The 72,089-nt window shown below is 46.8% G+C and overlaps 1 protein-coding gene across 1 annotated transcript; it reads right to left on the bottom strand.

Annotated features, from left to right (window-relative positions):
- Positions 1-12,583: 12,583 nt before the first annotated feature.
- Positions 12,584-55,019, bottom strand: LOC143958193 (vomeronasal type-2 receptor 116-like). Its single transcript, XM_077467661.1, has 4 exons — positions 54,240-55,019; positions 39,062-39,283; positions 33,296-33,419; positions 12,584-13,875 (listed from the first exon to the last, which is right to left on the bottom strand). The coding sequence occupies exons 1-4, from the start codon at positions 54,981-54,983 to the stop codon at positions 12,983-12,985; spliced, it is 1,983 nt and encodes a 660-aa protein (XP_077323787.1). The 5' UTR covers positions 54,984-55,019; the 3' UTR covers positions 12,584-12,982.
- Positions 55,020-72,089: the final 17,070 nt, after the last annotated feature.

The raw sequence follows: 72,089 nt of genomic DNA on the forward strand, positions 1-72,089 counted from the left end.
TGTATACTGGTTACACATTCGAATAGCGCAGTGTTTTTGGTTCTTTTTGAAACATTACTTCAAGTTTAATGCCATATGTTTAGTTGCATTACTGCAAGTGTAACGCCAAATATTTCTATACGTCACTGCATGTTTAATGTCATATAGTTCTGTGCTTTACTGCAAGTTTAACGCCATATATTTCTGTGCATTATTGCAAGGTTAACGCCATACATTTCATTGCATTACTGCAAGTTTAACGCCATATATTTCTGTGTGTTGCTGCAAGTTTAACACCATATATTTTATTGCGTTATTGCAAGTTTAATGCCATATATTTCAGTGCATTATCTTCTGTTTAACGCAGTATAGTTTTGTGCGTTACTGCAAGCTTAATGCAGTGTATTTCAGTGCTTAAGTGCATGCTTAACATAGTATATTCCTGTGTGTTACTGCACATTTGATGCAGTATATTGCCGTATATTGTAGTGTATAGGGATGGCCGAACGGTTCGCCCGGCGGTCGTTTTGGCGGCGAATTTCGGCTGTTCGCAGTCCGCCCGATCGGCGGACTATTGCCGCAGTTCGCCCGGCGGACTTCCGTGTTTACTGTGTAAAAGAACTTTGACCTATGATGACACATCCATCATGGGGTACAGGACAGCCAATTGAGACATTACAGCACATGGACACTTGGACATTCCCCCTAACTTATAAATAGACCCGATCCGGCGGCAATTTTACATTCTTTCGTATGTCACTATAGGGAGAGGTTGCTGTGTGGAGCAGGGAGAGACTTCAGTGACCCAAATCGCTGGCTATTAGATCCACAAAAGTTCTTTTAAAGACTGGTATCATGGTATAGGTGTTAGGTGTAGTTCAGGATATAGGTTTGAGGCACTGCTGTGCTAGTGATTGTTGCAGCAGCCTGTCTTTTATCAGTGTAGAGAAAGGAACAGGACGCTGTGTGCAGCAGGGACAGTCAGTTTAATCATTAGCTGTTACTATTAGGTCCACAAAAGTCCTTTTCAGGACTGGTATGGTAAAGTAGTACAGGATATAGTTTTGAGTGCTATTCAAGTTATTGTTCCAGCAGCCTGTGTTTTGTCAGTTTAAATAGGGACAGACAGGAAGCTGTGTGTGGCAGTGAGGGACAGTCAGTTTAATCAGTAGCTGTTACTATTAGGTCCACAAAGGTTCTTTTCAGGACTGATATGGTAATAGGCTTGTACACGTATAATATTCTTTCTTCCAAATATAGAAAGAATATTATACTTGACTGCTGCCCTTCTGCTGCAGTAGTCCTTTATCAGTATAGGGACTAAGGTACAGTCGGCTAATCATTCACAACCTACTAGTTCCACAAAGGTCCTTATAAGGACTGGTAAGGTATAGGGTACTACAGTACATAGGGTTGAGTGAGGTACAGTCTGCTATTCCTTAAGGACTGGTATAGGTCCACAATATATAGGGTTGAGGTGCACTACTGCTGACTGCTGCCCTTCTGCTGCAGTAGTCCTTTATCAGTATAGGAACTGAGGTACAGTCTGCTAATCATTCACAACCTACTAGTTCCACAAAGGTCCTTATAAGGACTGGTAAGGTATAGGGTACTATAGTACATAGGGTTGAGTGAGGTACAGTCTGCTATTCCTTAAGGACTGGTATAGGTCCACAATATATAGGGTTGAGGTGCACTACTGCTGCCTGCTGCCCTATTCTGCAGCAGTCCTTTATCAGTATAGAGACTGAGAGTTTCAAGTATTTCATTCATTCATTCACAGGGTCCTTTAAAAAATGACAGGCAGAGGAAGAGGCAGGCCCTTCCGCAGGGCAGGTAGGGGTAGGGCAGGAGCAACAGGCTTGAGCCAAAGTGGGAAGTTGCAGAAGGTGCGTTCAATTACTTGAATAAAGAACGCACCAGACTTGGTTGAGTGGCTCACTCAGCCTTACTCTTCTGCACCCTCCTCATCCTCTCGATCTGCACCCTCTTCTTCACTCTCTGCTATGTGCACCCCCAAAGACACTACCACCAGCAACACCACCACCACCACCACCACCACCTACCTTCCGCTTGAGTCACAGAAATTATTTTCCGATTCATATCAAGACATTTCTGATGCGCAGCCACTCTTGGTATTGGATCAGGAAGAGGAGGTAGCAACAACCGCCACTCAGCAGTCTGACGACAGTACCCAGATCAGCCCAAGGAGGAGGTTGGTCCCCGGTGTTGCTGCCTACTCCAAGACCTCTACTTATTGCGGTGGGGAAGGTGATGTCGATGATGACGTGTCTAGTGATGTCATGTGGGAGCCCACAAGAGAGGAAGAGGAGGGGAGTTCAGAGGGAGATATGGACCAGCAGATAGGGAGGAGAAGCAGGAATAACTTAGATTGCACAGGAGGGACAAAGCAGACTGCTAATGTATCAGGAGCGAATCATCGACCATGTACAGTCACATATGGCACTCCCAGGACGCCGGCACATGGCTCCGCAGTGTGGGCTTTTTTTAACGTGTCCACTGCTGACAATAGCTTTGCCATCTGCAATCTTTGCAGTCAACACATTAGTCACGGTAAGCCCAACACTCACCTAGGGACGACCGCCTTAAGAAGGCACATGAGCAGCCATCACCGAGCCCAGTGGGAGCAACGGAACACACAAAGCCACACTCCAGGCTCTCACCGTCCAGCCTCGTCTTCTACTTCTCCTTCTCCTCCCTCCTCACAATTGTCCTCCACTCCACCTTCCATCACGCCAAGCTCACGTTTTTCTGCAAAAAGGCAGGCTTCCGTGGGCCTAATGTTCTAGCGTAAAAAAATGATGACGTCGGATAACCCTCTTGCCCAACGGTTGACGGCTGGCTTGTCAGAACTGATAGCCTGCCAACTACTGCCATATAAACTGGTGGACTCGGAGGCCTTTCGAAAATTTATGGCCATTGGAACACCACAATGGAAGGTCCCAGGAAGGAAGTATTTCTCAGAGAAGGGCATCCCAGAGCTATATGGCCATGTTCAGCGGCAAGTGAATGTATCTCTGGCACACAGTGTCGGTGCTAAGATACATCTGACCACAGACATGTGGTCTAGCAAACAAGGGCAGGGAAGGTATATCACTTTTACTGCCCACTGGGCTGACTCCTCCTTTTCCGCTGCTAGCGTCTCTTTCGCTGCGCCGCCCAAGCTCCCCAGAACCTATTTGACATGCCAGGTGAGACGTTGCCATGCCGTGCTGCGTCTGTTGTGCCTGGAAGCCAAGAGCCACACTGGCCCGGCACTCCTTTCAGCTTTGCGTTCACAGGCAGATCAGTGGCTAACACCGCTCAATTTGACAGTTGGTAAAGTGGTGTGTGACAACGGTGCCAATCTGCTTAGCACATTGAAACAGGGCAAAATTACGCACGTGCCATGCATGGCACACATCTTAAACTTGGTCATGCAGAGATTCGTTATCAAATACCCTGGGGTCCAGGACATCTTGCGGCAGGCAAGGAAAATCTCGGCCCATTTCAGAAGATCTTACACGGCCATGGCTCGCCTTGCTGACATTCAGCAGCGACACAATCTGCCGGTCAGACGTCTTATTTGCGATTGCCCGACGCGATGGAACTCAAACTTCTATATGCTTGATAGGCTGCTCCAGCAGAAACGTGCAGTTAACGTCTACCTGTATGAACTCTGCGGCAGAACAGGTTCTGGGGAGCTGGGGGTTTTTTCACCACGCCAGTGGCTGCTCATGCGCGACGCATGCAGATATCTGAGCCCATTTGAGGAGATCACCAAACTGGTCAGTCGCAGCCATGGCGCCATCAGTGACATGGTACCTTATGCCTTCTTTATGGAGCGTGCATTGCGTCGTGTCATTGATCAAGCTGTGGAGGAGCATGAGCTGGAAGATGAGGAAGTCGCAATGCTGGATGAATTCCCAGGGGGGCTACTCTATCTGAGACAAGTCAACAACAGGAGTCTGAAGAGGAGTCAGAGGAGGATGGTGCCGGGGCGGATGACGAGGAGCAAGAAGAGCATGCTTTAAACCTTTCTAAGATCCCTGTTGTTGTGCATGGATGGGGAGAGGAGAATGAAGAGGACGACATTATCCTGGATGATGAGCAAGAGCCAGGCCACCATACCGCTTCCAGTTTAGTGCAAATGAGGGCCTTCATGCTCCAGTGTTTTAATAGGCACCCCCGTATAAAAAGCATAAGGGTCAAGGACCAGTACTGGGTGGCAACGTACTTAGACTCCCGGTACAAACACAAAATGGCGGAAATGTTACCGCCGTCACAGAGGGCTGTCAGAATGGAGCACTTCCAGGCCTTGCTTCGAAAAATGCTACTTTCTGCTTTTGCGTGCGCTGGCAGAGGAGCAATTCCCACTCCCAGAGAAGGAGTTGCGGGTACCAATCCAACAGCGCCTGCAAGAAGAGGCCGGTTTGAAGATGTGTTGGTGACTTCGGATATGAGGTCATTCTTTCAGCCGACCCATCGACAGGTGTCATCCGGATCCAGCATCAGGGAACGCCTAGACCGTCAGGTGTCCAACTACATCGGGTTTACGGCCGATGTGGACGCTCTGAGGAGTGATGAACCCCTGGACTACTGGGTAGGCAGGCTTGACCTCTGGCCAGAGCTTGCCCAATTTGCAATCGAACTGTTGGCTTGCCCCTCGTCCAGTGTCCTATCCGAAAGGACGTTCAGTGCAGCAGGGGGGATCATGACCGATAAGCGTACTCGCCTAGCTCACGACAGTGTTAACTACCTCACATTTCTAAAAATGAATGAGGCATGGATCTCGGAGGAATTCAACACATGTGACCAGTAGACCATGTATATGTCTATAAACAATTTTTTTAATCGAGCACACAGACCTTCTTTCTTCATTTGGCTTACTTCCTTGTCCAAAAAAAGCACACCGTACTATATGCCCGTACCCTTCTGTTTGAAGAGGTTGAGCGGTGTCATATTTCTACTGGGGCTGCTTATTATGAGGGGCTCCCACCATTCCTGTGCTGTGCTGACTTCCTCCTGGGGCTGCTTATTATGAGGGGCTCCCACCATCCCTGTGCTGTGCTGACTTACTCCTGGGGCTGTACCTCTGCTGTGCATATTATGAGGGGCTCCCACCATCCCTGTGCTATGCTCATTATGAGGGGCTCCCACCATCCCTGTGCTGTGCTGACTTCCTCCTGGGGCTGCTTATTATGAGGAGCTCCCACCATCCCTGTGCTGTGCTGACTTCCTCCTGGGGCTGTACCTCTGCTGTGCATATTATGAGGGGCTCCCACCATCCCTGTGCTATGCTCATTATGAGGGGCTCCCACCATCCCTGTGCTGTGCTGACTTCCTCCTGGGGCTGCTTATTATGTGGGGCTCCCACCATCCCTGTGCTGACTTCCTCCTGGGGCTGCTTATTATGAGGGGCTCTCACCATCCCTGTGGTGTGCTGACATCCTCCTGGGGCTGTACCTCTGCTGTGCATATTATGAGGGGCTCCCACCATCCCTGTGCTGTGCTGACTTCCTCCTGGGGCTGTACCTCTGCTGTGCATATTTTAAAGTGCTCCCACCATCCCTGTGCTATGCTCATTATGAGGGGCTCCCACCATCCCTGTGCTGTGCTGACTTCCTCCTGGGGCTGCTTATTATGTGGGGCTCCCACCATCCCTGTGCTGACTTCCTCCTGGGGCTGCTTTTTATGAGGGGCTCCCACCATCCCTGTGATGTGCTGACTTCCTCCTGGGGCTGCTTATTATGAGGGGCTCCCACCATCCCTGTGCTGTGCTGACTTCCTCCTGGGGCTGTACCTCTGCTGTGCATATTATGAGGGGCTCACACCATCCCTGTGCTATGCTCATTATGAAGGGCTCCCACCACCCCTGCGCTATGCTGACTTCCTCCTGGGGCTGCTTACGGTGCAGGTGTCAGTGCTGTATATCACGGTGCTGGTGTCAGTGCTGTATATCACGGTGCTGGTGTGAGTGCTTTATGTCACGCTGCTGATGTCAGTGCTGTATATCATGGTGCTGGTGTCAGTGCTGTATATCACGGTGCTGGTGCCAGTGCTTTATGTCACGCTGCTGATGTCAGTGCTCTCTATCACGGTGCTGGTGTCAGATCACTCTATCACGGTGCAGGTGTCATTGCTGTATGTCACGCTGCTGGTGATCATCTCCTGCACCCTCTTATTTGCCTACCCTGACCTTCCCTCTCCTCCTTTGCCTTCATGCGCTCCACAGTCCTGAATTGTCACAACAATTTCACATATAAAAAAAGAATGCTTGTAGTTGTCGATCCCAGATTCACCTCATACATGTGTTATGTCATTGGCCATGTGGTGGGGCTATGTTTGCACAGCTAGTAATTATTTTGTGGCTGCAAATTTGACCTGTAGGTTTGCAAAGTTCCCCTCCCATTGAAGTCAATGGGGCCTGCCGCGAACGTTACGGTTCGCAAACTATCGGCCGCATTCGCGAAACGTCCCGTCGGAAGTTCGTCCATCACTAATAGTGTATCCATGGAGTGTGTCTGTGTCATGTGTACTCAAATTAAAGGGCACCAAACACCACTTTTTATTGATTGAAGTGCATCCATATACACATTTTCACATCTTTATTACATTTTGTTAATAAGCACCGGCCCTCATCACGTCTGGGAGGACAAAAATGAGAGGCAGAAATTCCCATGGCATTGTAAGGGTCCAGTAATGTATGTGTCCAAATGCAAATGTGGACGTGGTCAGTCCTCAGTCCTCAGACGGGGCATCATTTCCTCTGTTTAGTGATGTTGCCTGTGCTATCCAGACACAGCATGCAGAGGAGGTCGTGAAATGGAATACTAAACCATCCTCTTACTCCTCATCTTCCATCGCTCAAGCAGAGACTAGTAGGCAGTCCCCTGCCTGCAGCTGCCATAGTGGCTGAACCTGCCTCATTGTCCACAGCTATTCCTGCCATAGCCCCAGCATCAGCCATGGAGGATTCAGCTGAGTTATTTGAACACAGCATCGACCACTTGGTGCTGAGGTTAAGGAAGGCAGGAACATGAGCCTACAGAGAGGGGAGAACACTGGCACTCAAATTGGCTTTCATGTTCACCCAGCCGCAGAGTATTGCCAAGTTGTCTCCAGTGGTAATGTGGATGGAGGAGGAGATGATGATGACGTGACTTTGGTGCCAGATAGAGCAGAGCAGGAAAGTGAGGATGAGGCACAACCCCAATGAGGTAGCCGTCATGGAAGAGTAGAGAGCAGCCACTCTATCCCGTCACATAATGGAACTGTTATCTCCCGGCCCACTTCCCACAGCTTAGCTGTCTGGGCCTTTTTTAGTATATGTACAGCCGATGGCACTGTTGCTATTTGCAAACTTTGTCTCAAGCACATCAAACATGCAAAAACACCAGCCATTTCAGTACCATATGCTTGATAAGGCATTTAACCTCCCTTCACTTAGCCCATAGGCTAGAGCACTTAAAAGCCACACAAAATTCAAACAAATCTGTCCCTCCTCCTTACTCACCTCAATCTGCCCCTGCTAAACCTCATGACCTCTCAGCAGCCCCCACTGACAGGGATGATGGTATAGCACAGGGTGTCCCAGGTCCTTGCAGCACATCTGCCAGCAGCACACCACCAGCTGTAGACAATAACTGACAAATGTATCTGCCCCATCTGCTGCAATGGAGAAAAAAACATTGTCGCTGCCACTCACATGCCCAACATCTAAATACAAGCTTCTTGAAGCTTCTGGCTCTACAACTTCTGCCTTTCTGTCTGGTGGATTCTTCCCTTCTATGAATTTGCAGAATGTGCTGAACCACAATGGCAGGTTTCCAGTTGCTACATCTTTTTTAACGTAAGGCCATTCCAGCTCTCTACCATCACGTGGAAGGCAATGTTGTGACATCATTGGGCAAGGCAGTCAGCTGCAAAGTCCACATTACTGCTGACACATGGTCCAGCAAGCATGGGCAGGGATGATATAGTCGGTTTACAGCACACAAGGTAACTCTGCTTGCAACTCAGAAGGATGCAGGACAGGGCTCAGTGCTGCAGCTTGTTGTGCCCCCATGTCTCCATACAGCTGATGGTGATGCAAGATTTGTCAGCTCTACCCCTTCCTCCTCCTCCATGCCCTCCTTTGTTGAATTGTCCTATGAACCTCAAGTACCCCCTAAGTGTTCAAAGGGCTATTCGATGAATCAGGCTAAAAGGTATCATGCAGTGCTCTAGCTGGTGTGTCTAGGGGACAGGAACCATGCTGGAGCAGAGATTCATGCAGCTCTGCAGGGAGAGGCCCAGAGGTGGTTCACGCCACACCAGCTGGAGCCAGGAATGGTGGTGTGTGATAATGGCAAAAACCTTCTGTCTGCCCTTAGACAGAGAAAGTTGACACATGCCATGCCTGGCACATGTCCTCAATTTGGTTTTACAGTTTTTCCTAAATAGGTACGCAGGTTTGGAAGCAGGCCAGAAGAGTCTGTAGCCATTTTAGGTGGTCATACACAGCCAGTGCTCGGTTGGCTGAAATTTAGCAGGAATTACACCTGCCTGTAAACCGCCTGATTTGTGGCATTCCCACTAGGTGGAACTTGATTTTGGTAATGCTGCAGCAGCTGCACATGCAGCAGAGGGCCGTCAAGAGTACCTGTATGGGTATACAGGCTCAGGCAGGCTAGGCTTTTTTTTCCCATACCAATGGCTGCTCATAAAGGATGTATGCACTGTACTGTCACCATTTGAGGAGGCCACAAGGATGGTGAACAGTGACAATGCATGCATCAGTGACACAATCCTTGGTGTGTTCCTTCTGGAGCAGACTCTGCATGGCATTATGAACAGGGCACTCGAGGCAGAGCAGAGGGAGGAAGAGGAGGACTTATTTTCGTCTCAAGGTCCACTTTATGCAGACACCATTGTTCCTATACTACAGAACACATAAGAGGAGAGAGAGGAGGAGGATTTTGGAGGCATTGAAGCAGAGAAATACATACGTCAAACAGTGAGAGATGATTTTCCATCCCCAGAACCCTTGGGAATAGTACATGGCTGGGGGTAGGCAGTTCCAGATGCTACAATCCTGGATGACCCCAAGGAGTCTTCTTCTCATGCCTCTGCAAATTTGCAGTGCATGGGCTCCCTCATACTTCAAAGCCTGTGAAAGGACGCAAGAATATGTGGCGCAAAGGAGAAGGATCACTATTGGTTGGCAACCCTCCTTGACCCCTGTTAGAAGGAGAAAGTCTCAGAACTCACCCCGTCCCCATAAAGTGCAGAAGATGAAATATCTAGAGCATACCTTAAAGAGGAGTTTATTAAATGCTTTTCCTGACTCTGGTAGGTTACAGTGCCATGGAAAACATAGTTTTGAGGCTTCTGTTAGTCAAGAGAGGAGCAGTGGAGAAGGCGGCCGCCTAGGTGATGCATTTCTCAATGTTTTTAATCCTCTCCGCCCAGGGTTGTCATCTTCCACATTCCATCGGCAGCATCTGCATCACATGATGGATGATTATCTAGGGGGAAAAACAGAGCTGGAGAGCTTTCCAGTTGACGATCCACTGGCTTACTTTGTGTGAGAGTAGAGCCTGGCCAAAACTTGCCCAGTATACAATTGAACTTCTGGGCTGCCCTATATCCGGCATGCTTTCCGAATGGGCATTCAGTGCTGCTGGAGGTTTTGTTACTGATAATAGAACGCATTTGTCCAGACTCTGTGGACCGTCTGACTTTTATTAAAATTAATCAGTCCTGGATTACCAGCAGCTGTGAAGGCCCTGATGCTGATGTCGCCGATTAAAGTGGAGGGCCACCCTGAAAAAAAAAAAAATATTAAAAATTACAAAAAAATCTAGACGGGACCAGGTACCACCTCATGAGGACTTTATAGCTAGCTTCTGATGCGACAACATTCTGTGAGGAGATCTTGGTAGCTTCCCATATCCTTGCCCAATCGCCAATGTCCAGATCTATGGCTAGGTCCTTAGACCAAGCTGAGGCGTACGACGGGAGTGTGGAAGGGGGTGCTGTGAGATATGCATAAAAGCTAGAGATTATACCTGGGGCGTGGGGATCCAAATCGCACACATTCTCAAAAATAGACAGGGTATTCGTTGTAGTGTGCTGGCCTATTATAGTTTGAACAAAGTGGGAGATTTGGAGATATCTAAAGCACTCCTGAGAAGGAATGTGTGTTTGTGCTTGTAGAGCTGGAAACTATATAACGGCACCATCAGAGATCACATCCCATATGCGTTCCAGACTGGCATGGGTCCAGGCTTGAAATTAGGCAGGCTAGCTATAAGCTGGGTAGAAGAGTGGATGGCCAAAAAAGGAGAGCAGGGGTAAGTGTGGAGAGGTTAATTTAAAGGGTCTACTGAGCTTGTCCCAAATTCGTAAGGAATGTTTAGTTACAAGGTTAGAAATAGGGCCCAGAGCGGAGGCAGGGAGCCATAGTACATTGGCGATGGAGATAGGATGAATATCTATTGCTTCCAGAGCGACCCAGAGAGGAATCTCTGTTTTTGCATGCATAAGAGTTAGTTGGGCTAACTGAGCTGAGGAGTAATAGCGGAGAAAATTGGGAACTCCTAGACCCCCATTAAGCTTATTGAGGAGTAGGGTAGTTCTCAAAATTCTAGGGGTCTAAGTACCCCAGATATACCTATACACTCGGCTCTGAACTGCTCTATGAAAATAAGGTGGGATTGTGATCGGGAGGACTCTGTAGAGGTAGAGTAGTTTAGGTAACAAGGACATTTTTATGGCTGCTATTCGACCTAGCCAGGAGACATGGAGGGGTAGCCAGGTGTCCAATAGTGAGGATAAATGTCCTAACATTGGGATGTAGTTGTAAGAAGTTGGGGCCGAAACCCCAAAGTCCTAGAATGTAGTGGAGATAGGGCCATGAGACTGTATCAAATGCTTTTCAAGTGATAATGTCAAGTGATAAGAGATGCATGGGGATCTTGCGGGATTTGGCAATGTGTTGTAGGAGAACAACCCAGCGTATGTTATCCCGGCCTGTTGTCGGGGTATAAAGCCCACTTGGTCTTTATGAATCAAACCAACAATAATTGGATTGAGCCTCAGGGCGAGGATTTTGGCTGGGAGCATTGCATCTAAGTTTAGAAGAGATATGGGTCTATAGTTGGACCAGAGGGAATGATCAGTGTTGGGTTTAGGTATCATGGCAATGATAGCAGTCAGGATGTCGCGCCCGAGGGAGTGTTGATGCAGGAGGAGGGGGGCTAGGGTGCTTGCAAACTTTTTATAGTACGTGCCAGGGAGACCATCCGGGCCAGGGCGCTTATGGGGTTTAATGTTTTTTATAGTGTTGAGGACCTCATCGACCGAAATTGGATTGTCTATAGACTCTCGGCTGGCTTCTGACAACTTGAGAATGGGAAGACTGTGGAACAACGATTACGCTTCATTAAAAGGGAAGGGTCCCTTCGCTTCATATAGATTATGAACTCTGACTGGATTACTGGTATGGGCGCCTTTGGCCATCCGGAGTCTAATAGGTTTATGAGTATGATCTGGATGTCTGAGGCACAGAGCTAAAAAGGTATCTGGTTTATTGGCTTTAGTGTAGATCCTGTGGCCGAATCTGCGGATGGACTTCTCCGCCGACTCGGCCAAAAGGAGGTCCAGTTCCAGCCTGGTTTTCTTGAGAGGTGTTTTATTAGTGTCAGAGGGGATCTTCTGAAATTGGAGAAACTGGTGGTGGTATTCAGCTTCCAATTGTTGCAATTTTATTTTCTTATCTCGCTTAAGATGGGTGGCAACGGAGATACATTTCCCCCTTTTCACCGGCTTATGTGCTTCCCAAAGTAAGGTCAGTGAGATATCAGGCGTGGCATTATGTAGGAGATAGTCACTAAGGGAAGTTTGTGTATCGAGACAGTATGATTGATTGGAAAGGAGTGCTTCATTAATGCATCAGGTTTTGTCACTGGAGCGGGGAATTAGGGAAGAGACTGTGGTGATCACAGCACAGTGATCCGACCATGTGCTCAGGTGTATCGTGGAATGGAGTAGTATTGGGGAGGATGCGATTGGTAGAAGGATATGGTCAATCCTGGAAAAGGATTGGTGTGGGTGGGAATAATAGGTGTAGTTTTTCTTCAGTGGGTTGCATTCTCTCCATGTATCCAGGAGAGCGGCACGTTGGAGTAAGCTACGGAAATGGGTAGAGGGAGAATAGTGATCTGGGGAATAGGGAGACTTGTCTAAAAGTGGGTAGAGTACTAAGTTTGAGTCACCACACATAAATAGTGTACCTTTGCAGTGTGTGTTAACGACCTGTAGAAGGTGTGAAAAGAAGGGGATTGGGTTTACGTTTGGGGCATAATAAGAAATAAAAGTTGTTTCCACATATTGCAAGAGGCCTACCAATATGATATACTGACCCGCTGGGTGAGTCAGTGTGGAGAGAAAGGAGCTGGCAATTAGCCAACAGCTGAGCGGCCAGCTTTGAGAAGGAAGGGTTGAGCCCGGCCCTGACAAAATGCGAGCTTACTGAGAACATGCTCTCATCACCTTTAACCAATATTAAAAATTATTTTGGAATACACCAACAAAATGTATTTATTATTATAGTCCGACACATCTACATAAAATATAATAAATTGACCCTGATGCTACAAATACATTACAATCTGCTTATTAAAGAACATGTTTAATGTTTATCTTCTGGGAAGGTGTTGAGTGAAATCTTCCCTCTCTTGAAGAGTGATGGATGTCTCTGGTATCTGACACTTTAGGATGATTTGGATACTTTGTCCTCCTCTGGTAACTGTGGTTCCTCCTCACTAAGTAACACACCAAAATTGTCTTATGCCAGCGGTGTCCAGAGCAAAAATTAAACTTATCATCCAAAGGAGAAGTAAATATTGAACATTGTTAAATGTAAATCTTTATTCTCAATACACTACCAAAATAGTAAAATGAACAATAATAGAGATAATGCTATAACTACTGGTAATCCAGTGTTGCTCCATACATATTAGTGGATAACTGTTTTTGTATTCAGGTCGGGTCTGAACAGAATTATGTAACATTTTGGAAAAAATATACAGCAAAGAAGTCCAGAACTTGATGCTATTATAGCAAAAACCTCCACAGCCACCATGTATTTCCCTCTGGTGCTCAGATAGGCCGGGATCATGGCAATCCAGACACTGCAGAACACCAGCATGCTGAAGGTGATGTACTTGGCCTCATTAAAACTGTCCGGTAATGTCCTGGCTAAAAAAGCGATAATGAAACTCACAGCTGCCAGAAGCCCCATATATCCCAGGACAGAGTAGAAGCCGATAACTGAACCCTCATTACACTGAATGATGACCTTCCCCTGATAAGAATGAGTGTCCCGATCCTGGAAGGGAGGATAAATAGACAACCAAGTGACACAGATTATGACTTGGACCAGTGAGAAGACACAAATGATAGAATTGGGCAGTTTGGCTCCCATCCATTTCTTCCAGGGACTCCCAGGTTTGGTGGCTTTAAAAGCAATACACACCATGATACTTTTGGCAAGTAGAGAAGAGACGGCAACTGAGAAGATGACACCAAAAGAGGTCACACGCAGCATGCAGGTCACATCTACTGGATGGCCGAGGAACAAGAAGACACAGAGGAAGCTCAGCATGATGGAGACCAGGAGAAGATAGCTCAGGTCCCGGTTATTAGCTTTAACAATGGGGGTGTCCTGGTAATGTATAAATATCACCAATATTAAACCAGTCAGCAGACAACAGAGGATGGAGACAGCTGAAAATATTGCAACACTGGGATCATCAGTGTAGGAGAGAAATTCCACCACTCTTGGAACACACCGATCCTTCTTCTGATTTGGCCATTCATCATCAGGGCATTTCATGCAGTTTTCACTGTCTGCAGAAAGAAAAATACAAACACAATGAGCATCTACATCAGAGCTTCGGAGAAAATTAATTGCCCTGTGTTGTCTCACAGCTAGCAATAGGATTTCCATTAGTGCATTGGAGGAGACTTAAGCCTAGTACACACTGACAAGTTTTTTTTCATTCAACCCGCTGGGTTGAACGAAAAAAACCTGGAGAGATCCGGAGGAGCTGCTGTACTTACAATGCAATGTTAGTACAGCGATCTCCCCTGGTGAGCTTTTGTGTTGTGACAGGTAGACAGCCCCCTGCCAGTACACTCTGTTCAGTGCTCTCAGCCATTCCGGTCATGCCTGTTCTACAGAAACTGGGCAAACGGCAGCCTTCTGTTGCACTGGTTGCCTTACACATGGCCGAATGCTAAACAATTTTTAAGGTTGAATATTTTTTTTATTGAATTTCAGTGTAACATATACCACGGCATAAAAGAAGGAAGGGTGGACGGGGGTACAAAATGAAGAAGGTTGGCGGTAAAGACAGGGTGAGGGGTGAAATGCTTGTATAAACCATCCATTACGTATAGTAACACAGTATACATATTACATGTCCAATGAAGGCATTTCAGTAAGGTAATACTCATGAAAGCCATCCACGCAGTGTCATCTACCTCTGGACCCTGCCAGGGACATTTGCTTGGTGGACAAGCTAACCTTTATAGAAGGGTATAGGACAGGTAAGGGGTGAGGTAACTGGGTACAAAGTGGAACAAGTCCAGGGTGCAGGGTAGAGGGGGAAAAAAGGGGGTGGGGGTACTCAGCAACATAGGTCTCGCAACATTTCTATAGTTACATAATATTGTGGATCATATAGCGGTCTTTTAAAGTTAAACATTTATGCTTTTCCTCCCTCTCATCCCTCCGCTGATGTGGCCACCCCTCCTTGTACAGCAATGCTGCCGAGGAAGGGGTCCGACGAAGAGTGATGGAGCCAGGGGAACCACAGGGAAGTGTATTTATCCCAGGTTTCGTTTTGCTTTGCCTACAGGTCCTCCATGAGCATAATATCATTCATGGTGTCTACCCATCTCGTAATCAGGGGGGTGGCGTCGGACTTCCAAAATTGCGATATAACGCAACGAGCTGCAGACAGAAAAAACCTGAGAAGGCTCCTTTCGTGTGAACTAATCGTCCCTGGAAGGATGGATAGCAGTGCTATTTGTGGGGAAGGAACCATAGAGGAATTGTATAGAGACATTGAATACCTTGTCCCAGAACGGTTGAATCCGGTCACAGCTCCACCACACATGTTCGTATGTGCCCTCTCCTCCATGGCAGCGCCAGCATCTGTCTGACATGGATACATTTTGCTCACCGTGACTGGATCTCTATACCATCGGGATAGTAACTTATAGTTTTTTTCTTGTGAGCATCTGGATATGGAAGATTTGTGTTACTATGAATGAGGTGTTCCATTGTGCGGGGGATATTTCCATACCCAGGTCTCATGACCATTTTTGAGTGAAGCTTGGTAGAGTGTTGTATGTGTGTAACGGTATGTCTTTGTAGATTAGGAATAACAAGTGCTTGGGTGTCTGAGAGTAGTGATGGCCGAACGATTCGCCTGGCGGTTGTTTCGCGGCGAATTTCGGCTGTTCGCGGTGCGCCCGTTTGGTGGACTATTGGCGCCGTTCGCCCGGCGGACTTCCGTGTTTACTGTGTAAAAAAACTTTGACCTATGATGACACATCCATCATGGGGTACAGGACAGCCAATTGAGACATTACAGCACATGGACACTTGGACATTCCCCCTAACTTATAAATACACCCGATCCGGCGGCCATTTTACATTCTTTCTTCTGTCACTATAGGGAGAGGTTGCTGTGTGGAGCAGGGAGAGATTGCAGTGACCCAAATCGCTAGCTATTTGGTACACAAAAGTTCTTTTCAGGACTGGTATAGGTGTTAGGTGTATATAGGTTTGCTGTGCTACTGATTGTTGCAGCAGCCTGAGTGTCTTTTGTCAGTTTAGAAAAAGGGACAGGACGGTGTGTGCTGCAGGGAGAGTCAGTTTAATCATTAGCTGTTACTATCAGGTCCACAAAAGTGCTATTCCAGAAACCAGTTATTGTTCCAGCAGCCTCTGTTTTGTCAGTTCATATAGGGAGAGGCAGGAAGCAGTGTGTGAGGCAGTGAGGGTCAGTTTAATCAGTAGCTGTTACTATATTAGGTCCACAAAGGTTCTTTTCAGGACTGGTATCAGTGGTATGGTAATAGGCTTGTACACGTATAATATTCTTTCTTCCAAATATAGAAAGAATAATATACTTGAGTGCTGCCCTTCTGTTGCAGTCTGCTAATCATTTACAACCTACTTGTTCCACAAAGGTCCTTTATAAGGACTGGTAATAACCTGGTGTAGGGTGCTATAGTACATAGGGTTGAGTGAGGTACAGTCTGCTATTCTATAAGGACTGGTATAGGTCCACAATACATAGGGTTGAGGTGCACTACTGCTGACTGACCGCTGCCCTATACTGCAGCAGTCCTTCATCAGTATAGGGACTGACGTACAGTCTGCTAATCAGTCACACACAACCTACTTGCTCCACAAAGGTCCTTATAAGGACTGGTAACTTGGTCTGTCTAGGGTGCTACAGTACATAGGGTTGAGCGAGGTACAGTCTGCTATTCTTTAAGGACTGATATAGGTCCACAATACATAGGGTTGAGGTGCACTACTGCTGACTGACCGCTGCCCTATACTGCAGCAGTCCTTCATCAGTATAGGGACTGACGTACAGTCTGCTAATCAGTCACACACAACCTATTTGTTCCACAAAGGTCCTTATAAGGACTGGTAAGGTATAGGGTACTACAGTACATAGGGTTGAGTGAGGTACAGTCTGCTATTCTATAAGGACTGGTATAGGTCCACAATACATAGGGTTGAGGTGCACTACTGCTGACCTCTGCCCTATACTGCAGCAGTCCTTTATCAGTATAGGGACTGACGTACAGTCTGCTAATCAGTCACACACAACCTACTTGTTCAACAAAGGTCCTTATAAGGACTGGTAAGATATAGGGTACTACAGTACATAGGGTTGAGTGAGGTACAGTCTGTTATTCTATAAGGACTGGTATAGGTCCACAATACATAGGGTTGAGGTGCACTACTGCTGACCGCTGCCCTATACTGCAGCAGTCCTTCATCGGTATAGGGACTGATGTACAGTCTGCTAATCACTCACACACAACCTACTTGTTCCACAAAGGTCCTTATAAGGACTGGTAAGGTATAGGGTACTACAGTACATAGGGTTGAGTGAGGTACAGTCTGCCATTCTATAAGGACTGGTATAGGTCCACTATACATAGGTATGAGGTGCACTACTGCTGACTGACCGCTGCCCTATACTGCAGCAGTCCTTCATCGGTATAGGGACTGAGAGTTTTGACACAGGGTCATTTAAAAAATGACAGGCAGAGGAAGAGGCAGGCCCTTCCGCAGGGGTGGTAGGGGTAGGGCAGGAGCAACAGGCTTGAGCCAAAGTGGGAAGTTGCAGAAGGTGCGATCAATTACTTTCAAGGACGCACCAGACTTGGTTGAGTGGCTCGCTCAGCCCTACTCTTCTGCACCGTCCTCATCCTCTCGATCTGCACCCTCTTCTTCACTCTCTGCTATGTGCACCCCCAAAGACACTACCACCAACAACACCACCACCACCACCACCACATACCTTCCACTTGAGTCACAGGAATTATTTTCCGATCCATATAAAGAGGACATTTCTGATGCGCAGCCACTCTTGGCATTGGATCAGGAAGAGGAGGTAGCAACAATCGCTACTCAGCAGTCTGACGACAGTACCCAGATCAGCCCAAGGAGGAGGTTGGTCCCCGGTGTTGCTGCCTACTCCGAGATCTCTACTTATAGCGGTGGGGAAGGTGACGTTGATGATGACGTGTCTAGTGATGTCACGTGGGTACCCACAAGAGAGGGAGAGGAGGGGAGTTCAGAGGGAGATATGGACCAGCAGATAGGGAGGAGAAGCAGGAATAACTTACATTGCACAGGAGGGACAAAGCAGACTGCAAATGTATCAGGAGCGAGTCATCGACCATGTACAGTTACATCTGGCGCTCCCAGGATGCCGGCACATGGCTCCGCAGTGTGGGCTTTTTTTAATGTGTCCGCTGCTGACAATAGCATTGCCATCTGCAATCTTTGCAGTCAACGCATTAGTCGCGGTAAGCCCAACACTCACCTAGGGACGACCGCCTTAAGAAGGCACATGAGCAGCCATCACCGAGCTGAGTGGGAGCAACGGAACACACAAAGCCACACTGCAGGCTCTCACCGTCCAGCCTTGTCTTCTACTTCTCCTTCTCCTCTCTCCTCACAATTGTCCTCCACTCCACCTTCCATCACGCCAAGCTCACATTTTTCTGCAAAAAGGCTGGCTCCCGTGGGCCTAATGTTCGGGCGTAAAAAAATTATGACGCCGGATAACCCTCTTTCCTAACGGTTGACGGCTGGCTTGTCAAAACTCATAGCCCGCCAACTACTGCCATATAAACTGGTGGACTCGGAGGCCTTTTGCAAATTTGTGGCCATTGGAACACCACAATGGAAGGTCCCAGGAAGGAAGTATTTCTCAGAGAAGGGCATCCCAGAGCTATATGGCCATGTTCAGCGGCAAGTGAATGTATCTCTGACACACAGTGTTGGTGCCAAGATACATCTGACCACAGACACGTGGTCTAGCAAACATGGGCAGGGAAGGTATATCACTTTTACTGCCCACTGGGTGAACCTTCTGATGGCCGTCAAGCATGTAACCCGTGGCACCCGTGTAGATTTGGTTTTACCGCCACGGATTGCATGCAGGCCTGACTCTTCTTCTCCTCCTTCTCCTACTCCATCCTCCTCCCTCTCCTCCTCGGCTGACTCCTCCTTTTCCACTGCTAGCGTCTCTTCTGCTGCGCCACCCAAGCTCCCCAGAACCTATTCCACATGCCAGGTGAGACATTGCCATGCAGTGCTGCGTCTGTTGTGCCTGGAAGCCAAGGGCCACACTGGCCCGGCACTCCTTTCAGCTTTGCGTTCACAGGCAGATCAGTGGCTAACACCGCTCAATTTGACAGTTGGTAAAGTGGTGTGTGACAACGGTGCCAATCTGCTTAGCGCATTGAAACAGGGCAAAATAATGCACGTGCCATGCATGGCACACGTCTTAAACTTGGTCGTGCAGCGGTTCCTTGTCAAATACCCTGGGGTCCAGGACATCTTGCGGCAGGCAAGGAAAATCTCGGCCCATTTCAGAAGATCTTACACGGCCATGGCTCGCCTTGCTGACATTCAGCGGCGACACAATCTGCCGGTCAGACGTCTTATTTGCGATTGCCCGACGCGATGGAACTCAACCTTCTATATGCTTGATAGGCTGCTCCAGCAGAAACGTGCAGTTAATGTCTACCTGTATGAACTCTGCGGCAGAACCGGTTCTGGGGAGCTGGGCTTTGCTCATGTGCGACGCATGCAAACTTCTGCGCCCATTTGAGGAGATCACCAAACTGGTCAGTCGCAGCCATGGCGCCATCAGTGACATGGTACCTTATGCCTTCTTTATGGAGCGTGCATTGCGTCGTGTCATTGATCAAGCTGTGGAGGAGCAGGAGCGGGAAGATGAGGAAAGCCGCGTACACACGTAGCCGTCTGTCCGACGTACTTAGTCTGGTGGACTTTCCGCCAGACTGTACGTCGGACTTTCCGAACGGGCTACTTGCCCACACACGGCACTTTTTCAGCGGACTAATACGGCATACTAAGTCCGCCGTACTATCCGCCCTACTTTTGAAATGAACGGACTCGCCCACACATGCGGAGGAAAGTCCGCTCATTTCTAGCGCGTCTCCAGGTAGGCGGGGCCTGCGAAGGATACGTCGCTGGCCCCGCCACCTGGTATGGACTTAAAGGGGAACCCCAACGCCGAAAAAAAATTAGCGTGGGGGTCCCCCCAGATCCACATCAGACCCTTGTCTGAGCACGCTTCCCAGCCGGCCAGGAAAGGGGGGACGAGCGAGCGCCCCCCCCTCCTGAGCCGTACCAGGCCTCATGCCCTCAACATGGGGGGTGCCTTGGGGAAGGGGGGGCCGCGCACCCCCCCACCCCAAAGCACCTTGTCCCCATGTTGATGAGGACAAGGGCCTCTTCCCGACAACCCTGGCCGTTGGTTGTCGGGGTCTGCGGGCGGGGGGCTTATCGGAATCCGGGAGCCCCCTTTAATAAGGGGGCCACGGATACCGGTCCCCCACCCTATGTGAATGAGTATGGGGTACAATGTACCCCTACCCATTCACCTGTAAAATAAAGTACAAAATAAATACAACACACAAGATAAAATAGTTTATTGCACAGCTCCGGGGGTCTTCCATCTTCGGGGGTCTTCTCGCTGGACTCGCTTTCTTCCTCACCTCCGGCCTCTTCTTCCGACTTTGGGGGTCTTGTCCCCCTCTTCGGTTCTTCTGCCGGGCCACCGCGCCTTCTTCTAGCTCTTTTACAGGCAGTGGCCCGGTCTTCTGTCGCCGCCGCCTTCCGTTCTTCTCTTCTTCTTCTTCTTCAGATGTTGCCTCGCCGAGTCCTCTGCTCACAATGACGGGGACCGGGCACGCGGCGACCTATATAGGGACAAGGGGCGGGGTCTTCGGTGGATGTCACATGGGTTGATGTCACATGGCGACAGTCCCAGCATCCTCCGGGACTGTGACATCGTAAGGGGGCGGGGTCACCATGTGACATCAACCCATGTGACATCCACCGAAGACCCCGCCCCTTGTCCCTATATAAGTCACCCATGTTGAGGGCACGCGGCCTGGTGAGGCTCAGGAGGGGGGGCGCTCGCTCGTCCCCCCCTTTCCTGGCCGGCCGGGTAGCGTGCTCGGACAATGGTCTGATGTGGACCTGGGGGGACCCCCGCGTTTTTTTCCGGCGTTGGGGTTCCCCTTTAAGTCCATACCAGGCGGGGGGCCAGCAACGTCCTCTTCATGGGCCCCGCCTACCTGGAGACCCGCTTGAAATGAGCGGACTTTTCTCCGGGCGGGAAAAGTCCGCTCATTTCAAAAGTACGGCGGACTGGCATACACACGGCCGGATTGTCCGCCGAAATGCGAGTCCGGCGGGAAGATTGGAGTGTAAAACTACTTTCTAAGTCCGCCGTACTTTCGGGTCAAAAAAGTATGCCGGAGGCTACACACGGGGGGATTGTTTGGCGGACTTCAGTTTGCCGGACTTTTCCACCCGCTTGTTTGATCGTGTGTACGCGCCAGAAGTCGCAATGCTGGATGAATTCCCAGGGGGGGCTACTCTATCTGAGACAAGTCAACAACAAGAGTCTGAAGAGGAGTCAGAGGAGGATGGTGCCGGGGCGGATGAGGAGGAGCAAGAAGAGCATGCTTTAAACCTTTCTGGGATCCCTGTTGTGCGTGGATGGGAAGAGGAGAATGAAGAGGACGACATTATCCTGGATGATGAGCAGGAGCCAGGCCACCACACCGCTTCCAGTTTAGTGCAAATGGGGGCCTTCATGCTCCAGTGTTTTAATAGGGACCCCCGTATAAAAAGCATAAGGGTCAAGGACCAGTACTGGGTGGCAACGTACTTAGACCCCCGGTACAAACACAAAATGGCTGAAATGTTACCGCCGTCACAGAGGGCTGTCAGAATGGAGCACTTCCAGGCCTTGCTTCGAGAAATGCTGCATTCTGCTTTTGCGTGCGCTGGCAGAGGAGCAATTCCCACTCCCAGAGAAGGAGTTGCGGGTACCAATCCAACAGCGCCTGCAAGAAGAGGCCGGTTTGAAGATGTGTTGGTGACTTCGGATATGAGGTCATTCTTTCAGCCGACCCATCGACAGGTGTCATCCGGATCCAGCATCAGGGAACGCCTAGACCGTCAGGTGTCCGACTACATCGGGTTAACGGCCGATGTGGACGCTCTGAGGAGTGATGAACCCCTGGACTACTGGGTGGGCAGGCTTGACCTCTGGCCAGAGCTTGCCCAATTTGCAATCGAACTGTTGGCTTGCCCCTCGTCCAGTGTCCTGTCCGAAAGGACGTTCAGCGCAGCAGAGGGGATCGTGACCGATAAGCGTACTCGCCTAGCTCACGACAGTGTTAACTACCTCACATTTCTAAAAATGAATGAGGCATGGATCTCTGAGGAATTCAACACATGTGACCAGTAGACCATGTATATGTCTATAAACAATTTTTTTAATCAAGCACACAGACCTTCTTTCTTCATTTGGCTCACTTCCTTGTCCAAAAAAAGCACACCGTACTATATGCCCGTACCCTCCTCTTTGAAGAGGTTGAGCGGTGTCATATTTCTACTGGGGCTGCTTATTATGAGGGGCTCCCACCATCCCTGTGCTGTGCTGACATCCTCCTGGGGCTGCTTATTATGAGGGGCTCCCACCATCCCTGTGCTATGCTCATTATGAGGGGCTCCCACCATCCCTGTGCTATGCTCATTATGAGGGGCTCCCACCATCCCTGTGCTATGCTGACTTCCTCCTGGGGCTGCTTACGGTGCAGGTGTCAGTGTTGTATATCACAAGGGTTGATGTCAGTACTCTTTATCACGGTGCTGCTGTCAGTGCTGTATATCACGGTGCTGGTGTTAGTGCTTTATGTCATGCTGTTGATGTCAGTGCTCTCTATCACGGTGCTGTTGTCAGATGACTCTATCACGGTGCAGGTGTCATTGCTGTATGTCACACTGCTGGTGATCATCTCCTGCACCCTCTTCTTTGCCTACCCTGGTCCCTGACCTTCCCTCTCCTCCATTGCCTTCATGCGCTCCACAGTCCTGAATTGTCACAACAATTTCCCTTATAAAAAAAGAATGCTTGTAGTTGTCGATCCCAGATTCACCTCATACATGTGTTATGCCATTGGTCATGTGGTGGGACTATGTTTGCACAGCTATTAATTATTTTGTGGATGCAAATTTGACCTGTAGGTTTGCGAAGTTCGCCTTCCATTAAAGTCAATGGGGCCCTCCGCGAACGTTCCAGTTTGCGAACTATCGGCCGCGAAATGTCCCGTCGGAAGTTCGTCCATCACTATCTGAGAGAGACCACACATATCTTCAATGGCTGTAAGGGGCCTGTGGACCTGTCCTGAGAGATGGAGCATCTTACAGTGTTTTGTTAAACCTAACATAGATAGCCAATCCATGGAGGTGCGTGAGAATCAGGTTGTGGCTGGAATTGGCCTGTGGAGGTCTGGATAAATTGTCTGGCTGTAGGTGAACCACATTGCCCTACGTTATTGTATGCCGGTAGTGCTGGGTTATCAAACAGTGGCGATAGCGAGCTAGGGTCTGTGGAGAGTGAGAGAGTAATTTGTTTTCTATACCAGGTGGTTAGTGCTGCTACTGTCAGTGGGGATAAGCCATTCATGGAGCGAAATTTTGTGTTGCAACCCCATAGAAGAGCTCTAATGCCACGTACACACGATCAAACAATCCGGTGGAAAAGTCAGGCGCACTCAAGTCCGCCGGACAATCCGCCCGTGTATAGGCCTCGGTGGACTTTTTTTACAAAAAAGTCCAGCGGACTAAGAAGGTATTTTTGCACTCCGATATGTCCGCCGGACTCGCATTTCGGTGGACAATACGGCCGTGTGTGTGCTAGTCCGCCGTACTTTTGAAATGAGTGGACTTTTCCCGCCCGGAGAAAAGTCCGCCCTTTTTGAGCGCGTCTCCAGGTAGCCGGGGCCAGCAAAGGAGGCGTCGCTGACCCCATCACTTAGTATGGACTTAAAGGGGAATACCTATGCCGAAAAATTGGCGTGGGGGTCCCCCCCTAGGTCCACATCAGACCCTTATCCGAGCACGCTACCCGGCCGGCCAGGAAATTAAAATAAAATACTTTGAAAGTAAAAAAAAATGTTTTCCTCAGTTTAGGCCGATACGTATTCTTTGACATATTTTTGGTAAAAAAAATTGCAATAAGCGTTTATTGATTGGTTTGCACAAAATAGGGCATAGATATATGGCATTTTTATTAATATTTTTTTTTACTAGTAATGGTGGTGATCAGCGATTTTTATCGTGACTGCGACATTATGGCAGACACATCGGACACTTTTGACACATTTTTGGGACCATTATCATTTATACAGCAATCAGGGCTATACAAATGCACTGATTCCTGTGAAAATTACACTGGCAGTGAAGGGGTTAACCACTAGGGGGCAGTGTAGGGGTTAAGTGTGTCCTGGGGAGTGATTCTAACTGCAGGAGAGCGTGGCTACATGTGGCACGTCACTGATCATAGCTCCCGATCAGAGGGAGCAGAGATCAGTGACACTGTCACTAGGCAGAACGGGGAGATGCTTGTTTACATTAGCATCTCACCCGTTCTTCCTCTCCATGAGGCGATCGCGGGTATCCCCACAGACATTGAGTCTGCAAGATCCACAACCCGACTCACAGAGGTCCCGTACGGTGTTCGCGCGCACCACCGGCAGTGCACATGCGATGGCACGGCAGCAAATTTAAAGGGACGTACAGGTACGCCCATTTGCCCAGCCATGCCGTTCTGCTGTACATCAGCGTGCGCCATCAGGAACCGGTTAAGAGGCTCTATTTTACTATTTTCAAATCAGTCACCCAAAGACTATTGCCTTAATGTGCTTGCCCAAAGCACGGCAGTTTGCAATTTTGCACTATACAAGGATGCGGTATTGTCAGAGCCAAGTCAAGAATAATAGCGCCGGAAAAGCAGGCGATCGCGGGTATCCCCACAGACATCGAGTCATTGGCACCCACGACCCAACTCACGGAGGTCCAGGCGGGCGTTTGCGTGCACCGTTGGCAGCGCGCATGCGATGGCACGGCGGCAAATTTAAAGGGACGTACAGGTACGCCCATTTGCCCAGCCATGCCGTTCTGCCGTACATCAGCGTGCGTCGGTCAGGAGCCGGTTAAGAGGCTCTATTTTACTATTTTCAAATCAGTCAACCAAAGACTGTTCCCTTAACTATTGCAGCGCACATGCGATGGCATGGCGGCAAATTTAAAGGGACATACAGGTACGCCCATTAGCCCAGCTGTGCTGTTCTGCCGTACATCAGCGTGCACTGGTCAGGAAAAGGTTAAGAGGCTCTATTTTACTATTTTCAAATCAGTCACCCAAAGACTATTGCCTTAATGTGCTTGCCAAAAGCACGGCAGTTTGCAATTTTGCCCTATACAAGGATGCGGTATTGTCAGAGCCAAGGCAAGAAGAATAGCGCCAGCAAAGCAGAAACAATCCATGTACCTCAGATGATCATCACATTCCACAGACTACCACCAATGTAAGGGGTTAAATCAGCTTAGAGCTGATCAATGAGTGAGCATTCTTTCAGTGCTCTGGAAGTATTCAATGCACACAAGAGATTTGTTCAATGAATGCTTGCTTTTAATGGTAATGGTAATGGTAAAGATGGACAAAGAATATTGCACATAGAAAAGGAGGGAGGGAGGGCAGAGTTCATCACATGAGGCATAATTCCTATATAAACATATAGCATCTCAGACATAGTCTAAATTAGTATTTTAGCTGATGGTTGATATTATATAAAAAGATAATTTAAACTATTTAATGCTGACGTTCTGACTTTTTCTGAAGACATCATTTCAAAACCAGTTCTTACCAGACCTTGTCTATCCTGTGGTCATCGTGGAAACAAGACCATAAAATAAAGATATTCCTCTGTCAGCTATTTTAAAGTTTTAGTCATCTTAAAGTGATTGTAAGGGTTTTTTTTTTTTTGTTCAAAAAAATAACAAACATATCATAATTACCTCCACTGTGCAGCTTGTTTTACACAGACTGGCCCTGAACCTGGTCTTATGGGGTCCCCTGGCAGCTCTCGCGGCTCCTCCCCACATCAGATAACCTCCCCAGAGAAACACTTTGGGGGGAAAAAATGATTCTGTTGCTGTAAATTTTAGGAACTGATTCAAGCAGACTTGTAGGTCTATGAGAGGTCAAATCTAAATATAATGTGTACATAGTAGTAGCAAATTAGAGCTGGGCACGGCTGACACCAGTTCTTGTGATTTCAGTAAAAACTCATGTGTGTGTCAACTCACAACAGGAATTATGAGGTGAGTTCATTTCTGGCAGGATCAACAGATATACTTTGGTGCTTGCTGGGTCTTTAAATAGATAAACCATGGGGAAATGTGCAGTGTGCACGCGTTACAGAGATTTACTTCATATGCCTTATTCGCTGACTAGGGATGAGCTTCGTACGTTCGACTCGAACATTGGTTCGTTCGCGTCAAATTCGTGTGGCGCTCACGGCCCACAATGCACTGCGATGGCGCAGTGCATTGCTGGCTCATGATTGGCCAAGCATGCACTGTGACCCCCGCATGCTTGGCCAATCGCAGCGCCAGCAGCGAGGAGAGCCATGATTGGCCACAGGCAGGATGCCTGTGGCCAATCATAGCTCAGGCTGTGTAGTGCACGCCCCACACTATATAAGGCCGCCAGCACGTGTAGTGTAGTGTGTTGGCGTCTGAAGCAGTGTGTGTTCTGTGTGTTCTGTGTACCTTCAACACAGTACACACCGATCGTTTTCGGCCGATTTTCGATCTTGCAGTTGTGTAGTGGTTATTGTCTGCGTGCCCTGACCGCAGTATACACCGCTATATTCACCAGTGCGTGCTGTCCGCGTGCTCTGTACCCAGTACATACCGCTATATCCACCTACATAGCTGTTCTCTATTTGAGCCCACTTGCCATCTGCAGGAGTTATTGGAAGTTGTGTGTGCCTCCAGCACAGCACAGTATACTTCTGTATATACCCCTTTATCTCTGGTGTTCTCTGGTTATTGTCTGTGTGCCCTGACCGCAGTATACACCGCTATATTCACCTCACCTATATAGCTAGTGATCTATCTTTTATAATAGAGCTTGCAGTCAGTAGTGTTAGGAGATAGTGCGTGCTGTCTGCGTGCTCTGTACCCAGTACATACCGCTATATCCACCTACATAGCTGTTCTCTATTTGAGACCACTTGCCATCTGCAGGAGTTATTGGAAGTTGTGTGTGCCTCCAGCACAGCACAGTATACATCTGTATATACCCCTTTATCTCTGGTGTTCTCTGGTTATTGTCTGCGTGCCCTGACCGCAGTGTACACCGCTATATTCACCTCACCTATATAGCTAGTGATCTATCTTTTATAATAGAGCTTGCAGTCAGTAGTGTTAGGAGATAGTGCGTGCTGTCTGCGTGCTCTGTACCCAGTACATACCGCTATATCCACCTACAGTGGTGTGAAAAAGTGTTTGCCCCCTCCCTCATTTCCTGTTCCTTTGCATGTTTGTCACACTTAAGTGTTTCGGAACATCAAACCAATTTAAACAATAGTCAAGGACAACACAAGTAAACACAAAATGCAATTTGTAAATGAAGGTGTTTATTATTAAAGGTGAAAAAAAATCCAAACCATCATGGCCCTATGTGAAAAAGTGATTGCCCCCTAAACCTAATAACTGGTTGGGCCACCCTTAGCAGCAACAACTGCAACCAAGCGTTTGCGATAACGTGCAATGAGGCTTTTACAGCGTCCTGGAGGAATTTTGGCCCACTCATCTTTGCAGAATTGTCCTAATTCAGTTACATTAGAGGGTTTTCGAGCATGAACGGCCTTTTTAAGGTCATACCACAACATCTCAATAGGATTCAGGTCAGGACTTTGGCTAGGCCACTCCAAAGTCTTCATTTTGTTTTTCTTCAGCCATTCGGTGGTGGACTTGCTGGTGTGTTTAGGATCATTGTCCTGCTGCAGAACCCAAGTTCGTTTCAGCTTGAGTACACGAACAGATGGTTGGACATTCTCCTTCAGGATCTCTTGGTAGACAGCAGAATTCATAGTTCCTTTTATCACGGCAAGTCTTCCAGGTCCTGAAGCAGCAAAACAGCCCCAGACCATCACACTACCACCACCATATTTTACTGTTGGTATAATGTTCTTTTTATGAAATGCAGTGTTCCTTCTACGCCAGATATACTTGGACACACACCTTCCAAAGAGTTCCACTTTTGTCTCATCGGTCCACAGAATGTTGTCCCAAAAGTCTTGGGGATCATCAAGATGTGTTGTGGAGAAATTGAGACAAGCTTTGATGTTCTTTTTGCTCAGCAGTGGTTTTCTCCTTGGAACTCTGCCATGCAGGCCATTTTTGCCCAGTCTTTTCCTGATGGTGGAGGCATGAACGCTGACCTTAACTGAGGCAAGTGAGGCCTGCAGTTCCTTGGACGTTGTCGTGGGGTCTTTTGTGACCTCTTGGATGAGTCGTCGCTGCGCTTTTGGGGTAATTTTGGGCGGCCGGCCACTCCTGGGAAGGTTCACCACTGTTCCATGTCTTCGCCATTTGTGGATAATGGCTCTCACTGTGGTTCGCTGGATTCCCAAAGCTTTGGAAATGGCTTTATAACCCTTTCCAGACTGATAGATCTCAATTACTTTCTTTTGTTCCTGAATTTCTTTGGGTCTCGGCATGATGTGTAGCTTTTAAGGATCTTCTGGTGGACCTTACTGTGTCAAGCAGCTCCTATTTAAGTGATGCCTTGATTGTGAACAGGTGTGGCAATAATCAGGCCTGGGTGTGGCTAGAGAAATTGAACTCAGGTGTGGACAACCACAGTTATAGTATGTTTTAACAAGGGGGGCAATCACTTTTTCACATAGGGCCATGATGGTTTGGATTTTTTTTCACCTTTAATAATAAACACCTTCATTTACAAATTGCATTTTGTGTTTACTTGTGTTGTCCTTGACTATTGTTTAAATTGGTTTGATGTTCCGAAACACTTAAGTGTGACAAACATGCAAAGGAACAGGAAATGAGGAAGGGGGCAAACATTTTTTCACACCACTGTACATAGCTGTTCTCTATTTGAGACCACTTGCCATCTGCAGGAGTTATTGGAAGTTGTGTGTGCCTCCAGCACAGCACAGTATACATCTGTATATACCCCTTTATCTCTGGTGTTCTATAATAAAGGCATCTGCAGGAGTTAGTGGGTGTTGTGTGCCTCTAGCACAATATACACTACCCAACTGCTTTTTTACCCAACTCCCTTCAGGCCATTACCATGTCTGGAAGGCCAGCAAGGAGAGGCAGACAGGCGCGAGCCGATAAAAGAGGGCAAGCAGGCTCTGTGTCTAGAGACAACAGTGCTGGTCGTGGACACGGTGCATTGTCATCAGCACGTGGCCATGGGACACGCTTGTCCTTCTTTTCGGCAGCTGGACATGTTGAACCGCAACATGCCAACGACTTGGTAGAGTGGATGACCAAGCCCTCTTTATCCTCCTCATCCTCTCTCACCCAGTCTCAGGGTACTAGCAAAGCAGCTGCCAACGCATCGTCTTCCCTCCTCTCAATGTCATCATCAGTGACTCCTTCCCTAGACCCACCACGTTCTCCTGTGGAGTCTCCTGAACTCTTTGAGCACAGTGTTGGGTACATGCTCCAGGAGGATGCCCAGTGTTTTGTGGGCTCTGATGATGACACTCAGCTAGAGGAAGGCAGTAGCGTGAGCGCAGAGAGAGGGGATGCTCAAGAAGGACAGCAATCTGGCAGTCATGTTCCACAAGCTGCAGCATACTGCCAGGTTTGCTACAGCGATGAAGAGGGAGGGGATGTTGAGGGCACTGACTCCACGTGGGTGCCTGGAAGGAGGGAGGAGGAGGAGGAGGAGGAGGCACATGTCCAACGAGGCAGGATGCCCTCCTAGGGCCAGCTTAGGGGCAGCACACCGACTGAATCACACCGCAGAGCTCCGCCTGTGCAGAGCGCTGCCTCTGCGCGTTATTCTTAAAGTTCTTTGGTGTGGGCCTTTTTTGTGACGAGTGCATCAGATCGCACCACTGCTATTTGCAACATATGTCTCGAGCGTATCTCACGTGGCCAAAACATCAGCCGCTTGGGCACCACATGCTTGACCAGACATATGTTGACCTGCCATGCAGCTCGTTGGCAAGCGTACCTCAAAGACCCACACCAAAGATCAAAGCGGACCTCTCCTTGCTCCTCATCAGCTGGCATCTCCAACCCCACTAGACCTTCAGTCCTCTCTGAAACCTGCTCTGAGAGGAATGAAGGTGTAGAATTAGGTGTGTCACAGCCAAGTGCTTCCGGGAACTCTGCTAGCGGTACACCCACGTCCGATTATAGCAGGCAAATGTCCCTGCCCCAGCTGCTGGACCGGCGGAAGAAGTTCACTCCCAGCCATCCACATGCCCAGCGGTTGAATGCTAGCTTGGCTAAATTGCTAGCACTTCAACTGCTGCCTTTTCAGTTGGTAGACTCGGCCCCCTTCCGTGAGTTTGTACAATGTGCGGTTCCTCAGTGGCAGGTCCCCAAACGCCACTTTTTCTCACGGAAGGCGATTCCGGCTCTCTACCGGCATGTGGAAGGCAATGTCCTTGCCTCGCTGGACAGGGCGGTCAGCGGTAAGGTGCATATTACCGCTGACTCATGGTCCAGCAGGCATGGACAGGGATGTTACCTGTCTTTTACGGCCCATTGGGTCACTCTTCTGGCAGCTGGGAAGGATGCAGGACAAGGTGCAGTAGTGTTGGAGGTTGTTCCGCCACCACGCCTCCAAAATGCTACTATTGGTTGTGACACACCTCTCTCCTCCACCCCCTCCTCTTCTTCTTCCTCCATGGCCTCTTCCAGTGCTCTGTCCTCAGAACCAGCGGTGCTCCGTAGGCGTTCCAGGGGCTACGCAAGTACGCAGGCAAAACGATGCCATGCCGTGCTTGCGCTGGTTTGTTTGGGGGACAGGAGCCACACTGGGGCGGATGTTTTGTCAGCTCTGCAGGGGCAGGCCGAGAGGTGGTTGACGCCACGCCAGCTTAAGCCAGGAATGGTGGTTTGCGACAATGGCACCAACCTCCTCTCCGCCCTCCGACAGGGACAACTGACCCATGTGCCCTGTGTAGCTCACGTCCTTAACCTGGTGGTGCAGCGGTTCTTGGGCAGGTACCCCGGCTTACAGGATGTCCTGAAGCAGGCCAGGAAAGTCTGTGTGCATTTCTGCCGATCATTTAATGCCTGTGCTCGGCTGGCTGAGCTCCAAAAGGAGTTGAACCTGCCCAAGAACCGCCTTATATGTGACATGCCCACCAGATGGAACTCAACATTGGCCATGCTGCAGCGGCTGCACACGCAGCAGAGGGCCATCAATGAGTACCTATGCGACTACGGCACCAGGACAGGGTCAGGGGAGCTCGGTTTTTTCTCACCACGCCAGTGGGGCATGATCAGGGATGCATGCACTGTCCTGTCACCGTTTGAGGAGGCCACAAGGATGGTGAGCAGTGACAGTGCATGCATCAGTGACACTGTACCTCTTGTCCACCTCTTGGAGCACACGCTGCGTGGAATAATGGACAGGGCACTTGAGGCAGAACAGAGGCAGGAAGAGGAGGACTTCCTTGCCTCTCAAGGCCCTCTTTATCCAGACAGTGTTCCTGCTGTGCCACCCATCACACAGGAAGAGGATGAGGAGGAGGAAGAGGAGGAGGAGGATGATTGTGTCAGCATGGAGGTGGAGGCTGGCACACAGCATCAGCAGCAGCAGCAGCAGTCTTGTAGGGATGATTTACAGTCCCAAGAAACACGTGGACTTGTACAAGGCTGGGAGGAGGTAGCTGCGGATCATGTTGTCCTTAGTGACCCAGAGGACTCCGGACACAGTTGTGCTCAAAAGTTTGCACACCCTGGCAGAAATTGTGAAATTTTGGCATTTATATTGAAAATATGACTGATCATGCCACAAAAATGTATTTTATTCAAGGATAGAGATCGCATGAGGCCATTTATTATCACATAATTTTTTGGGTCCTTTTAAAATCATAATGATAACAAAAATTACCCAAATGGCCCTGATGAAAAGTTGACATACCCTGGAATGTTTGGCCTTGGTACAGAAACAGAAGGTGGACACACAGGTTAAAATGGCAATTAAAGGTTAATTTCCTACATTTGTGGCTTTTTAAATCACAATTAGTGTTTATGTATAAATAGCCAATGAGTTTGTTAGCTCTCGCATGGATGTACTAAGCAGGCTAGATACTAAGCCATGGGGAGCAAAAAAGAACAGTCAAAAGACCTGCGTAACAACGTAATGAAACTTTACCTTGTTACGCAGATGGAAAAGGACTATAAGATGGAAAAGGATATAAAAAGATATCCAAAGCCTTGAATATGCCAGTCAGTACTGTTCAATCATTTAATTAGAAGTGTAAAATTTGGGTTTCTTTTGATACCAATACAAGGTCAGGTAGATCAAGAAAGATTTCAGCCACAACTGCCACAGGAATTGTTCGGGATACAAGGAAAAACCCCGCAGGAGAAATACAGGCTGCTCTGGAAAAAGACAGTGTGGTTGTTTTTAAGGAGCACAATACGATGATACTTGAACAAAAAAGATCTGCATGGTCAAGTTGCCGGAGCGAAGCCTTTACTGCACAAGTTCCACAAAAAAAATCCTGGTTATAATATGCCCAACAACACCTTGACATACCTCATTGGGCTTTTTTATGGCATTGGCACAGTAAAGGCTTCCTTCTGACAGATCAACCATGCAGCCCTTTTTTGTGTAAGTATCGTTGAATTGTGCTCCTTAAAAACCACCATACCGTCTTTTTGGAGAGCAGCCTGCATTTCTCCTGAGGTTACCTGTAGGTTTTTCCTTAGTATCCTGAGAAATTCTTCCTCCAGTTGTGGTCGCAATCTTTCTTGGTCTACCTGACCTTGGCTTGGTTTAAAAAAAAAAACACAAATTTGCTATTTCTTAATAAGGGATTAAACCGTACTGACTGGCATATTCAAGGCTTTGGGTATCTTTTGATATCCATCCTTATAAATTCCCATTACTTTGTTACGCAGGTCTTTTGACTGTTCTTTTCTACCTCCTCATGGCTCAGTGTCCAGCCTGCTTAGGGCAACCCAGTGACTATCTATACACAGACACTAATTGTGATTTAAAAAAGCCACAAATGTGGGAAATGAACCTTTAATTGCCATTTTAACCTGTGTGTGCCACCTTCTGTGTCTGTACCAAGGCCAAACATTCCAGGGTATGTAAACTTTTTATAAGGCCATTTGGGTGATTTCATTATGATTCAATCATTATGATTTAAAAAAAAGTATCAACAGAACTATGTGATAATAAATGGTTTCATGTGATCACTATCCTTAAATTAAAAACAGTTTTTTCAGCCATATTTTCAATATTAATGCCACAATTTCACAATTTCTGCCAGGGTATGCAAACTTTTCAGCTCAACTGTAAACTTTAACCACAGCAGTACCCTCTACCCAGTCCAACAATAACTTACTAACAAATACAAACTCTACCAGAAATGTTGGAGATCTCTCCTTCTGGACACGAGACGCACTCATAGCAACATTTATGAAAGGAAGACCCAAACTTTTTTCTGCTGCCAGGTAAACAGGGATCTGAGCATCGAGATATCGGAATCTGAAATAAGATCATTTTTATTATTATTATTATTATTATTATTATTACTATTATTATTTTGTATGTTTTTCTTTTTTTTTAACCCTTTTGAGGACCATAAGATTACCGTAATTTTTTTTTCTTTTTTTTTTTTTTTTTTAAGTTCGTACACTTCAGTTGCTGTAACTAAGCCATTCCATGAAATAACTGGCAAAATGTTAGATCCATTTGTTGATAAGAACTAATATTAGTTATCAAACCAAAAAAAAAAAGTATTTTAAGTTCTTAATTCAGATGATATAGGCCAGTTATGGTGAACCTTGGCACCCCAGATGTTTTGGAACTACATTTCCCATGATGCTTATCCACTCTACAGTGTAGTTGAGCATCATGGGAAATGTAGTTCCAAAACATCTGGGGTGCCAAGGTTCACCATCACTGATATAGGCAATTCAAAACATGGGACAAATATGTCCCCTGGTCCTCAAAGGGTTAAAAGGTCCACCATATCTCATGAAGCTATACACAGTAGGTGCTACAAATACAAATGAGGTTTATGTTTGTCTCTCTCTTGAGTTCACGGTGAATTCTTCAGGTTTTGAAATCCATTCGGGGAAGTATTTGGGGTTTTCATTCATTTGGGGTGTTATTGATTTCCATTGCATGCCTAGAGGCGATTCAGTTCGCATTGTGCGCTATACAAGTATTTCATTCATTCATTCATTCATTCATTCATTCATTCATGCTGATAGGGCCTCTATTTTAGGTTAAACTACTTTTCTTTTTTTTATCTTGGTGCAAGGTTTCTCTTTTATAATTCGATGGCTTTGGTTCGGGGGTGTTTCATGGTTTTCCTAATTTCATTTCTTATTTTTGTATTTTATGTTGGTAGAGTTTTAGGTTTAGGGTGCTCAAAGCACAACATTCACTTGTTTCTGATTATATTGTATGATTGCATGATTGTATATGATTGTATTTTGTGCCTGACCTGTCCTTGGGTTTGCTTTTTTTTTTTCACAGCACATGGCTGCATTGCTTAACCACTTCCCGGCCGGCGCACGCCGATGTACGTCGGCAGAATGGCACGGGCAGGCAAATGGGCGTACCTGTACGTCCCTTTAAATTTGCCATCCTGCCATCGCTAGCGCAACGCCGCCGGCGCGCTTGCGTGCCGGTCGGGACCCCCGTGAGTCAGGTCGCAGGTCCCGCGGACTCGATCGCCACGGGCATACCCACGATCTTCTCATGGGGTGGCTGAACTGAAAGATGCTGTTGGAAACAGCATCTCCCCGTTTTGCCTAGCAACAAGTGACGCTCATCTCTGCTCCATGTGATTGGAGCAGAGATCAGTGTTCACTAAAAGAAAGCCCAGCCCCCCACAGTGATAATGTAAATGGGACTAAACAAGGAAGTACAATAGCCATTAGCCAATATCTGCCCTTGCGTCATATTTGGTCTGTCGGACCAGCACACAGACAAACTTTTTTCCCGATTTTTAGTCCGTCGGACTTGGGGCCGCCAGATAGATTTGAAACATGTTTTATTTTCTAGGTCCGTCAGACTTTTGGGGAAAAAAAAAGTCCACTGGAGCCCACACACCATCGAATTGTCCATCAGGTTCCGGTCCGCCGGACCAAGTCTGCCGGAAAAGTCAGTGTATATGCGGCATAAGGGTCTGGTATATATTCTTAGGGTGAACGCCACACTATTTTTTATTAGGTGAGGTCCCCATTAACATCTATATCTGACCCTCACTGAGGCTAATGGTCTGGTATAAATGAAGGGAATCCCCAGCATCTTTGTTTGCAAACAGAACTAAGAGGCCGGCAGCCTCATTTATCGGCAATTGAAGCAGCATTTTCTTCTTTGTAAATGTCAGCTTTGCTGCAGTAGTTTATATACATTGTACAGATACACCACTTCCCACACAGATTAACAGCATCCCCGGGCATGTTATATAAAGACATTTAGCATTTTAATGTTTCCCATTAAATATTATTAACATCTCTACTTTCTGACCAAATGGAATTTAACCTCTTGCCGACCAGCTTCCGTCATACAGCAGCAGGTCGGCTCTCCTGCGCAAACCGCCGCAGGTGTACGTCAGTCTGTGCTTCGAGAGCGTGCCCATGGACTCAGTGTCCGCCGGTGACCCGCGATGGCTGCGTACTCACCCCAAAGCACCTTGTTCCCCATGTTGATGGTTCGCTTACTCATCCCCCTTTCCCGGCCTGCCAGGGCAGCACAGTGGTGTAGTGGGTAGCACTTTCACCGAGCAGCAAAAGGGTCACTGGTTCAAATCCCAACCACAAAACCATCTGCCTGGAGTTTGCATGTTCTCCCTGTGTCTGCATGGGTTTCCTCCGGGTACTCCCGTTTCCTCCCACACCCCAAAGACATGCTGGTAGGGTAATTGGATCTTGTCCAAATTGTTCCTAGTATATGTGCGAATGTGTGTCCCAAGCGCGTCAAGATCCTATGGAGTAAATGGCCGGGCTATATCAAGACGCAACTCAACTCCCGACTCAGAACAGGGAACTGCCTATGTAAGCAAGGCGATTCTCAGTTCTGCCTAATGACATGTCAGAAATCTTCTGTTCCCAGTAAGCCCATCACCCCTACAGTTAGAACACACTTAACCCCTTGATCGCCCTCTAGCGTTAACCCCTTCCCTGCCAGTGTAATCTTTACATTGATCAGGGCATTTTTATAGCGTTGATCAATGTAATAATGTCACTGATCTCCAAAAAGTGTCTTTTTGGGGCAGATTTGTCTGCCGCAAAGCCGCAGTCCCACTAAAAATCGCAGATCGCCACCATTACTAGTAAAGACAATAAATTTTTTAATAAGAGTCCCTAAATCTATCCCGTAGTTTGTAGACGCGATAACTTTTGCACAAACCAATCAATGTATGCCTATTGCGATATTGTTTACCAAAAATATGTAGAAGAATATATATAGGCCTAAACTGATGAATACATTTGGATATGTATTGTAGCAAAAAATTGCCTTTTTTTTTACGTATAGCGCAAACAATAAAAACCGCAGAGGTGATCAAATACCACCAAAAGAAATCTCTATTTGTGGGTAAAATGCGACCTAAATTTTGTTTTGGTACAGGGTCGGACGACCGCGCCATTGTCAGTTAAAGTGATGCAGTTCCCTATCGCAAAAATGGCCTAGTCATAAAGGGGGCAAATCCTTCCGGGGCTGAAGTGGTTAAACGTGTTTCCCAGGGCAGTGCCCAGCCTCCATGCCATTTGTTTGACAATACCTTGCCTATTAGCCTGGAATATTACCATTGATGGTTCCCAGGTGCAGAGCAGTGTAATGTCATCTGCAGACACTGTACGTCCCATTCTTATTTTTAGCACAGCTTTAGTTACCTGCTGCAAGAGGATGAGCAGCAATTCATGTATCTGGTATTGAGGGGGAGACCAATGGGATTATAGATCGAGGGGATAATAGGCATAGAACACCAATTGCCACAGATTTTTCTGTACCTGCAGCTTACTGGCAATTTGGCTCCAGAGATGTGAAGGGTGGGGATATTGATGACTGCACCAGGGTGCAAGATATCGTTGAGGAAAATTTAAGAAAGAGGATGAAAGAAAGGAAGGATGTCATGAAGGATCAACTTAGAGGGAGCAGCCACCATATTCCACTGGATGGCACTGAGAGCAGACCACTGGTATACCCACCCAGGACCAGTCCCCATGGCTTATTTGTGTGGACCATAAGTGTATCAAGCATGATAAATCTATTGGTCATTTGGGTACCACATGCACAAAGAGACATGTGACTTATCACCACAAAGCTCTGTGGGAGCAGAACATAAAAGGAACAGCTTAACGTATGGCACATTCAACAGGAAAGAGGGTTTGTATTGGGACATGCAGAGAAGGAACACGTGTGGAATATGGAATGCAAGCTGACCTCCAACTGTATCATTAAGCAGACATGGGTCTCTTCCCCAAATGCCAGAAAATATGTACCCAATCTCCCCCATGTCCAGTATCAAGGAAAAAGCTAGGAAAAATTGCTGGCTGTACAGCTGCTGTAAGGTTGGTGGTTTCTCAGCCTGTGCTGTACCAGAGTGGTCAATTCCCAGCTGCTATTTTTTCCCATAAGACCACCTCTACTCTTTATGTTACCCCTACCCTTCTACATAAAATAGATTCTAATGCCTCACCTCTGTGTTGGAGGGATTGTGGGAAAACAGGCAACCTATCATCATATTTTATGAGAATGTACTAAGGTGACAGACGTTTGGAAGGACATCTCCCATCTAGCATCTGACATCTTCCAGTTGCCTATAACCTTTTCACCTGAGCTGGCTCTACTCAATATTAGTATTGATACTATCCTGCCCAAATTCCATTGCCTTCTAAGGCCGCGTACACACGGGCGGATTGTCTGCCCAACTAAGTTCGGCAGACAATCCGACAGACAGTCCGTTCAAAATTTGCATGAACGGACTTGACCACACACGATGAACAGACAGTCCGCTGAAAGCGTGCGTGATGACGTGTACAGCACGTACGATGGGACTAGAAAAACGACATCCAATACACTGCAATGCAACCTTCGGCCGTGTAAACCCTTTCTGAGCATGCGCCATACTTAGTCCGTCCAACTTGCCTACACACGAGCGGACTGTCCGCTGAAACCAAGTTTGGATGGACAAAACCAAGTTTGAACGGACTGTCTTACGGAAATTCCGTAAGACTTTGTTCGTCAGACTGTCCGCTGAAAAAGTCCGCTGAAGCCCACACACGAGCGGATTGTCCGCTGAAACACTGTTCAGCGGACTAAGTTGGACAGACAATCCGCCCATGTGTACGCGGCCTCACGCATATTTTGCTGGCTGCTAGACTGTATTGGTATGCCATTCTAAAGCCTTGTACACACAGTCATATTATTGGACAAATTTTTGTCAGTTTCTTGTTTGATGCTAGTCTCATATCGAAAGTGAAGAGGGTAGTCACCATCAGAAAAAATTCTGATGACAGAATTCAATGTTAGAAGTGACGTAATGTGTTGAATTGTTTTTTATTTCATTTCTGAGCATGCCTAGTCTTGCTCTTCAGATTTTTTTTTTGTCAGAAAACCGTACTAATGAAAAATAAAAAAAAAATCTGACTTTTTGGTCACATCAGAAAAAAAATTTCAAGCATGCACATCCAGTTTTTGTCTGCCGAAAATTAGTAATCGGCGGCCAAAAGCAGCATACTAACGATCAGAAAATCGGCAGATCGTTCATCGGACAAAGTTTATCTTCAGATTTTCTGACCGTGTGTATGGCCCTTTAATCTTCTGGTTCTTTAGCCAGAGCTGAGGGTAGTCATCTTGGTTCACACTCATGGGATGTATGAACGCATGCTAGCATCCATGTTGCGACACGTGTACTTGTAATTTGCTATTATGTTCCTTGTTATGTTTGCTAAGACTTTGCCAACCTTATCTTGTTCTCTGTTTTATAATTTTTTCCTATGAAACTTTAATAAAATTATTGAAACTTTGAATCGTCAACAGCTCCAAAAATGACCTCATTCATGGAGAGGCAGATTGGCTAGTATATCTTAAAATAAGACTAGAAAATCCCTTTAAATCCTGAACCTCCTCAGCAAATTATATAAACAGAAAATAAAGTGATTTCTTACTTTGCCTCCTTTCCAAAAGGATGGGTCACTCATATTGGGAAATGGTTCAGGCACATAATCTGGGCTTCGAATAGTGCAAATTGTTCTATATGAATTATATTTGTTTTCAAACAAAGACATGCTTTGAAAAATAAGATCGGTTTGAATTTCTCTTCTCTCATTAAAGTAGATCTCACCGCCATCTGGGTTGGTGTAATGAACGTTTCTCACATATTTGTGCAGCTTTTCATGGAAGACAGAGGACACACATTACTATATATACATATAAGAGATCTAGAATTACAGATTGCGTAAAAAAATACCAAATTTTATCTCCTACTTGGGTATTAACTTTACAGCCAACCCGCTGGAGCTCTATGCAACAAATTAACCACCTATGCTTTCACAATTTACCGTATATACTCGAGTATAAGCCGAGATTTTCAGCCCCTTTTTTTAGGCTGAAAGTGCCCCCCTCGGCTTATACTCGAGTCACCGCCGTCTGTCTACCCGATCAGCGAGTCGTGCAGACAGACGGCGGCCATTCCACTATTCAAAAGCCGCGCCTCCCTGTCTGTGATAGGCGGAACACTCAATTTCCCAGCAGTCAGTGGTCCGCCTATCACGGACATCCGCTCATCCTCATACTACGGACGAGGATGAGAGGATGTCCGTGATAGGCGGAACACTGACTGCTGGGAAATTGAGTGTTCTGCCTATCACAGACGGAGGCGCGGCTTTTGAACAGTGGAATGGCCGCCGTCTGTCACAGACAAGGAGAAGAGGTGCGGCGATCCTGGCATGGCCGCCGTATGTTTTTACATGCAGATCGCTGCAGAAGGACACAGGCTGCAGAAGGACAAAGAGGCACAGGACACAGGTAGGCTGGACACACAGGGATGGACACACAGGGATAGACACACAGGGATGGACACACAGGGATGGACACACAGGGATGGACACACAGGGATGGACACACAGGGATAGACACACAGGGATGGACACACAGGGATGGACACACAGGGATGGACACACAGGGATAGACACACAGGGATGGACACACAGGGATGGACACACAGGGATGGACACACAGGGATGGACACAGGGATGGACAGGCATGTCTCACCCTCGGCTTATACACGAGTCAATAAGTTTTCCCATTTTTTTTGTGGTAAATTAGGGGCCTCTGCTTATATTCGGATCGACCTATACTCGAGTATATACGGTAATAAACTTCTCAATAATTGGTCAACCATACCATTGGCCTGGTTAGGAAGAATTACAGTGATAAAAATGTTCATCCTCTTAAAACTCATATCTTTTTAGAGTACTCCCCATATTTATACCATCACACTTCTTACACATCGTACAAAGTAAGACCTTACATTTTATTTGGGGTAAGACAAAACCTTGAATTCCTAAACATACTCTATATTCCTATATTCCTAAACAAATCCTTAAACAGGTTGGTCTGGGTCTGCCAGATTTTACAAAATATTATTGTAGCGCTGGCTCCTGAGCATGCGCTTTGTTTTTATAAATTTAAAGTTACACCTGAACTGCAGTTTGGTTTGGGTGAAATTGTCTGAATTTGGACCTCAGCACCAGTCTGACTTCACTATGAGATGTTCAGCCTGGCCACAGGGGTGTCTCTTCTGGCAGGCATGGAACTACAGTCTGGTTGGGTTCTTTAAGATTACTCTCTCTCGGAGCCCGCCCAGTGGGAGTGGAGCTCTTGCTGTGCTTTCAGGGAGAGGGTCCTTAAGATGCGGACATCACGTAGTTCGGGGTTCCGGTCCAGAAGGATGTGCTGACTTCATGGTCCTGGTCCTCCTGACCAGCCCCCAGGAAAGCTATGGCCTGGGTGCGGATCCAACCGACTTGTTGTCTCAGGGCTGGCTAGCCCGAGGCAAGGAAACAAGGAGGATTCTGAGGTGTTTGGGTGCTGTCTCTGGTTTGGGAGAGACACATTAGCTTTGTAGCATTCCAGGGGAGGACTCTTCAGAAGAAGATCATGTACGGGTTGTTTTCTTAGCAAGAGCCTGGAAGGGCTGAAGTACCAAAGTGAATCCGGTCTCGTGGATATCGCCAAGCTGGCTGAAAGGTCCAGGTATCACACAAGTGTTCTACAAGTATAGTTTCCTACATGCTCTACAACAACGTCTGTGGCAGAGACTTGTTCCTAAGTTAAGCACCTAGTTGGCTGCTAGGCCTTGTGAGAGAGGGACTATCCAACCTGAGTGAACATCCAGTTGTGAATGGCTATTCTCTGGATACAATCAAAGTGAGCAAGTTCTTAAATTTTTGACTTTGACAATAAGAGTACCTGAACTTTCTTCCTAACCCTCTGATCCCAATTTAAGAGACTATTCATTGTCTACGTTTGCAAATAAAATCCCTTTATGCAGATTCTGACATCAGTCTCTCAAGTTACTGGGCCGTCTACCATGGGACACCCCTAGACGTGAATTGAGGAAAAGAAGGTAACGGTAATTCCAACTAGACCGGCGGCTCCTTCGTTGGGGCTACATTATTATGCAGCCCAATTATCACAACTTTCCAAATACCACGCTAAGATGAAAATCCCACTTTGAGTAGCGGTAGAATCGGTCAATTGTGACCCTCTATCCATCACAAATCTTCTTTGGCTAAACCCAACACAAAGCCGAACAGTAACGAATCCCATTACCAAACATAGACCTATCCATTTGGGATAGGTTAAAAACTCGATTTGGCCTACAATCTAGACATAATCCTCTTCTCTCCTTTCTCCATAATCCCTCATTCTACCCGGCTTGGTCAAGAGCTGGTTTGACCTGTGCTCATCATTTCTATAAATCTTCTCTAATCATACCATGTCCTACTCTTCATGAAAACTATGATCTCCCACACACAGAGACTTTCAGATATCTTCAAATAAAAAACTATTTTCACAACAATGCACCCTCTGATACGAAATCAACAAGCTTTGCTCTATTCAAACAAGCCTGTAAATCAGATCCACATAAACGTGGTCTCATTCCCAACCTATACACCCGTTTACTATCACACATTACCTCTACGCTCCCAAACTATACTACCAAATGAGAAAAAGATCTCCAATTACAATCTGCAGACATAAATTGGTCTTAAATCTGGCAAACAACAAAGTCTGCCCCCCCCCCCCCCCAATGTAGAATCTCTCAAAACCAATTATAAGGTCCTCACAAGATGTTACTTAGTCCCAGACAGAATTTCTAAATTCTCTCCACGATATCCTTCCCATTGCTTTCGTGGATGCTCTACTCCGGGTACTCAGGTACATATCTGGTGGGAATGTGATATAGTCAGATCCTTTTGGTCAGAAATATTTAATATTCTTTCCACAATGCTCAATGTTATATTACTGTCTGACACACCAATTCACTCCTGAATAGTAAAACACATACCTTGTGAAACCGTCAATTTAAGCTAATGCTTTTTGTAACAGCAGCAGCAAAACAGGTCATAGCGAAAGCTTGGGAAAACAGAGTCACTTGATATCTCATTAGTCAAACTAATGCCTCATACACACGATCAAACACTCAAGTCCGCCGGACAATCCGCCCGTGTGTGGGCTCCGGGGGAATTTTTTTACCCAAGAGTCCGGCAGACTAAGTATTTTTGCACTCCAATCTGTCCGCCGGACTCGCATTTCGACGAACAGTACAGCCGTGTGTGTGCCAGTCCGCCGCACTTTTAAAATGAACGGACTTTTCCCGCCCGGAGAAAAGTCCCCTCATTTTGAGCACGTCTCCAGGTAGCTGGGGCCAGCGAAGGAGGCATCTCTGGCCCGTCACCTGGTATGGAGTTAAAGGGGAACCCCTACGCCAAAAAAAATTGGCGTGGGGGTCCCCCAGGTCCATATCAGACCCTTATCCGAGAACGCTACCCGGCCGGCCAGGAAAGGGGTGGGGACAAGCGAGCGCCCCCCTCCTGAGCTGTACCAGGCCGCGTGCCCTCAACATGGGGGGTGCCTTGGGGAAGGGGGGGGGCCGCGCGCCCCCTCCACCCCAAAGCACCTTGACCCCATGTTGATGAGGACAAGGGCCTCTTCCCGACAACCCTGGCCGTTGGTTGTCGGGGTCTGCGGGCGGGGGGGCTTATAGGGATCCGGGACCCCCCTTTAATAAGGGGGCCCCCGGAACCCGGCCCACCACCCTATGTGAATGATTATGGGGTACAATGTACCCCTACCCATTCACCTGTGAAAAAAAAGTAAAAAAAAAACACAACACACATCATAATGGGCGGGGACATCATCCGGTGATGTCCCTATATAAGTCGCTGCGTGCCGCGTCCCCATCATTGTGAGCAGAGACAGCGACGAGGCAACATCTGAAGAGAAGAAGAGAAGAACAGAAAACGGCAACAGCAGACCGGACCACCACTTGTAAAAGAGCTAGAAGAAGGCACGATGGCCCGGCAAGAAAAACCGAAGAGGGGAACAAGACCCCCAAAGAGGGGGACAAGACCCCCGAAGTCGGAAGAAGAGGGCAGCGAAGAAGAAGAAAGCCGGGCTCCTCCGCTAGTAAAAGAGCTAGCAGAAGATAGCGGAGGAGTCCGGCGAGAAGACCCCCGAAGATGGACAGAAGACCCCCGGAGCTGTGCAATAAACTATTTTAACCCTTGTGTGTTGTGTTTTTTTTTTTTTTTTACTTTTTTTCACAGGTGAATGGGTAGGGGTACATTGTATCCCATACTCATTCACATAGGGTGGTGGTCCGGGATCCGGGAGCCCCCTTATTAAAGGGCGGTCCCGGATTCCGATAAGCCCCCCACCCACAGACCCCGACAACCAATGGCCAGGGTTGTCGGGAAGAGGCCCTTGTCCTCATCAACATGGGGACAAGGTGCTTTGGGGTGAGGGCACGTGGCCTGGTACAGCTCAGGGGGGGGGGGCGCTCGCTCGCCCCCACCCCCTTTCCTGGCCGGCCGGGTAGCGTGCTCGGATAAGGGTCTGATATGGACCTGGGGGGGACCCCCATGCCAATTTTTTTCGGCGTAGGGGTTCCCCTTTAACTCCATACCAGGTGACAGGGCCAGCGACGCCTGCTTCGCTGGCCCCGGCTACCTGGAGACGCACTCAAAATGAGCGGACTTTCCTCCGCGTGTGTGGGCGAGTCCGTTCATTTTAAAAGTACGGCGGATAGTCCGGCGGACTTAGTACGCCATATTAGTCCGCTGAAAAAGTGTCGTGTGTGGGCAAGTAGCTCGTTCGGAAAGTACGCCGGACAGTCCGGCGGAAAGTCCGCCAGACTAAGTCCGCCGGATAGTCTGCTACGTCTGTACGCGGCATAAGTCATCCTAAGTTTGGTCATATATGTTCCAAGTAACTTTGTATCATCTACTAATTTTTACCTGACTTTAATGTTTATTACTAATGAAACATCATTTCTATTATTTTCTATTCTGTCAAATATTGTCTTTCCACATATGATATTACTGTACATCTGTTGTTTAAACTTATGAAAACATAATAAAAATGTTTAAAACGTAAAAGAATTAAAAATGTAATGGAGTTACAATCCAGTTACCTAGGCAGTCTTTCTATAAATTATAATAGTAATGAATTAATCAGAAGAATCCCATGAATCCAAGAAAAACAGAAATATCTGGCAGATACACATCAAATAAATCATTAGCTATAGGAGATTGCATTGTCATGTATTTCACATAATGAGCCTGTGGCTCTGCAATGAATCCTTCTATAATCTCACAACTAGGGATGAGCTTCGAGTTCGAGTCAAACTCATGTTGGACTGGAACATTGCCTGTTCGCCTATTTGCCGAACAGTGAAAAATTTAGGGTGTTCGTGGCAAATTTGAAAGGCCGTGGAACACCCTGTAAAAGTCTATGAGAGAAATCTAAAGTGATAATTTTAAAGGCTTACTGTATATGCAAGTTATTGTCATAAAAAAGTGTTTGGGGGACCTGGGTCCTGCCCCAGGGGACATGTATCAATGCAAATTTTTCTTTTTAAAAACTGCATGTTTTTCGGGAGCAGTGATTTTAATAATGCTTAGAGTGAAAAACTAAAAGTGAAATATTCCTTTAAATTTCGTACCTGGGGGGTGTCTATAGTATGCCTGTGAAGGAGCGCATGTTTCCCCGTGCTTAGAACTGTCCCTGCACAAAGTGTCATTTCTGAAGGAAAAAAATGTAAAAGCACTTGCGGCTATAATGAATTGTTGGCTCCCCGTAATACAGAGAGCACTCATTGATAAAAAAAAAATGCGTGGGGGTCTCCCCAAATTCAATTACCAGGCCCTTCAGGTCTGGTATGGCTATTAAGGGGAACCCATACCAGACTTTTATCCATACCAGAATTTTTTTTCTTTTTAATTACGTGGGGTTCTCCCCACATATCCATACCAGACCTGAAGGTCTGGTATGGATTTTAAGGGGGACTTCACGCCAAATAAAAAAAAAAAATAGTGTGGAGTTGCCCCCAAAAATCAATAACAGACCCTTTATCCAACCTGGCAGGTGGCAGGAAAAGAGGGAGGGGGAGGAGAGAGCACCCCCCCCCAGCTCCTTGCCAGATGGTTGTGGGGGTCTGCGGGCAGGGGGCTTATCGGAATCTGGAAGCCCCCTTTAACAAGGGGACCCCCAGATCCCGCCCCCATTTGAAATGGTAATGAGTACATTGTACCCCTCCCATTTCACAAAGAAAGTGTAAAGAAATGTAAAAAAAAAACACACAGACACCATTGGGATTAGTCCTTTATTAAAAAAATAAAAATAAAATAGATTCCGGGGGCGTGGCTTGGCGCGCAACGGAGATGGCAGCCTAGAAGGAGAACTCCGTCGGAAAGCGGCTCCAGCACGTCTGTTACAGCGGCAAACGGCACAATAATGAGCAAGCAGGCCAGGCTCCAGCATCAGACCCGTCCTCGCCGCTCAACAGCAGTTAATCCCGGCCGGGATATCTCCGATATCTTTAAAAATCAGGCCTCAGCATTACAGGCCCCGGGGGAGGACAAGATGGCGCCGGTCCATGCGGCCGAGGAATACAGCGAGGACTCGCAATCGGCTACCGAGGACAATGGCAGGCATGGCTACCGTTCCACACACCCACTTACCTACGAGGACATGTCCGGCTTCGCAGCAGATATTAAGGCCTCGTTCTCCGCAGCGATCACGGACTTAAAGACCAGTTTCCTGGTAATGCAGGAAAAAATGGCGGCTGCAGAGACGGCGGGTAAGATGAGAGACAGATCCATACATAGACTTGACGAGGTTGTCACGGCCCACTCCCTACATTTCATAGAAATGAACAGACATTTGGAGGATCTGGATAACAGGGGGAGACGAAATAATATCAGGGTAAGCGGCATACCGGAGTCCGTTGCGCCCGACCAAATCACCTCAGTCTTACAAAGGGTTTTCAATACTCTACTCGAACGTCCGGAAGGACTCGGTTATTGACTTCATTAGAGCGCACAGAGCACTCAGAGCGAGGGGCCCTGATACCCTACCCCCACGCGATATCATTTGTTGCTTACAGAGCTTTACACTTAAGGAGGATGTAATGACCAAGGCCCGTAGGAACGACCAAATAGTGTTCAACGGGGAGAATATAAAACTTTTCCAGGACTTGTCCCAAATAACTTTGAAAAACCGAAGGGCTCTACGTCCTCTGCTTGAAAAGTTGAGGGAGAAAGATATGCGTTACTCGTGGCGCTTTCCCTTCGCTCTGCTGGTTACACACGGAGGCAAGCAACATATCCTACAAACGCCTGCGGACCTCCCGGAATTTTGCGCAGCTCTCCAGCTTGATCCGATCGTTCTGCCCGACTGGTATCAGGAGTTCTCCATGCCAACTAAGGACAGAAGTCCACCATCTTCACCGTTCGCCTCACCGGAAAAACACCTCTCCAAACGACAGAGGCCAGGACGAGGAGATTTCTCACCAAGGGGTACCCCACGAAGTCGCCCACACTCCTCCAGGAATCTGATGGAAGCTTAAGATTTATGAAGCGTTCGTACCTACCTACCTTCCAGACGCTACAACGTCGCTCTTTTACCACCTGACCACCGCCTAGCCATCGGGGATTCCATGCTCCGCCAGCGCCAACAGTAGATCATTTCTAATTACATGCTTCCATATCGTAGAAACGACTCCCTGTGAAACCACGATCCGTTCGATTCCACCCTGTTTCTTAGGTGTTTCTTCGGAAATACCACGTCAGTATTACACATTTGCATTTATAGGGTATAAAGGCTGCAGGACAACGGCTGACTTTCTGAATAACGCAGCCCTGGCAGGGCGATAGTGATGGAGGATCCGTGATCAAGGGGCGAATATGCCTATCCAGGGCAATAATAGCCCCCCCAGATTGTAATGAGCGGGTGGCGGGAGGGGTACGGTTCATTGGAGGGTAGGAGGTACCTTAATTTCTCATTAATTGCCATTTGCTAGGCCTGCTTGTTCTATTCTTGTTCTATTCTCGCTTTTGTTTTGTTTTGATTCTGGTTTATGTTTATTGCTTTTCCGTTTTATTAATCAGATACCAGTTTGCATTATATGTATGTTTGCTGCTGTGACAGACCAATTAGCACCTTTCATACGCTTTATGGGGCCGCTCACGACGGTTCCTTGCACTTATAGTTGAATTACCACCGTGATAGACAACGGTCCGGTGCCTTCAAATACATACCTTCTCAGGGCGGACACTGGGCTAATTGGCCTGAGGTGCCCTGCACGGTGAAGGTTGTTATCTCCGGGGAGGGCCTTCCCGAACCCCACAATAGTGCATCAGGCAGGTCACTTTGGGGCCTGTCTCACGTACTAATTTTGACCTCCTTGAGACGGTTATTTACTCTTAAGGGGGTGTGACCTACGACTCCGTCCTCATCTCACTTCATCTTCTCCTTTCTCTTCACTGCTTTCTTTCTCTTTATTTCGCCTTGCCACGACACAAACGACAGTGTTTATATATACTGTATATTACTGACTATTGTATACATCATAACTTTTTGCTATCTTGTTGAGATTGTTCCTACAGGTGTCGGATCCCGCACCTCCCTGAGCCCGAACCATGGCGTATTCTGATTTGGGACGTAACCCAACGGTAGTTTCTCATAATGTCAAAGGGCTTAACATCCCCGAAAAATGAACCACTTTACTAAGAGAACTCAAAAAAGGTAGGCCCCACTTTGTATTTTTACAGGAGACTCACTTTAAGACCGGACATACACCAAGACTGACTGACTCATACTTTGTAGAAGCTTACCATGCCACCAGTCCTGGGACGAAATCAAAAGGGGTCTCGATACTGGTGAGTAGGGATGCTGACTTAGAGGTTACAGGCAAGCTGGTCGACCCTGAAGGGAGGTTCCTTTTACTCAAGGGGACCTGCAGAGGGACTCCCCTGACTCTGGCAAACGTATACTTCCCCAACTCGGCTCAACTCACTTTTTGTCGGAAACTGATTGATGAACTGAAATGCTTCAGTTCGGGCAGACTTATTTTGGGTGGAGACTTCAACGTACCCCTTATACCGACTGAAGACACTTCCAATGGCAAAACCGCCATCCCTTATAGGGCTCTTAAGAACATTAAGAAGCTCCTGCATTCTCTGAATCTGGTAGACTCATGGCGTCACCTGAACCCTGAGGGCAGGGACTTCTCCTTTTTCTCTATCCCTCATAACCGCCACTCACGAATAGACTATATCTTCGTTTCTCAGAGAGATTTGTCGCAGCTGAGTGCTGCCCACATTGGGATACAATCAATCTCCGACCATGCTCCCATATCCGTGACATTAGATTGGACAAATACCCGGGCCAGACCCACTACATGGAGACTGAACTCGTCATTACTAACTGACCCAGCACTACTACCAGACTTGACTTCCTCTTTGACTGAATTCTTCAAGCTAAATGACACCCCTGGGATGAACCCCCTGGCGATCTGGGAAGCCCACAAATGTTTTATTAGGGGCGAGCTGATACGCATGGGTACACGTAAAAAACGGGAGAGAGATAAAATGATCAATGAGTTGACCGCGAAAATAAGATCCCTTGAATCACAGCATAAACGCTCCCTCACAGTACACTCAGCAGAATCTCTACTTGAGACACGGAAAGCTCTTAAACAGCTCTTAGACAACACTACCAGGAGGTTCTTATTTTTTAGACGGAAAGTCTACTATGAACATGGGGACAAAACAGGTAAGGTCCTGGCGAGGGCCCTGAACACCCGTATAACACACAACCACATCAGGGGTATCAATGGCAAGGATGGGAAGACAGATTTAGAAACTGAGAAGATTGCCCAACACTTTCAAAACTACTACACAAATTTATACAACCTCCCGAATCAGCAGAGACCGCCGGATCTGGGGGGTGACAGGACCCAGGCGATACAGCATTACTTAGACGCAGTTAATCTACCCAGACTTAATGAAGAGGACAGTAACCAGTTGGACAGACCCTTTGACGATTCCGAAATTAAGACAGCCATAAGAGATTTGAAGACGGGCAAGAGTCCGGGGCCAGATGGGTTTGGTGCCATTTATTATAAGACATTTACAGAGGTTATACTCAACCCTTTTAGAAAAGCAATGAATTCCTTGACAAGCCAGAGACCAAACTCAAATGACTTCCTATCAGCCTTTATCACTGTTCTCCCCAAGGAAGGGAAGGATCCACTTAACTGTTCCAGCTACAGGCCCATATCTCTTCTAAATACAGACGTGAAACTGGTAGCAAAGATCTTAGCCAACAGGCTGAAACCCCTACTCCATGAATTGATTGGACCCGAACAGGCCGGATTCATGCCAGGCAGGGAGGCAAAAGACAATGTGACGAAGTCCCTGAACCTGATTCATGTGGCACACCAGCGAAAGATCGAGGGCTTTCTCCTGTCAACTGACGCGGAGAAGGCCTTCGATCGAGTAGCTTGGGATTATATGTTCGAGGCGTGCAGGCGTGCTGGCTTGGGCCCCGGCATGATGGCCTGGATTTCGGCACTATATTGGAACCCTTCAGCTAGGCTTAAAGTGAATGGTTCCCTCTCAGAGACAGTGCTTATCAAGAATGGCACAAGGCAGGGGTGCCCTTTGTCACCCCTGCTTTTCATTATTGCTCTAGAGCCATTCATAAGACACACCATCATGAACCCATCGATTAGGGGATTCCAACTTAAAGAGAGAACTTTTAAAATTGCGGCTTACGCCGATGATTTGCTGTTCTATTTAACAGAACCACACACTTCTATTCCTTCGCTTTTGAAGGAATTCACAAAATTTGGATATATCTCCAATTTCAAAATAAACTATTCTAAATCGATGGCCATGAATGTGTCTCTTCCCGAGGCCCGATTGTCGGTGGCCAGAGTCGGTACCCCCTTCACATGGACAGCCTCAGCTATTAAATACTTAGGAGTTTGGCTGACCCCCAGACTTGCACTGACGTACGCGCGGAATTTCCCCCCCCTACTTAAAAGCATTACACAGGACCTTCTGAGATGGGGATCGGGCTATTTCTCATGGTTTGGCAGGACGGCCATCTGTAAGATGACTGTACTGCCAAAGGTACTTTACTTGCTCCGAACCTTGCCCATCAAGATACCCATGAGCTTTTTTAAAGCGCTACACTCCCTTCAGACAAGTTTTATTTGGGCCCGCAGGCCCCCTAGGTTGAAAAAGTCTCTCTTAACCAAACCCAAAGAAAGGGGTGGCTTGGGTATACCCGACTACAAACTTTACTATTATGCTGCGCATGTTGCACGTATCATAGATTGGCACTGTCACTCCCAGATTAAAGATTGGGTCTTGTTGGAGGAGGAAGCAAGTGTGATTAACCTCCAGTTCTCTCCCTGGATCCCAAGGCTTAGATACCCCAGATCCATGCTTTCGCACCCCACTATAGGCACTACTCTTCACATTTTTCATACACTGACCAAACAATCTGAGTTCTCCACCTCTCTGAGCCCTTTAACCCCTATTCGAGATAACCCGGACTTTGTGCCGGGCTTACAGAACCCACTACTTAAAATACAGAGACCGAAAAGACCGCTCTTAGCACTAGACTGTTTTAACGGTAGCTTGATGAAAGGCTTCACTGACTTTAAAGTAGACAATGATTTACCAAGACTACCACTCTGGACATATTTTCAACTGAGGAGCTACTGTAATGATGTAACACGTAGACCACACTTGACGCGAGCAGTGATGGATCTAGAATCAGTTTGCTTGAAAGGTGAACCCACCCCAAAAACTACTTCGCTTACATATGCATGGTTGAGATCACTAGGTCCACGAGAGGATCACGGGCTCAGGGAGAAGTGGGTTCGGGCTTTGGGTTCCCCGATCTCTGACGATCAGTGGGATAGGGCATGTATTCTATCACACAAATGCTCCCTAAGCACGAAAATGCAAGAAACGTCCTACAAACTGTTGACCCATTGGTATGCTACCCCAGAAAGAATTCACAAATGGTATCCTCACTCTTCGTATAGATGCTGGAGGTGTGAACGGGAGGAGGGCACTCTATTCCACATTTGGTGGCAATGCGACCAATTACAGCGTTATTGGTCGGGGGTGAAGGAGCTGATTGGGCAGATCACGGAGACCAGTCTGAGGTTGGACGCGGCAAGTTGTTTGTCCACATTGCCAACACCTCATTCAAAAGATATAAAAAGTCGCTCACCAGACATATGATAAATGCAGCCAACTCTCTAATTCCACTATACTGGAAATCCAAAACTACACCTACCATAAGAGAATGGCTGCTTAAAATTGCTTCTATCTGTGAGATGGAAGACACGGCAGCCCAATCGAATGAGCGTGTAGAGGGTTATCACCGAACATGGTCTCCGTGGTTTGCCTTTAAATACTCCAAATCCTTTGGGGACATCATGGGCAGCGGCCTGATGGCCTGAAGAGTGGTGGGGTCCAGACAACTAGTCAATCACTAATTTATACCATACAAACACAGCTCTTGACCATGAGCTAGAGCATCCGGAACAAGGCGAATTTCTCCTCCCTTTCTCCCCGTTTGTCTTTACTCTCTATTTCTAACCTTATATATTTCTATACTTGACTTCTTTACTAAATTACTAGTTCTTTTGATATGTTTTCTAGATGTACATTGAGCTTGATGGGTTCCTGAGGGAATCTGGGGTTGGATAATGAATCACCCTTCTAAGTCCGGTAGGGCTCGCAATGGAAGGATCTGATGTTTTGATGATACCCCTATTATAGCCAACTAGAAATGTTATTGACACAAATTCAATCTTGTTAAGCATAATTGTTTTTTGCAGTGTCTTTTTGCATACTCTTGTAATATGTGCTTTTATTTGCTAATAAAACTTTCTTGAATGGAAAAAAAATAAAAATAAAATAAAAATAGATTCCAGCGGTGGTAATCCACTCTCGGTATCCTGTGATGGGTGATCATCTCTTTAGGGTCCAGCGATGGATGATCTCTCCTCTCCAGGTCCAGGGTCCAAAGGTGATGTCCAGCGTAGAGCATCCTGTCCCCACCGGAGACACAGCGGGAATCCCGGCAGCCTGACATGTCTCTTAGCTGAGGAGGACGGGGCCACCCGTCATGTGACCCCGCCCCCTTTGTTGCAAGGGGAAACCCGGGCTTCCCCAATGAAGTGCGGGTGACCCTGCCCCCCTCAGATAAGCTCAAAGGCGGTGGGCTTAGATAATATAAGAGAAGGTGAAAGTGTGGAGAGACAGTGTTTAATTTGGAGGTAGAAAAATAAAAGTGAAACAAGCCGACCTCGGCCCAGGAGGATTCAAGGGCATAAGATAATCTGTTAGGGATGATGGAATTGAAGAGTGCATTGCATAAAGGAGGGCAAGGCAAAGAGATAGAGAGAACCTAGTGGTATAGGTATGCCAAATCCTCAAAGTAAAACGCATCGGGGCAACACATAACCCCAACAATTTAGGATTTTGGAGTAAAGAAGGGGACCATAGCGGGGAGCAGAGATGGGCCGGGTAGATGGAGCCCATTTAAATTTCTGACCATTTATTTAGTGCCCTCTGGGAGGACGAAGATGAGACCGATCGAAGGTGAGATGCAAAATAATATTTAAAAGCATTGGGTGAACCTACACTACCATGGTTCTTTGGATAGAAGACCACAAAACTGGCCATCCAATGTCCATTATTGCTCCTGATAAAATTGAGAAATTACGAGATTCAATTCGGATTTGCACGAAATACGAATTTTCGTTAGATTCGTTAACTTTTTGTTAAAATAGCGAAAGTTTGTTATGATGAATTTATCATTATGAGGGGCTCCCACCATCCCTGTGCTGTGCTGACTTCATCTGATTGGTGAACAAAACACCAGTCATGTTTCTGTTAATTTGGATCCGAAATTACGTAATTCGTTAATGAAATTTCATATGAAATTCGTAAGCATAGAAATTCCCCATAGGGCTCCCACCATCCCTGTGCTGACTTCCTGGGTTTTAACTTTTAGGTTCATTAACTTTTTGTAACAATTACAAATTTTTGTTATGATGAATTTATCATTATGAGGGGTTCCCACCATCCCTGTGCCGTGCTGACTTCTGGGGCTTTTAACTTTTAGGTTCCTTAACTTTTCATTAATTACGAATTTTCGATATGAATTTGGATCTTCTTAAACAAAATTTCGTATTTCGTCCAGAATTCGTATGCATAAAAATTCGTATTTCAGATTCGTACCAAACTAATCGCACATGTCTACCCAATTCCTGCTTCCTATCTTCGGTCGCCTAGGCAACTCCTCCTCTCGCCCTAGGCGGCCCCTCCCTGCCAGCAATCTTCTGGGACACAACTAAAGTCCCAGAAGATCGGATGACTAATAGGAGAGCGCAGTGCGACTCGCGCATTCGCAGTGCACACCCGGCCGAGAAGCCATAAGCTGTTGCGGCCGGGTGCCCACAGTTACCATGATGGTGCTGAGGAGAGGAGAGGAGGGGGAGAGGAGCAAAGCTCTGGGCGGCCACATCACTGGACTGTGGGGCAGGTAAGTGTCGGTTTTTTAAATTCAGCCCTATGCTTTTTTGTAGCTGCTGACTTTTAATAAACTAAAAAACGGGTGGAACTCCGCTTTAATGATTGGCCAGACAGTGAGAGGGAGGGTGGAGCTAGCCTCCCCCGGACACATTTTTATTATCTAATATAGGATCATAGTAATATTAACATTTAGTATCCAACTTACTCTGTTTCGGAATTTATGTTGTTCTGATTTATTTTTCTTCATGTACATTCCATGTAGAGCATGGGCCAGAATATATACGGCCCTGTATACATTGGAGATCAGAGTTGTATAAGAAGACGAAATGAATGAAACGTGTTTTACATCTGTACAAAGTTTTGCATAATAATTACAGAACCTTTGAAAATAGTCATTTTTGATTTGGTTTGGGGAAAAACATTGAAACCACATAATCCCAATATCTTCCATTATCGGGTCATTTAAGCAGCTGGAGAAGTTGACACCATCGGTATAAACATTCAGGTTTAGGTTTTTTTCTGGAGGCCACACAAATATAAAGCTGCAGTCAATTGATACATAAGTCTTAAATTTTAACTTATTTAACCCAATCCATGATGGTGGGAAAATAAATGTGACATTTTCTACACCAGAGGAAAAACGATCAGCAAAATAAACAAAGCTTGATGTTGACATTCCACACACTATGACAACCTTAGCTGTTGATTTACTAATAATTGTCCATGTCCGTTTATCGGCTAACATATTTGGAGTGAGTGGAATGATATATTCTGTGCAGATCCCATGTTGTCTCATCATCTTACTCAGTTGTTGGGACTCCTCATCACCGCTGCCATCATTTGATGTTATTATTCCAACCCAGTTCCATCCAAAATGATGCAAAAATTGAATAATAGCTGTATAACGGACCCGATCATCTGGTGTCATGCGGAATAATGTTGAATACATTTTCCCATCACTCAGGCGAGGGTCAGTGACTTTATAGCTGATCTGGATGATATGTTGGGAAATATTTTAACGGGATGTTATTATTCAAACTATACAAATATGAGAAATGTAATATATAAATGGCACACAAAGATCTCTTTATCATATTTCTTTTTTTCTGTTCTTATAAAAATAAACTTGTCAAAATGTATATCATGGAGATCTAATGCCGTGTAAACACGATCGGAATTCTCGTTGGAAAAAGCGCTGATGGTTCTCCCATCGGAATTCCAATGGAATTTCGCTCAAACTGTCTTGCCTACACACGGTCACACCAAATTCCGACGGTCAATAACACCGCGACATACAACACGTTCAACGGCACTATAAAAGGGAAGTTTAATGCTTTAGAGCATACGCCAAATTGTTTCAAAGCATGCGTCGGAATTTTGCGTGTTGGAATTGCATATACACGATTGAAAAATCCGATAGAAAGGTTTTCCGTCTGAAAAATTAAGAACAGGCTCTCAACCTAAAGACCGTCGGAAATGCCGACAGAAAAAGACAGATGGGCATACACATGGTCGGAAAATCCGATGAAAAGCTCCCATCGGACTGTTTCCATTGGAAATTCAGGGCGTGTGTATGTGGCATAAGTGTATGACAGCACACATTGGGCTTGATTTACTAAAAGTAGAGAGTGCAAAATCTGGTGCAGCTGTGCATGGTAGCCAATCCATTTCTAACTTCCACATCCTTGAGCGGTAAAGATGTGGAATTCCCTTCCACAGGCGGTGGTCTCAGCGGGGGGCATTGCTAGTTTCAAGAAACTATTAGAGAAGCACCTGAATGACAGCAACATACAGGGATATACAATGTAATACTGACATATCATCACACACATGGGTTGGACATGATGGACTTGTGTCTTTTTTCAACCTCACCTACTATGTAACTATGGAACTTCAGCATGTTCTATTAAAGTGATTGTAAACCCTTTTTATGTGACTTTTACCTATAGGTAAGCCAAGAATAAGGCTCACCTAGAGGTAGTGGAAATATCTCCTAAACATGCACTGTTTAGGAGATGTTTCACTTGTAGCGTGCCGATGTCATTATTGGCGCATGAGCTGCGAAGAAACGGACCGCCTTGCCGTTTCTTCCCCCAGCATGTGGCATGACTGACGGCTCCCATGTGCATGCATGGGAGTGACGTCATTCGACTCCAGCCAGTCACAGAGCCGAGTCCACGGCCCTGGAAGGAAGAGGGGAGAAGATGGATGTGGCCTGCACAGGGGACAGTGCAGGCTTCGTTGCAGGTACAGTGCCTTGAAAAGTATTCACCCCCTTGGCTTTTTACCTATTTTTTTACATTGCAGCCTTTAGGTCAATGATTTTTTAATCAGAATTATATGTGATGGATCAGAACACAATAGTCTAAGTTGGTGAAGTAAAATTAGAAAACTATATACCTAAAACTATTTTTCAGGAATCAAAAACCAATAATTGGCATGTGCGTATGTATTCACCCCCTTGGTTATGAAGCCCATAAAAAGCTCTGGTGCAACCAATTACCTTCAAAAGTCACATAATTAGTGAAATGATGTCCACCTGGGTGCAATCTAAGTGTCACATGATCTGTCATTACATATACACAACTTTTTGAAAGGCCCCAGAGGCTGCAACACTTAAGCAAGAGGCACCACTAACCAAACACTGCCATGAAGACCAAGGAACTCTTCAAACAAGTAAGGGACAATGTTGTTGAAAAGGACAAGTCAGGGTTAGTTTATAAAAAAATACCAAATCTTTGATGATCCCTAGGAGCACCATCAAATCTATCATAACCAAATGGAAAGAACATGGCACAACAGCAAACCTGCCAAGAGATGGCCGCACACCAAAACTCACGGAGCGGGCAAGGAGGGCATTATTCAGAGAGGCAGAACAGAGACCTAAGGTAACCCTGGAGGAGCTGCAGAGTTCCACAGCAGAGACTGGAGTATCTATACATAGGACGATAATAAGCCGTACGCTCCATAGAGTTGGGCTTTATGGCAGAGTGGCCAGAAGAGAGACATTACTTTCAGCAAAAATGGCACGTTTTAAGTTTGTGAAAAGGCATGTTGGAGACTCCCAAAATGTATGGAGGAAGGTGCTCTGGTCTGATGTATGGAGGAAGGTGCTCTGGTCTGATGTATGGAGGAAGGTGCTCTGGTCTGATGTATGGAGGAAGGTGCTCTGGTCTGATGAGACTAAAATTTTACTTTTTGGCCATCAAAGAAAATGCTATGTCTGGTGCAAACCCAATTCATCACCCAGAACACCATCCCCACAGTGAAAACCTGGTGGTGGCAGCATCATGCCGTGGGGATGTTTTTCAGCAGTCGGGATTGGGTAACTGGTCAGAGTTGAGGGAAAGATGGATGGTGCTAAATACAGGGATATTCTTGAGCAAAACCTGCAACACTCTGTGTGTGATTTGATGATAGGACGGAGGTTCACCTTCCAGCAGGACAATGACCCCAAACACACTGCTAAAGCAACACTTGAGTGGTTTAAGGGGAAACATGTAAATGTGTTGGAATGGCCTAGTCAAAGCCCAGACCTCAATCCAATAGAAAATCTGTGGTCAGACTTAAAGATTGCTGTTCACAAGCGCAAACCATCCAACCTGAAGGAGTCGGAGCAGTTTTTCTAGGAGGAGGAATGGGCAAAAATCCCAGTGGTAAGATGTGGCAAGACTCATAGAGACTTATCCAAAGCCACTTGGAGCTGTAATAGCCGCAAAAGGTGGCTCTAGAAAGTATTGACTTTGGGGGGTGAATAGTTATGTACATTGGCTTTGTTTATTACTTTGTCCTATTTGTTGTTTGCTGCACAATAAAAAAAAAAAATATATATTCAAAATGATGGACATGTTCTGTAAATTAAATGATGCAAATCCTCAAACAATCCATGTTAATTCCAGGTTGCGAAGCAATACTCTTGCAAGGCACTGTTAATGTCATATAATGGGTAGTACTAGCCCATTATGCTTTTAATTTGCAGGCCTTGCGGGGAGAAAACCCATTAGGGTTTACTTCCTGTTTCAGTCTTGACAAAAAAAAAACTGATAGTTGATTGATTTCTATTCAACGCTGCACCCGATTTTGCACTCTCTAATTTTAGTAAATCAACTCCAATGCCTATGACTAGGGATGAGCTGAACCCCCCCCCGTTTGGTTTGCAGCAGAACATGCAAACAGGCAAAAGATTTGGCAGAACACATGAACACCATTAAAGTCTATGGGACACTAACATGAAAAATCAAAAGTGCTGATTTTAAAGGCTTATATACAAGTTATTGCCATAAAAAGTGTTTGGGGACCTGGGTCCAGGGGACATGTATCAATGCAAAAAAAAGTTTTAAAAATTGCAGTTTTTTCAGGAGCAGTGATTTTAATAATGCTTAAAGTGAAACAATTAAACAAAAATGAAATATTCCTTTAACCGTTTCCCGACCAGCGCACGCCGATATACGTTGGCAGAATGGCATGGGCAGGCATATTGGCGTACAGGTACGTCCAATCTTCAATGCCGCCCTGCCATCGCAAGCGCGCCGCCTGCGGCGCGCTCTCGTGCCGGTCAGGACCCCCGTGAGTCCGGTCGCGGGTCCGACTCAATCGCCGCCGGCATACCCGCGATCATCTCACGGGACGGCTGAATGGAGGAAATGCCGTGTAAACAGCATTTCTCCATTTTGCCTAGCAACTAGTGATGCTGATCTCTGCTCCATGTGATTGGAGCAGAGATCAGTGCTCACTAAATGAAAGCCCAACCCACCCCTAGGAACACTTAACCCCTACACTGCCACCCACTGGTTAACCCCTTCACTGCCAGTGTCATTTACACAGGAATCACTGCATTTATATAGCAGTGATTACTGTAGAAATGACAATGGTCCCAAAAATGTCCGATGTGTCCGCCACAATGTCGCAGTCACAATAAAAATCGCTGATCACCGCCATCACTAGTAAAAAAATAAATAAAAAATGATTAATAAAAATGCCATACAAGTATCCCTATTTTGTAAACGCTATAACTTTTGCGCAAACCAATCAATAATCGCTCATTGCGATTTTTTTTTTACCAAAAATATGTAGAAGAATACGTATCGGCCTAAACTGAGGGAAAAAAAATGTTTTTTTATATATTTTTGGGGGATATTTATTATAACAAAAGTAAAAAATAATGCGTTTTTTTCAAAATTGTCGCTCTATTTTTGTTTATAGCGCAAAAAATAAAAACCGCAGAGGTGATCAAATACCACCAAAAGAAAGCTCTATTTGTGGGAAAAAAAGGACGTCAATTTTGTTTGGGAGCCACGTTGCACGAGTCAGTTAAAGCGACGCAGTGGCGAATCCCAAAAAGGGGTCTGGTCTTTGACCAGCAAAATGGTCCGGTCTGTAAGTGGTTAAATATCGTGCCTGGGGGTGTCTATAGTATGCCTGTAAAGTGGCCCATTTTCCCATGTTTAGAACAGTACCACAGCAAAATGACATTTCTAAAGGAAAAATTGTCATTCAAAACTGATCGTGGCTGTAATGAATTGTCGGGTCTCTGCAATATAGAAAAATAGTCCATTACCAGGCCCTTTGGGTCTGGTATGAATATTAAGGGGACCCCCAAACCAAAATTTTAAAACAAAAATTGCTCATTGGCCCCCCAAAATCCATACCAGGCCCTTCAGGTCTGATATGGAAATTAAGGGAAACCCTGCGCCAAATAAAAAAACATGGCGTAGGGGTCCCCCCAAATCCATACCAGACCCTTATAGGAGCATGCAACCTAGCAGGCTGCAGGAAAAGAGGGGGAGGGCAAGAGAGCGCCCCACCCTTGAACTGTACCAGGACACATGCACTCAACATGGGGAGGGTGCTTTGTGGTCTGATCCCAAAGCACCTTGTCCCCATATTGATGGGGACAAGGGCCTCATCCCCACAACCCTTGCCTGGTGCTTGTGGGGGTCTGCAGGAGGGGGGCTTTAACAAGGGGGCCCCCATATCCCAGAGTCCTCCCTGTGTGAATTTATAATGGGTACATTGTACCCCTACAATTTCACAAAAAAGTGTCAAAAATGGTAAAAAAAGACAAGAGACAGCTTAGGACAAGTTCTTTATTAAAAATAGAAAAAATAAAAATGTCCAATGATGTCCATTCATCTTCTTCTATCACTCTGCCAAACGGACCGAAAAGGAAAGAAAAAAGCTGCAACAATGGCTTCCCCATAGTGTCAGAGGGGGTGGGGTCACCTGGTTATGTCATTGGGTGGCCTCGACCTTAGTTATATAAGAACTGTCACAGATAAGACGTGTCAGTCATGGAGGCAGATTAGTTGCGCCTTTTTTTTTCGGTCCATTGGTGGCGTGATAGAAGAAGATGAATGGAGATCGCTGAACATTTTTATTTTTTTAATAAAGGACTTCACCTAAGCTGTCTCTTGTACCCCATTACAGATTCACACAGGGGGGAGCCCGGGATCTGGAGGTCCCTTTGTTAAAGTGGGGTTCCAGATTCCAATATGCCTCCGCCCATAGACCCCCACAACCACCGGGCAAGGGTTGTGGTGATGAAACCCTTGTCCTCATCAACATGGGGGCAAGGTGCTTTGGTATGGTTCGGCGGAGGGGCGCTCTCTTTTCCCCCCACTTTTCCTGTTGCCTGCCAGGTTGCATGCTCGGATAAGGATCTGGCATGGATTTTGGGGGGACAGGGTTCCCCTTATTTTCCAGGTCAGACCTGAGGGGTCTGGTATGAATTTTTGTTTTAAAAATGGCCTGGTAATTGACTGGGGACACCCCCATGCCGTTTTTTTCATTGAGTTTTATCTATATTGCTGAGACCCGACAATTCATTGTAGCCGCGATCAGTTTTAAATGACAATTTTTCCTTTAGAAATGTCATTTTTGCTGTGGTATTGTTCTAAACATGGGAAAAATGTGCCACTTTACAGGCATACTTTAGACACCCCCTAGGTGTGAAATTTAAAGTAATATTTCATTTTTATTGTTTCACTTAAAGCTTTAAAAAAATCACTGCTGCGGCTGTTTGAAAAAAAAATTGCCCCTGGGGCAGGACCTGGGTCCCCAAACACTTTTTATGACAATAACTTGCATATAAGCCTTTAAAATTAGCACTTCTGATTTGTCATGTTAGTTTCCCATAGACTTTAGCGTTGTTCCAGCGACTTTCAAATTTGCCACGAATACCGCATATTGTTCAGTGTGCATTTGATTTGATCAACGGGCTTATCCCCACCAAAACATTTGTGTATATATGAAAAAACATTTTAAATACCTTTTTTTAAGTGATCACATGATCACACCTTCCTCACCATCACATCCAGCACTATAACCACTTCAGCCCCGGACCATTTTGCTGGTCAAAGACCAGACCACTTTTTGCGGTTCGCCACTGCATCACTTTACCTGACAATCGCGTGGTCATGCGACGTGGCTCCCAAACAAAATTGATGTCCTTTTTTTCCCCACAAATAGAGCTTTCTTTTGGTGGTATTTGATCACCTCTGCGGTTTTTATTTTTTGCGCTATAAACAAAAATAGAGCGACAATTTTGAAAAAAATGCATTATTTTTTTACTTTTTGTTATAATAAATATCCCCCAAATATATATAAAAAAAAACATTTTTTTTCCCTCAGTTTAGGCTGATACTTATTCTTCTACATATTTTTGGTAAAAAAAATCGCAATAAGCGATTATTGATTGGTTTGCGCAAAAGTTATAGCGTTTACAAAATAGGGGATAGTTTTATGGCATTTTTATTAATAATTTTTTTTTTTACTAGTAATGGCGGCGATCAGCGATTTTTATTGTGATTGTGACATTATGGCGGACACATCGGACATTTTTAAAATAAATTTTGGGACCATTGTCATCTATACAGCAATCACTGCTATACAAATGCAGTGATTCCTGTGTAAATGACACTGGCAGTGAAGGGGTTAACCAGTGGGTGGCAGTGTAGGGGTTAAGTGTTCCTAGGGGTGTGTTACTAACTGTGGGTGGCTGGGCTTTCATTTAGTGAACACTGATCTCTGCTCCAATCACATGGAGCAGAGATCAGCGTCACTAGTTGCTAGGCAGAATGGGGAAATACTGTTTACAACGACATTTCTCCGTTCAGCCTCCCCGTGAGACGATCGCGGGTATGCCCGCGGCGATCGAGTCAGCGGGACCTGTGACCGGACTCACAGGCGTCGCGACGGCACGCGAGCGCGCTCCACCAGCAGCATGCTCGCGATGGCAGGGCGACAAATTTAAAGGGACGTACAGGTACGCCCATTTGCCTGCCCCTGCCATTCTGCCGACGTACATCGGCGTGTGCCGGTCAGGAACCGGTTAAGTATATACAGTATATGAACCCTTACTTGTTAAATCGGGAGTTCCGCCATTATTTTTTTTTAAAGTCAGTAGCTACAAATACTGCAGCTGCTGACTTTTAAAATAAGGACACTTACCCGCCCAGCGCCCGTGATTGTCGGCACTCGAAGCCGATCTCTCGATCGGCTCTCGGGTGCTGCCACCGCCATCTTGGCTATGGGAATCAGGAAGTGGAGCCTTGCGGCTTCATGTCCCAGTTCCCTACTGCGCATGCACGAGTCGTGCTGCACAATAAGGATGGTCCCCGCTGTCTCTGGGATCCGTGTGTTTCCCAGCAGAAAGCGGGGGACTCACAGGAAGTGGCGTAAATATCCGCAGATTCTGCGGATATCTATGCCGGAAGTGGGTGCAAATACCTGTACTATACAGGTATCTGCACCCCCCTCCCCCCTGAAAGGTACTAATTGTGGCGCCGGGGGGGGGGTTCCAATGAGCGGAAGCTCCACTTTAGGGTGGAGCTCCGCTTTAAAACAACACCATTCAGTTTAAAATAGAAAAGGAAGACAACACATTTGTGTATATATGAGGAGGTCCCTTATCCCCTGCCTCCACAGTGTCCCTTCTGAACCAGACGCTGGAGGACATACAGGGACTGTCCCCTTCAGGGGATCATTCATCCAGGCACACCATTGCTTTCCAGGAGGCAGCCCAACTTATCCCTCAGCCACCCCAGGCATCTCAGCCACAGGACATGTCGCTTTTACTTTCTAAATTTGCCGAAATGCTTGACAAGGGGCTGGCTCAGACAGCATCCATAATTACTTCTGACGTAAAAGCTGATCTCCAAATGCTGGGCACCCGAATTGAAAGTATTGAACTCAAAGTGGATGCCACAATTGATCGGGTGAACCAGAATTCTGATAGATTTCAGGAATTCGCACGATAAACTTGAAGGGGCGTTGGCCAAAATCGATGATTTGGAAAACAGGTCCAGAAGACTTCATTTCCGGATCAGAGGTCTGCCTGAGTCCGTAACAGACGTCAAGGAGGCAGTTCATTCACTCATCAAGACCCTCATCCCTGACATCAGAGCCCACAGCCTGGAGCTGGACTGAGCTCACAAAGCTCTAGGACCCCCCCGCCAAGATGACCTACCGTGTGATATAGTGGTCAAACCACACTACTTTAGCGTCAAGGAGGAGCTCAGGAGGAGGGCCCGGACTTTGCCACAGCTACAACTTATGGGACATCAGATACAACTCTACGCTGATATTTCGCCCTTCACCATCCAGAAGAGGCGATCCCTTAAACCACTGCTGACGGTTCTGACACAGAAAAATATCAAGTACTGGTGGCTGTTCCTGTTTGGTCTGAAATTCGACTTCAACGGTAAACCTTTCCGCTTTACATCACTCCATGAAGGGGAACTTCTACTTCGAAAGCTCGGCCTCATACCCAAGGATCCACCTTCCCCCATGCAGACCTCCTCATCGGGGATGTCCAAACGGCCGCCACCATCTAGCCCTCTCACCTCCCTCTGGATTTCGCCCAGGCACAAGAAAGCTAAAGATGGACTTCTTCCCTGATCTTGAGAGAACCTTTGCTCTGTACCATACTTTTTGACACAATTTTTGGGTCAGGTCCCTCCGTGACCCCCGGCTTCATTGCCAATTCGAAACATCCCCCCCCCCTTTTTTTTTCCATGCTAGACCTTTTTCACTCGCTCCTGAACTATAATGTTTGGTCCCAGGGCTGTTTTTCTCTAATGATAGACCATATCACTTTCGGGTCATCCTCCACTCCCCCTTACCTTACCCCCCCTTCCCTTTTTCTTTGAAAATTACAGAAGAAAAGGGACATGTACAATGCAGAACCAGAGAAAGGATTTGACTACAATACTCCCTTCCCCCCCTTTTTTTTTTTAGTTTTTGTTTGGTTAGCACTGGTCTCCCACGAGGGGGCCATTTTTGGGGACTCATGGGCACTGGTATCATGTTACTATGGTTCGTTAGTTTGCCCTTTACATAGTTTAATTACAAGCCACTAATTCAGGTCTATGTTGTAGCTAGTTCATAGTTTCCCAGATTGACTAGCATAGGTGTTCATTTATTGGGATACTGCAAGCTAATTTGTTGGTGTTGCGGGGGATGGGGCGAGCCTCCTGCACACTCATCCCACACTTGGTGCGGCTGACCTTTGGGGTCTGGCCTCCCCTGGTTTGGGCATTTCCTCCTTAGAGGGGAAAACAATGATTGTTTCCTCAGGTTGACTCTGTCTATGTCTTCACCCCAACCCCAGGACCATTCTTCATCTGTGGTTCTTTATTCTCGCTATCCCTTTTTTCTTTACCTTCACTTTACTTTATTTTTTGCAGCTTCAGAAGTGGCCTCTCTCACCCGTGATGCACGAAGAGAAGCATGGCAGTCCCACTTGCTATCCTGACTCTGCAGTTGGCTACTAGCACGAAGGTAGGTGATCGGGGATCTCCTGCCTTCTCTCCCTTACTGCTCCATGGCTAACCCACCTCCTCAAAGCCCTGCCCTGCGCATAGCCTCCCATAATGCGCAGGGTCTTAATTCCCCGATGAAGTGGATAAAGATATTCCAGCATTATCACGCTCAAAATGTAGATATCTTGTTCCTACAGGAAACACATTTCCCTAAATCTTACCAGCCCTCCTTCATTCATGCCAAATTCCCCAGATTTTATTTAACTCTGACAACAAAACTAAAGGTGTGGGACTGTTCTTTTTGGGTAGGGCACAGTTCTCCTTGGTTTCCGAATTCAGGGACCCGGAGGGCAGATTCCTACTCATTAAAATTCTCATGGACGAACAAATTTACACTCTTATTTCATACTATGCACATAACAAGGGACAAGCGCAGTTTTTCCAAACTCTTCTTCTGAACATTAGCTCCGCTTACGGAAGGCGTGGTCATTTACGGAGGTGACTCCAACTTAGCTTTTGACTCTGGAACTGATAAAACGCATCCCCCAGGGAGGAATCGGGTTCCCCCAACCAAGCAGAGTCTAAAAGTAGCCAGGCAATTATATCATTATGGCTTGGTGGATATTTGGAGGGAACTTAATCCCAGGGCTCGGGACTACACTCATTACTCTAGCCCACACCAAACCTTTGCAAGAATCGACCATTTTTTTTACTTTCTAAATTTTTATTGAGTTTACAAAACAGAGAGAACAATACAACACAGTACAGTTATCGCACATAATGCGTCGAATGCATAAGACACAGTCAACAAACTCAGAAATGGTTGCTTAGAAGATAACACGAAACTAGGATTTTAGTATTCTTGATTATAGTCTCCCCTCTTGATTACTTATGTAATCTTCTGGTTTTACCTGAGGAACACTTGCTGGGCCTCACCTGCACCCCATCTGGGATCATACTGTGCAGGGTGAGAGCCCCGTGGTGTCTTGCGTCCTGCACAAAGGGTGGAGGACATCAACTGTAATGTAGGAGGGGAACTCTGTCAGGGGTGTGTCTAAAGCTCCAACACCTCTTCACTCCAGCTCTATACGGCTAATAAAAATGGGGTATGTAAAAGGTCCTGGAGGTTGAGGGAGCAAATGGAAACTCTGTACAGACGGACAAGGGATGGGGGGCGTGGGCAGGTGGGTGAGGGGTGGAAGGGGGGAAAGCGTGTCCGCGGGCGAGCGACACCCACATCCAAGAGAGGTCCGGGAGTCTAGGGCTGGATTCCTGGAATCAGCGATATGCTCATGTATTGAGCCCAAGGCTCCCATGTAGCCTCGAACTGGGCTGGGGAGTCATGTAGTATGCCAGTAAGTTTCTCTTGCAACATTATCCAAGAATTTTTTTTAATGGTAGCTGCTAAGGAGACTCTAGGGAGTTTCCATGCTTTGGCTATTGTCATTTTGGCACCCAGGAATATAAATTTAATTAGTTTACGAGTATGTTTTGGGATCTTAGGAAGATTAGCATTAAGGAGAGCAATGGCAAGGCTTCTCGGGAGGGTAAGATTTGTGATTTTCCTTATTAAGGCCAGGATTTTTTTCCAGAAAGGCCTTATTCTGGGGCATTCCCACCAGATGTGGGCCATGGACCCGACCAGTTGGCATCCCCGGAAGCATTTGGGGTCAGCTGCGGGATACATTAAAGAGAGTCTCGAGGGAGTTAAGTACCATCTGGTAAGGACCTTTAAGTTGGCCTCAATTAGTGAAACATTTCTGATGCCTTTAAAGGCTCTGGAGAAGGAGGCCTGCCATTGCTCCACGGACCAGCCGATTGCTAGGTCATTCTCCCAAGCCGTCATATAAGTGGATTTATTCGGTTTATGAGCAAGTGCCTTGTATACAACTGAGACCGCCCCTCTCTGCTCCGTGGCCTGTCCGCACCACAACTCATACAGAGTGCAGCCTGAGGAAGCCTGCTTATCCGTCCATAACTTTAGTAAGAAATGACGGATCTGGTGGAATCTAAAGCGTTCTGAGGGAGGAATCTCGAGCTGGTTCACACAATGTCCCAATGTGATAGGGCCATGAGCATCCAAAAAGTGCCCGATTCTATATAGACCCTTGTCGAGCCACCATCTAAAAACTTTGATATCCTGGCCTGGTGGGAAGTCTGGGTTGTTGAACATGTGAGCCAAAGGTTTTAGGGGTGATATGAGGTGGGGGCATTTTTTCATCCTGTCCCATAGCTGTATCGATTGTGATAGAATTGGGGAGAGAATAAGGGGTCGAAGCCTGGGAGGGGACCAGAGAAGAAAATCAATGGTATAAGCCGGGACGGCCTGACTCTCCAGGGAGACTTCTGCTGTATACTGTGGATAGCTGTGCTATTCTTGCTGCCTGAAAGCACCAGAGCAGTCTCGGGAGACCCAAACCCCCCTGAGATCTGTGGTTATACATGGTCCGCTGGGGGATCCTGTGGCCTCTCCTTCCCCATACAAATTTGTTTATCTTGGCTTGGAAAGACCGTAAGTGATCTAGTTTAATATTAATGGGTAAGGCCCTGAAAAGGTAGAGCAATCTCTGGAGTAAAGTCATTTTAATAGAGTATATCCTTCCTAGCCATGACAATTCTCCTTTCTCCCAGTGTCCCAGGTCCTCTTCGAGCTTTCGATATATGGGGGGGTAGTTAGCCTCATATAACTGCTCTATCTTGGCAGTAAGGTTGATTCCCAAGTATTCTATGGAGGAATCACTCCATTTAAACTTGAAAGCGCTCTGCAGAGCTGATTTAGTTTCAGGTCTGAGAGAAATATTCAGGGCATGGGATTTAGTGTAATTTACTGTGAGTCCTGAGATGACTGAGAATTCCTGAAGCAGTTTACATAGGTTGGGGAGGGAGGTGGTCGGTGAAGTCAGGAAGAGGAGTAGGTCATCGGTGAATAGACCGCATTTATGGGTTTGTTTCCCATCCGTGACACCTTGTATGTCTGGGTTTGATCGAATTGCAATGGCTAGGGTCTCTACTGCCATTGCAAAGATTAGGGGGGAGAGCGGGCAGCCCTGCCGGGTTCCCCTGGCTATTGCTAGTGGTTCGGAATGTTGGCCTTGTATGCGAATCATGGCTTTAGGGTTAGAGTACAAAGAGCCCAGGATCCCTTTAAAGCGGGGACCAAATCCCCATTTGTCTAGTAGGATGAAAATGTATTTCCAGTCTATGGCGTCAAATGCCTTGTGGAGGTCTAGGGATAGAAGCATCCCTTCCTGAGCTTGTTTGCCGTTCCAGCCCGATTGGAGGAGGGAGGCAATGTCGACCGCTCTTCTAATTTGGTCAGGCCCCTGTCTACCCGGGATAAAGCCCACTTGATCTTTGTGAATGTAATTTTTAATAAAGGAAGAGAGGCGATTAGCTAAAATTTTGGTCAGAATTTTGAGGTCATTATTGATGAGGGAGATGGGCCTAAAATTTTCAACTTCGTGGTTTTTGTTGGGTTTGGGAATCACTGTGATGTAGGCAGTGTTGAGGTGTGGTTCTAGAGGGGATCGCTCTGTTTAGAAATTGAAAAATTTGGTCATGTGCGGGGCTAGTATATCCCCAAAGGTCCTATAGTAAGGTGTGGACAGCTCGTCTGGTCCAGGGGCTGATCCAGATTTCAAGTCCTTAATGACCGCCAGAACTTCCTCCACCGTAAAGGAGTCTTCCATAATGTCCTTATGGGCTGGGGTTATAGTCGGCAACCTGAGGCCTTGAAAAAAGGATGTCAGCATTGGGGCTTTCGCTGTGGCGTCTTGGCTATATAGTTTGGCGTAGAAATCATGAAATGCCCTCAAGATCTTAGTCGGGTTGGTGGTGGGGGGTTGGCTATTCAGTCTTAGTTTGGGGAAGGAGAACGTTTTAGATTTAGGTGTGAGTTTACGCGCTAGCATAGATCCTATCTTGTCTTTGTGTAGGTAGTATTTGGCCCCACCCCATCTAAGGTGTTTCTCTGCTGACGCGGTGAGTTTTAAGTTGAGTTCTAGTCTAGTTGCGTCTAATTGGTCTGCTGAGGCCTTCAAAGTTTTTGTGAGCCCTTTTAAGGTCTGCAAATTTGGATTCGAGGTTACGGATATCTAAGAGGCGTTCTTTTTTGAGGCGGGATGAGAGTTTAATAAGTTCTCCTCTAATGGTGACTTTATGGGCAGCCCAGAGAGTTTCTGGGGAGATACTTTCTGTTGTGTTGGTGGAAAAGTAGTCTTTGATAGAGTCGGCTATGCATTTGGCGTGAACAGGGTTACTGAGGATAGACTCATTTAATCGCCAGTGAGTTCCCCCTGTGTTGGTGAAAACATTGCGGAGGGAGAGAAGGACCATTGAGTGGTCCGACCATGGGGAGTCTATAATGGACGCTTTAAGGGCCAGGGGAACCAGCGATGGGGGAACTAGGATGTGATCAATCCTGGCGTATGACTGGTGTGGAGATGAGTAATGTGTATAGTCCCTACTCTTAGGGTTTAATTCCCTCCAGATATCAACTAGACTCTTAGAGTGGAGAAATTTTTCTATTTTACTGCTCATTTTGGAGGGTCTCCTCGCTTGATCTTTAGGGGGTTTCGTTTTGTCAAGCCCCTGGTCAAATGCAACATTGGAGTCCCCGCCCATGATAATTTTGCCTTCTAGAAGTGGACCCAGTGTCGAGTAGAGAGTCTGAAAGAATTTGGCTTGTCCTTTATTGGGAGCATAATAGGAAACTATGGAGTAAAGTATTCCTTCAAACATCCCCTTCACGAGTATGAACCTGCCCTCTGGATCCCTGTATTCTGAAATGTGTGTGAAGTTACAGTTTTTGGAGAAGAGGATCGCTACCCCCTTGGTTTTGTTAGGGGCATTTGCCAGAAAAAACGTGGGGTAGGAAGAGTGGATAAATTTGGGTCTATATCGAATAGGGAAGTGCGTTTTCTGCAACAGGACCACATCAATTTTTAGGGCTCGGTAACGTTCGAAGGCTATTCTCCTCTTCCTGGGAGAATTTAGTCATTGGACATTGTGTGAAACCAGTCTCAGGTCCCTGTTATTAGGGGAGGTGTTAGCCATTAGGACATAGAGGGGGAGTGCTCATCCGAATACTTCCACTTACCCTTGGGGTGTAGACGCCCGGTCCGATACATCCAGTCTGATCTGGTGGTCGAGTAGATCCCTGGATCTGGAGACTTCACTCGTCCGCAGACACGCTTGGGGAAAGAGGAGGAAAGAACATGAGGGAGGGGAGGGAAAGGAGACACAAAACCGAGAGACACGTCTTCTGCGAAGACTGACGGTGGGCCGGTGTGAAAGATCCCACCGACCACCGTCGTGGTTAGTTTGGATGATCCTAGGGGTCGCCCAAAGGCCCATGTCGTAGAGACAGAAACTACCTCTAGGAGATGGGTGAGAGTGCATAGGGACCACCCCGGACCCTAACATAAAAATAAAGAACCAATGTAAAACTTTTAAACATAGCACCATTTTGTTGAAAACAACTATAGCCTGCCAGCTGTTGCACCCCAACTATTTCTAGTGTTTTTCTTCTGTATGAGGAGATAATCCCTCCAAACCCAGCTGGGGTCTCACCCGAGGACCTGTATCCTGAGTCCATGTGTGGAAAGAAAAAAAAAGCAAAAAGGGAATATGGGGCAAACCCCCCCGATTTGCTGGTCAGAGGATACCCAGTCCCTCCCCCCGCCCCCGAACTAACTTAATGAGGATCAGTTGAGTCTAAAAGTAGAAAAAGGGGTACATGGAAATTTTTAGTCCAGACAACCTGCTAGCACAATGTAAACTTATGCTGGCCGAGGGCCTAGTCATGAAAAGCAGGTCTGTGCGGACCTGGGGGAGATATGCAGTGGAAGGCCCGGGTCGTGGAGCGGGCTGTGGTTCTCTTCCTACACATCGCTGCGTGGGAGATGATAGTGGTACTCAGATGGATCATAACCCCTGTGGGGGTGGGGGTGGGGCTACCCCACTAAACTGCCATGAGGCCCTATACTGGGAGATCAACAAACATTTTCAGGAGGAAAAGTGTCAAACAAACTGTAAGATGGGAGCCTTCCACTCCGTCCATCAAGAGGGCTGTCATCCATGGAAATCCACCCTGTAAAGGGGAGAGTAAAGAAGAGTCAGACTTCTCCGCAGTCATCTTTCGGGGGGGGGGCTCCTTCTTTGCTCTTCTTGGTGCGACCATTGAGCCAGAGAGGGGAGACGGGGCTGGTCGGGGGGGGGTCTCTTGGCCGAACCGGCTGAAGATGAGGAGAAGTCCATGGGGATCTCCTGAGAAATCAGCTTCAGATGTAGAAAGAGTTTTTCTCCTTCCATCATGTTGGCAAAAGTGTATGATTTCCCGTTGAGAGAGAACTTTGCTGCGAACTGAAAAGTCCATCGATATTTTATGTCTTGCTGGTTGAGCACAAGCAGAAGTGGTTTGAGAGACCTCCTCTTTTGTATAGTGAAGGGAGCAAGGTCTGCGAATATTTGTATGCGGTGGCCTTGAAATTGTAGGTCTGGTTGCGCTCTGGATTGACGCATTACTTCTTCTTTAATTGCATAATAATGGGGTTTAACAATTATGTCCCGGGGGAGCCATACTTTCTGCGGGGCCCTATGGCCCGGTGCGCCCTGTCCAGTTCCAGTCGTTGCGCGGGATCTGTGGGGCCAGCTGGGAGATAATGTCCCGAACAGTAAGGGGAATGTCAGAAATGGATTCCGGTAGGCCGCGGATTTGGAAGTTGTACTTCCTTGACCTATTCTCAAGGTCATCGATTCTTGCAATGGCTACGTCTAGTTGTTCCTGAATAGTTTTAATGTGGGCCTCATTTTGGTTGGTCCTGGAGACCGTGGTGTCCATTTTGTTTTCTATGGCCTCGATTCTGGTTCCCAGATTTGCAAAGTCCGATTTTATGTTATTGGTAATCTGGGTAGCAGTATTAGCCAGCCCTCTTTCAAGTAATTCAGAGAATTTGGAGGAAAGATTTGTTTGGAGAGCGGAAATGTCCGTCAGGGAGAAGGATGGAGATGCAGGTCCCTGGGGCTGCGGCGTGGGGGGGCCCTCCAGGGATAGTGGGAAATCCTTTCCTTGTGTTGGCCTATTAGGGATTCACACGACAAGTAGAGGCGCAAAAGATCAGATAATAATATACTCTAGAGGGCTGTCTGTATAAAGTTATATAGGACAATAATATATATAAGAACTTTTAGTTCTCAAGTCCCATGAAAGTGTCTTTCATTCTTTGAGTGGGACTTTCAAAATGCAGGGCTCCCACCACAGGGAGCTGAAACCAGGCTCCTAGACTGTTGCAGAA

Source organism: Lithobates pipiens, unplaced genomic scaffold (assembly GCF_037356315.1).
Source record: "Lithobates pipiens isolate NorthernLeopardFrog02 unplaced genomic scaffold, aLitPip1_a1.2 Scaffold_6, whole genome shotgun sequence".
NCBI lineage: Eukaryota > Metazoa > Chordata > Amphibia > Anura > Ranidae > Lithobates > Lithobates pipiens.

Bases quoted from the DNA above. Each gene is read 5' to 3' on its own strand.
- LOC143958193 (XM_077467661.1), bottom strand. From the start codon at position 54,983: ATGTATTCAACATTATTCCGCATGACACCAGATGATCGGGTCCGTTAT. The intron at 39,284-54,239 runs GTAAGTTGGATA...TTCCATGAAAAG, and splicing joins AACATAAATTCCGAAACAGA to CTGCACAAATATGTGAGAAA. The intron at 13,876-33,295 runs GTAGAGTTTGTA...TTCTTTCTGCAG, and splicing joins AGAGATCTCCAACATTTCTG to ACAGTGAAAACTGCATGAAA.